A 72,089-nucleotide genomic window follows, 5' to 3' on the forward strand; every position below is an offset into this window, starting at 1 on the left:
TGTGCTTTTTATCAATATAATACTTCTATAATATAAGTTTGGTTTCACTCATGGTTACATCTGCATAACAAAACATCAAACTCAACATCTGCTCACATGTTCCTGGTGAAGACCTGCTGATAACATTGGTGGTGATGTGACCATTTTATAAATATAAAGTTTCGATGTACTTCACAACATGAACCACAGCGATAAAACATCTGCAAGCTGATTATAACAAGTCATTTCATAATATCTATGGACCATCCTTCTGAGATGCCTCGAAGCAGGAGAAGCCTAAAGATGTGAAGTCGTCCTCCAGCTGTAGATCAGTCTGAGCCTTCACACGTTTAGACTTCAGGGCTTATTGTGACAACTGACTACATCTTTGAAGAGCTGAAGTCTGCAGCAGTCTCTTCAAGTCAACTACACGAAGAGCGTTACATTGCTTCAGGTGACGCGACCACAACAACGGCACAAAGACAGGTAGAAGTAAGAAAATATAAGGAGGCGTATCTGTCGCTGGGCTTTACGAGCACTAAGGTCGGCCAAGAAGAGAGACCCAGTGTGTTGTGTGTGTTAACATACTGAAGGCAGACAGCATGAAGCCCACCACATTGAGAGGACACTTGGAAACCCAATGTGAACAAGCACCTTGACATTTTCAGAAAGAAATTGGAAAACTTTCACTTTGTGAAAGCTGCATCTGTCCCTGTGAAAGCACAACTCTCTGTTAAATGTGAGAAATATATGTTGTTTGCACTTTATTTATTTTAAGTTAATTTACAAATGAATATGCCAGAAAGCAATTTACATGTAATATGAATGTGATCTATGCAGAGAGAGCAGTGAGTAACTTGCACATCAAGGGGGGGCTTGACAGATAAAGTTTGTGAACCACTGCCCTGTGCAGTCAGAACAATGTGATCTGCTCGCAGGATTCTTGAGGTAATGAAATGAGTAAATATAAACTAAGTATAACATAGTATCCCTCTCAAGTGCTCAAGTGTAATACTATTTTCTGACAGCTCTACTATATAGTAATGATGCGATCAGGGGATCATGATGTCAGTGGTCAGCTGATGCTCTCTATCCCGTGCTGCTGTTAGATGGCTGTTTGTCTGAGTAGTTCCTTCTCTCATGTAAATCTCATGCACCCTGTGGAGACGGTCCTGGATGACGCTGCTCTGTGTGTTGTAGTTGCACATCGTGGACGGGGCCCTGCTGCGGTCCAACCCGGCTCTGATGATGGAGGGAATCCAGAGGTTCCTCGGTGTCACTCCCATCTTCAACTACACCCAGGCTTTAATGTTTGTCACACACACACAAGCACACACACACACACACACACACAATGTGTTTCCTTAAAGGAACACATTAACATTTAGTTTGAAAGCTGATAATACGTAAAGGTCGGTTGGTCTGTAGTTTCCAAGTGGTGCTCCTTATGTAATCAAATCCAAACATTCAAGTGTTATGTGTACACACACACGCAGTGTCATTTGGACTGTGACACAATTTTTATTTTTATTTTTGCCTCTACACGACTCCAGTGGATTTGAAATGAAGCATCAATATGTGGTTGTGTAGATTTTCATCTACGAATGCAAATGGAGTCGACCTTTAACCGAGAGATGAACCCAGCAACGTTTCCATATACCACATGTGAAAGGTGTTCAATGAACATACTATGTGTCTGCAGGTACGATGACAGCAAAGGATTCTGGTGTCAGCGGGTGGAAGGAGGTCGAGCCAAGTGTCTGGGGAAGAGTAAAGGCAGGAAGTACCCAGAGATGAGTCCTGAGGTACATCGACATTTCACCTCGCTTCACTCACTTATTCATATGCCTATAGAAACAGAGGATGAGAACAGCCTGCTGCAGTAGAACACCACATGTGTATTCTTCCACTGCTGAAAATAGTCTGTTTGAGTAGCGTTTGTTGTGACCAGCTGTTCTATTTCATCCTTACTGACCGCCAGAGGCAGTGCTTAACTCTGGATATCTTCTGTCTTGCGCAGGTCGAGTCTTTATATCAACAAAGTCCCCTGTGACCTCGGATGACCCCCGTCATCTATAAGTTCCGGTGTCATCCTGAGATCAGTCCTTTTTCATCTTCTCGCTACGCAGGCTAGCTACCATGGTAGCATAAGCTTAAACAAAGATGTGTCTACGATCAAGACATATTGGAGCATGTCGCTGTAGCCTCATAGAAGCCTTGTGACGGGGGTCACCGAGGTCACAGGTGACTTTGTTGATATAAAGACTCGACCTGCGCGAGACAGAAGATATCCAGTGTTAAGCACTTCCTCTGGCGGTCAGTAAGGATTCATAGAGTTATATTTGTAACTTTCGTTGTAGAAAATGACTGAGCCTTTTTAAAAATGAAACTTGAGCTGCTTTTAAAGGTTTACATCTTCAGAAGGAACCAGTGGAATAATATTGAATAACACCAGAGAATAAAGATTGGAGAACCTCGCAGTTAAATAATGGAGGAGGCAGTAGAATATCACTGCAACTTCAACTTCTGTATGTTCTGTAAATGTTCTTCTTTAGTTCTTCTGATCTCTGACTTTTCCCAATCTCTTTGTGTGCGCGTGTGTGTGCGTGTGTGCGTGTGTGCGCAGTCACGTGCCTTTCTGGCCGGGCACTACCGTGAGCACAACATGGAGCTGCTGCGTCTGCTGAACCGACTTGGCCATGCGCTGCCGTCCTGGCTCCGCCAAGAACTCCAGAGCACGAGCTGGAGCTGAGGCCACACCCCCTCACGCACACAGACGGACAAACGCACCACAGAAGAAGCCAGGACCGGAGTCTGGATGAGCCCGCACTTGGCTCTGGATTAAACTGGACTAGATGATCCGGAATCAACAGGAGCAAAAGAGCTGATGTTACTGGGGCTCCTGTTCAACATGAGATCTTCCTCAAAGTGTTGGTCACTGTTTGAAAAGGATCCCAGCCAACTCTCCATGGCCACCCCTGATCTGTTGCCAACCTCCTGTCAGCACTGGGCAGCCCTCAGCCTCAGTCACTGTGTGTTGGATGGGTGGGGGGGGGCAGCAGCTGACACTGAACGCATCAGTTGGTTGTGGATCCAGAGGACTGGGTGACCAGCAGGTTTGGGGCATAAATGTGAGGAGAGAGAGCGTGCTGATGTGGAGTGTATGAGTGGACACAGGACAAACACACACACACACACACACGTATCATCTCCACAAGAATGATTGTAAAGCATTTTCAAAAGCAGTTGTCTTTGTTAGGTTTGAGGGAAAGCTGGGAAACAAAATGTCCATCAGCCTGAAGAAGCCGGTTCAAAGAGCCGGTCCACATCCTGGTCCACACACACACACACACACACACATGCATACATGTGTACCTGCAGTCGTTTCCTAGTCCGTTGACTGCGGCGACGGACACTTTATAAAGGTTTAGATGACAGGTTGTGTAAATATCATGTGTTTGGGTATGTGACTGGAGGCCAGGTGTGGTCCAGGCTCCGCCCATCACCAACATCCTGTCAGTGAGCAGCAGGTAAAGAGGCTTTGTGAATGATGACACTGTTCTCCACGTTGGCTAAGGTCTGTGGTTTTTTAAGATCGCTAGCTTTTAACCTCCATAGCGTAGTATTTTTTTAAATATACCATCCATGTTGGAACCATGCTGCTGAGCAGAGCTTGTGTTGTAGTACTGGATTTTTAGTCTTCATACTTCTGGACCAGAACATGAAAGTTCAGGTTTCACCTCACTGCTCTTTATGAAGTAATATAACTAACTCATTTAGTGATGAATGGGTTTGGTGTTACTGGCTGTCCAGGGTTCATGTAAACAGTGAGCAGTGGTTCTGATTTCATCGTCCTTATAACAGCTGCTGAGGCTCATGGGTACTGTAGTGTGAAGAGCACACAGTTGAAATAACTACAACTGTTCGCGTGGTTTCCAAGAGACTTGAGTGCCATTATTATTAAATAAAAATGGTCCATAGAAAACCTCCAAATTGTAAACTATAAAGTTTGAGGCTGCTGAGATGTTGTGATACTCTTCCAGTCTGGTAAATAAGCCGGTCGGTGTTTCAGAGTCTCCAGGCTGAGAGAACCAACAATGACAAAGCTCCTCCAGAACCACAGACTCTACAGACCGACCCTGACTAACTCGTTCTGGAGATGAATAATACAGAGTGAACTTAACCAACCTGGACTACGAGAGCATTTAATTTATTTAGTCATCAATCACAGCGTGTTTAATAGTGATAACGAGTTGGCAGCTGCACAGGAAACCTGACGTGATGTGGTCTTGAGGCCCAGTCCTGGACCAGAGCTGTTCAAACCTACTGTGGGTTTGTGAGATGATGCTGATGGGGGGGGACAAGCACCTCGGCCAGTAAGGGAGAAGAAAACCTGTCAGATATCTCCTGGGAAAGCAACACACACACACACACTCACACTCTTGTCTCCATCCGAGGACCAGAGGTCGGAGCCAGTATGGAGACAAATCAGAAGCTGCTGTCTTGTTTGTTTTGTATAAATGTCTTAAAGGCCAACACTGTATCATCTCTAATAAACACAGAGAGGTTGGACTCCATGGCTGACACGTCTTTCTTTACGTCACTCACCTTCATGTTACCGATGTGTAGTGACGGGATACATGTTCTCAAGAGTAATGATCAGATTACCAAGAAAAGTAACTAGAATCAACTCATCACATTTGAAAGACATGTGCATTCAGATTAGAATCTCATCGTCTTTGGAAGCTGAGTATTCTGAGTAAGAGGTAAATGGACAATCGTATCCTGAAAATATTTTATTTATTCTTGTGCAATAAATACATTTGAATGCAATAATTGTATTTATTATGGTGTAATAACTTATTAGGGGGACCTTCTGCGAAAATAGTAACGCTCTTAATTGTTGGCGTTCATTTCCTATAGTGGTTCTTATCACTACGGGTGTCATATATCTTTGGCCACAATCGTGATTTTGGAGGCGCTGTTTCTCCTTCCATACGAGTAAGGGGACCCCGTTTTCCCCTTTGAGTGACAGATGTCCCGGAGAGACGGAGCATGTGACGTGCACCTGTAGCCTTGCAATCTTTGGGTCAAAGATATGCTTCAGAGAGGTGGTGTCTACAGCTCCTACATCATCGAGACACCCAGGGGCCATTTTAAAGAAACTCATACCATCCCTAACCCACCAATTTACCTGATGGGGGGGGGGGGGGGGGGGGGGAAATGCAGTGTACGATGGAGCAGAATAATTCCTACACTCAGCTGGAGGGTTTGGGTGTCTAACCCACCCCTCATTATAAAAGAAAGATGGAGTACATATCTATAACAAACTTGGTGCAAACACCCAATCGACGTAGTGCCAGAGATGGGCAAAAATACATCAAAATGTATTTTGATACAAAATACCCCTCAAATAAATGTATCAAAATAAAATGCTGGTGCCAGAAAATGTAACAAAATACAATACATGTATTTAGTATTTAAAATATAGGAAATACTTTTTTCTGGATTTTCCGTTTTCTCACAATTTGGTATAGCAGAGCGTTCAGGTTTGGGCTATAATGTACACAAAGCTCTGGTGAAGCCCACACAAAGGAAGAACAGTCACAGAATGTCAGTGTAACTAAGCACATCTGTGCTTGTTGATGGTGCTTCTTGAACATCAATCTTGCTGAGACATGTGTATGAAGGCAAATCACTGTCAAAATCCGAGAGCGCAAATGAGATCCATGCGCGCGCGAAAATCAAACAGCGCGCACCTATTTTACTTTGACGAGCGCTTTTACATCACTCCGCGAGTGAAATTTCGTCTCGCGCGAGCAGAATTCTTTTTGACCAGTCTCCATTGTATCTCTACATCTAATTGGTTACAATCCTCGTCTTGGGATAAACCGGATATCACTCTGACGCAGACGCTAGGGGGAGATTTTCAGATTGAAGGTCAGGGGCAAATAATGTACATTTTACTGCACGGGTACTTTTACTTTCTGCACTTAAAGTAGATTTTGCTGATAATAACATTGACTAAGGTTTTGAATGCAGGTATTTTACTCGTAGTGGATTATTGTTTCATCAGTATGGTATTAGTACGTTTACTGCAGTGAAGGATCTGAATACTTTTTCATCTACTAATTACTCAGTCAGTGATTTAACAGTTAATATACAAACAGTGGTCCCTAATCTTGGCTCCAGATCTTTGAGCAGGTCCAAATTGTTGCTCATATTATATACAACTATATTAAATCTCTTCTGTAAACACAACAGTATGATTAAATATGATCACATGTTTTAATCAATTAAGATCAAAGAGTTTCTTTGAGCTGTTTGTCACAAGAGGTTTGAGTATCAAACACGCATCGTCTGTAATAGAATGATGAGTGAATTTAAACCAATCTGAGCAAGTTGACTTTAACACATTTTTTATTTTATTTAACAACTCTATTAACATCATTTCTATTTCATCAGCCTCTACAGTCTGAAAAGTTTACAAAACCTGTCAGACAAATGTAGAACATCTTGAGATGTAGTGGAGTAGTGTTTAGTGGCGGATTGAAAACCACCTCTATCAGAACTAGCGTCTGTGTCAGAGTGATATCCGGTTTATCCAAGACGAGGATTGTAACCAATCAGATGTAGAGATACGATGGAGACTGGGTCCGCCCACTTACTGTCAAAAAGAAAAACTACTCGCGAGCGAGCAGGTTTAAGTTTGGCGAGCGAGCAGGTTTAAGCTTCGCGAGCGACTTTTGCTCACGCAAGAGTGAATTCTGCTCGAGGAGTGATGTAAAAGCGCTCGTCAAAGTAAAATACGTGCGCCGCTGTTTGATTTTCGCGCGCGCATGGATCTCATTTGCGCTCTCGGATTTTGACAGTGATTTGCCTTCATACATGTTGTCCACCTGGCCAACTGTAAAATGTATGAAATAATAAAACAAGAATACTTTAATAATATGCCTTTTAAATAAAATAAATTGGATATTTAATGTTTTTTAGTTTTTTTTAACAAATGGACAACTACTGTCATAGCCTGGCTAACTGTGAACTATATTATCTGCCAGTAATTGATATGGCATTATGACATTCACATTGAGAAGATACAGCATAACTTGAAATACAGTGCAAGATTAGATGGTCAGACGTCTCTTGATAAGGTTATCATGAACATACAAGCTCCCAATCTCCCTCTTCCTATAGCTAGCTACTCCACTGATAAGTTAACTTGCTGGCTAGCACTAGCCTAGACAGCATGCTAGCGTCATTAGCATGTTAGCATTGAGCTTGATATTATAACCATCACCATGTATATACAATAGGCTATAATGTAGCCAGACCCAGACATCAATTATACATCAAGCTAGTTGACATGTCACACTCGGATACAATATTTAACTTGACAGACAATCCGTTGAACTTGAAGATCTGAAGACTGAACTCGTGAACTGTTTTTTGATTCGTGGAGAAAGTATTTTGAGTATTTGAAATACAAAATTACTCCACTCTAAAGTATTTTGCTACAAATTACGTTAGATTTTTTTATCTATCAAATACAAATTACAAAATACTCAAAAGTAATTGAAATACGTATTTCAAATACAAGTATTAGAAATACTGCCCATCTCTGCGTAGTGCACTGCAGCTCAAACGATCTGCCAGCCTCAGTATTTTGGTAACTTGGATTACAGGCTCGCCTCCGCACCCATCGCAAGATCCTTTTATTCTGGCCCAATCCAAATGTACACACACACAGACTTTGAGTCCGTGCGGGTTTAGGGCTGTCCCACTGTCACATCGTCGAGTGTTTGAGGGCTCAGCAGACATTTTGAGCGCTTTTATGCACACTTTCCGTATGTTTTCATTTCTGCAAACCCACAATTGATAGCGTTCAACACGGGGGTACCAATGGAAGCCCGAGATGTAATAAAGGAAACAAAGAGGACAGTATAGTGTTCAGCCTGCATTTACACAGAACAAAGAAGGATTTAAGATGGTTCATAAAAACACATGAAATCCGAGGAATGCCTGCAGACACTGTGACACACCTGGTTTATTCATCAACTAATTATTTTCATTAGGTTTTGAAAGCTGTTTTAGGGCTTTTACAAACATGACGTCATCAGGGTGCGTAGTCCGGTGCCATCTAGTGACGAGAATACAACCTGCAGCTGTAATGTTGATGGCTGATCTGTGGACACTGTTCCTAAAACCTCCTCACTAATAGAACCTGCTATGTCTTCCTTCTTTAACTTCATTGGGCCACATTTCTGTCACTAATAAATGTGCACAACAAGGTTTTGGTTTTGGTGTGTCAGTGTGTATATGACAGTGTATTGTGTGTGTGACAGTGTACTGTGTCAGTGTAGTGTGTGTCAGTGTGTGTGTGACAGTGTAGTGTGTGTGACAGTATAGTGTGTGTCAGTGTGTGTGACAGTGTAGTGTGTGTGACAGTATAGTGTGTGTCAGTGTGTGTGACAGTGTAGTGTGTGTGACAGTATAGTGTGTGTCAGTGTGTGTGACAGTGTAGTGTGTGTGTCAGTGTGTGTGTGACAGTATAGTGTGTGTCAGTGTGTGTGTGACAGTGTAGTGTGTGTCAGTGTGTGTGACAGTGTAGTGTGTGTGACAGTATAGTGTGTGTCAGTGTGTGTGACAGTGTAGTGTGTGTGTGTGTGACAGTATAGTGTGTGTGTCAGTGTGTGTGTGACAGTATAGTGTGTGTCAGTGTGTGTGTGACAGTATAGTGTGTGTCAGTGTGTGTGTCAGTGTGTGTGTGACAGTATAGTGTGTGTCAGTGTGTGTGACAGTGTAGTGTGTGTGTCAGTGTGTGTGTGACAGTATAGTGTGTGTCAGTGTGTGTGTCAGTGTGTGTGTGACAGTATAGTGTGTGTGACAGTGTAGTGTGTGTGACAGTATAGTGTGTGTCAGTGTGTGTGACAGTGTAGTGTGTGTGTCAGTGTGTGTGTGACAGTATAGTGTGTGTCAGTGTGTGTGTCAGTGTGTGTGTGACAGTATAGTGTGTGTCAGTGTGTGTGACAGTGTAGTGTGTGTGTCAGTGTGTGTGTGACAGTATAGTGTGTGTCAGTGTGTGTGTCAGTGTGTGTGTGACAGTATAGTGTGTGTCAGTGTGTGTGACAGTGTAGTGTGTGTGACAGTATAGTGTGTGTCAGTGTGTGTGACAGTGTAGTGTGTATCAGTGTGTGTGTGTGTGACAGTGTAGTGTGTGTCAGTGTGTATGAGAGTGTATCGTGTATCAGTGTAGTGTGCGTGTATGACAGTGTGTTTCTGACAGTTTAGCGTGTGTGTGTGTGTTTTCTTTATTTCAGGGCCTGTTTGGTGCTTTAAAGTGCCAATGTGGACATTTAATATTAAAGATCAGTCTTGAAGAGTATCTGGGAGTAGCCTACATGCTGAATGTGGTTTGTTCGTGGTGTAAACATGCCAACGGTCTACAAAAGGACTCTTTGATAGAATATGAATGAATATAAATTGAAAAGCTCAACTAAACGAATGTTATGACACTGTTTTCACTCTAGTGAAATGTAATATGATACACTGTAAATGTGTTACTTCATTGTTTTATGTCATATACATGTTTGTTTTTTTACAATCCTGTCTCATGGAAATTACTTTTAGATACTTTAAATACTTTAAATTTGTATTGCCAATTATCTTTTGTTGGGAAACATAATTACAGATAAAATGTTTTATGGATACCGTCTGAAAGCACTGACCGTGATATCAGGGACATTTAGACGAAATTGATATATTTTACATTCGTTTGTATGAATATATGTAACTGTAAAATAGTCAAATATATAAAATATATGTAACAGCTTATGTGCAGGGCTGCTGCAGCTGCAACATAAAAACAATAGAACTCTTCCTGTTTTGCTCCACAGCAAGATGTGGGAACGAGAAAATGATGTCATGACAATTGAGACGAGGTCTCAGACGTCTACATGCATCCAACGTACAGACAACCTCCACCTTTATCCAGGCCCAGCTCCACCTTTATCCAGGCCCACCTCCACCTTTATCCAGGCCCACCTCCACCTTTATCCAGGCCCAGCTCCACTCACAGCTCAGCCCTGCGTCAAGCTGCGCTACACAACCAGCCTCCTCTCCCTGAAGCTCTTTGACCTCATCATCTCATCAGTATCTGGGCCTCATGTTTCGTGGTCATGAAAGTTATTCTGACCACGAAATCATCCTCATTCTACTTTGAGTTAAAACAAACAACCTGCAACCAGATGCGCCGGTGTTCTGGTTTAACGTTAACGAGTGACCGCGTGAACTGAACCGGAACACGGGGGGGCTGCATGTTTCATCACGTTACGTTTTTTCTTTCTAAATCGCGATAATGACGAACGTTAACAGTCGACAAAGTTCCGCATGCAGTGGACGTTAACTTAACCCAGCAAGTCTGAACTGTAACGGTACATAACGTAACTTAAACTGTAACGCTGATTGGACAAGACTCGACACGTCAAAGATGTTCTATTGCGAAGATCACGACATCACATTTTCTCCTCGTCTCACTCCAATCTGAGAAACGCTGGCTGGCAACTCAGCGCAAATGAAGGACATGAAAATATGAATATAACACATTTCCATGACTTTTCCAAAACTTTTGGGATTTTATTTTGTTCCATGACTTTTCCAGGCCTGGAAATAACCATTTTAAAATTCCATGACTTTTCCAGGTTTTCCATGACCGTACGAACCCTGCAGAAGGGTTCCAACCCATAACCCAGAAGGCAGTGAACCACCTGCCCGTGCACTAATTATTATCTTTATATTAACATGTAAAATGACTGTTTAATGTGAATGATACATTCTCTGAGAATTATCACCAAATCTCTTCTCCGTTCAGTTTTTCTGCTCCACATATCTGGAACAAAGTCCAGAAAGCTGCAGGTCTGCTGAGACCCTCAGCTCCTTTAAATCAAGATTGAAGACTTTTCTGTTTGCTGCTGCCTTTAATTGAACCAGATTCAATTAATATATTAATCAATTTCCTGCATTTCTGCATTTTACTACTGTATTTTATTTCTTACACTGTTTTTATTGTTTCAATGAATGTTCTTAATTGTTTTTAAATCTCCTTTTCTTTTGCCTTATGTTTTGATGCTTTTAATGGTTTTATGTGAAGCACTTCGAATTATCTTGTTGTTGAAATGTGCTATACAAATAAACTTGCCTTGCCTTGCCTGTGAAAACAGTTGTATAATGTCTTCCGTGGCTCTGGTGGAGCTTTGGCACGTCTGACAAAATAATCCTGTAGATTTCAATAAATTAGTTCCGAGACTTAACTGTTTTAAAGAAAGCCTGCGTTACAAACCGAGTTGATGGAATAGGTGTTTACCTGGCAGTAAAGACCAGTGAAGGTCAAACTCAGGTCATATGTGATGGATGGTAGAGACGGGAAACTGAACCGTGTGTGTGTTGACGTCACCAGAAAACTGAAGACGTCTGTGTGATTGCAGAGTGAGGGTTAAACATACTGTACACTAACAGTATAGCACTATGTCAGTGGAATGAGTTTCCTTTTCTTGACCAATGTTTTCCAGTCATAAATACAACTTGGATATTGATGTGAAAGTTGGAAAATGGTGGTCGGTACTTTGGCCTCAGAGGATTCTGGGTTGGAACTCGCCAGCCGGCTCGGCCCTTCTGTGTGGAGTTAGCATGTTGTCCACGTGTCAGCGTGGGCCCTTCTGTGTGGAGTTAGCGTGTTGTCCCCGTGTCAGCGTGGGCCCTTCTGTGTGGAGTTAGCGTGTTGTCCCCGTGTCAGCGTGGGCCCTTTTGTGTGGAGTTAGCGTGTTGTCCCCGTGTCAGCGTGGGCCCTTCTGTGTGGAGTTAGCGTGTTGTCCCCGTGTCAGCGTGGGCCCTTCTGTGTGGAGTTAGCGTGTTGTCCCCGTGTCAGCGTGGGCCCTTCTGTGTGGAGTTAGCGTGTTGTCCCCGTGTCAGCGTGGGCCCTTCTGTGTGGAGTTAGCGTGTTGTCCCCGTGTCAGCGTGGGCCCTTCTGTGTGGAGTTAGCATGTTGTCCCTGTGTCAGCGTGGGCCCTTCTGTGTGGAGTTAGCGTGTTGTCCCTGTGTCAGCGTGGGCCCTTCTGTGTGGAGTTAGCATGTTGTCCCCGTGTCAGCGTGGGCCCTTCTGTGTGGAGTTAGCATGTTGTCCCCGTGTCAGCGTGGGCCCTTCTGTGTGGAGTTAGCGTGTTGTCCCCGTGTCAGCGTGGGCCCTTCTGTGTGGAGTTAGCGTGTTGTCCCCGTGTCAGCGTGGGCCCTTCTGTGTGGAGTTAGCGTGTTGTCCCCGTGTCAGCGTGGGCCCTTCTGTGTGGAGTTAGCATGTTGTCCCTGTGTCAGCGTGGGCCCTTCTGTGTGGAGTTAGCATGTTGTCCCTGTGTCAGCGTGGGCCCTTCTGTGTGGAGTTAGCATGTTGTCCCTGTGTCAGCGTGGGCTGTCTCTAGCTTCCTCCCACAGTCCAAACACGTGCAGCTGAGCTTCAGCAGCTTCCCTGTTGACTCCGCAGCAGAGGCTTCGTTTGGTGGCGCACATCCAAAACGAAACACAAAAAGGCCGATTGTGAAAGAGGCGATATGATGAAACGTTATGAAAGGACATTGTATACAACTTGGTGCAATGAGCAGCTCTCGGACACGCTCATTTATTCTAATTAGCTGTCAGAGGAAAAAAGGCTGGAGACCCCCGATTTAAACAATGAGCGGATACAGACCATGGAAGGATAGTTACTCTCACATGACACATTAAAAAGATCCTGAAGGATTGCGCTACGGGAAATGTATGATCGCGTGTCTTGGGGCTTCAGCCTTATTAGGGAAAGGTCAGGATATCTCACCCTCTGGATTTGGGCCCCATACACTGCTAGTATATGTCAGTCCACCACTCTGGTCTATTTTAACTATTGAATGTATTGGTACAGGATGAAATGTAACATGGACTTTTCATACAGCGCCACCATCAGGTCAAAAGTTGTGGCTTATGGCCAAATACCAGCAAAACGAATAGAATGTCTTCTGTCCCACTGTTTACTGCTAATGTTGGCAGACTAAGATAGGGACCATGGTAATTATACCTGCATGACATTAGCACAAAGCATCTCCAACCTCAATCTGTTAGCATGGCTGTCCGCTGTAGTCCTGTGTTAATGTGCATCTCACAAGCCCACCGACTTAAAACCTGCATATCTCCTAAAGCTAAACCCACGGATAGAAATGAACCAGAGGAGTCACCTGTAAAAGCAGAGCTTATGTGCGTAAACAGAGATATGTGAGATACGTTGAGTTTTTAATAGGTTTCATTTGTACATTTTGAACAGCAATGAGTGCCACAAAACCAGACAGTTAGCCCCAAGCTGGCCAACTCAAAAGATAGTTTTCTTGGTATACATACAGAATAATTCACAATCTATACTTGAAAGTACAGGAAGATTACAGTAGAGTTCTCGAAACTGAGACGCAGTCTCAAATGAAGCCACTAGTTTACATCATCTTGTTTGTTTATTTGGCCCAGTGTGATCAGAATATGCGCCAGTGTTCTCCAAGACATGAACTGCAATCTCCAAAGTTTCTTTAACAAAGGTTCATGCCATGAGTAAGTCATCCGAACAACTGAAGAGCTTCAAAGTAAGAAAACTAAAGTACAGCCACAATATGGGCTCAGAGCTAAGCTATAGCCTGCAGGCAAGAGCCGCGTGTGTACAGGAGAGGAAGAGTAGCGACCGCTGGGGGAACTCACCCTGACCCATTCTGTTGCTCACATGTGGAACATGCCCAACGCCTCTACGGTCACTGCACACCAGTCACACGTTCTAGTGGCTTCTTTACTCTCATGGCAACGCGCTGATTTTACACTTCAATTTTAAAGTCGTAACAGCATTTAAAGACAAAAAGGCAACTTCTCAAGGGTCAAAAATAGATCTTTTTCACTTCCCTCTGGTGACATCTATCCATGCAGTTGGGCTCAACCCCATGTAGGTCCCTTGTTCTGGGGTTGGAGGCAGAAGCCTCAGAGACAGAAATGTCCAAACATAAACCAGAAACAATCTGAATGGCACTAAAGAGGAAGTGAGAGGAACAGAGCCTTTAAATGCCAGTACATACAGTGAATACGTTTAAGGACCATACAAGTGTTTTCCACCTATTTACTACAAATAATTAGCCTGGGCAACAGTCACCGAGTGTCCGAGTCCAGCAGGTCACATGACGTACTATTCAAACCAGGTATGACCTTACATTTAAAGTATGCAGTGCATTCCCACTGCATACTATGTGGATTTAGTGTACGTACTGTAAACATCTGAAATGAGTCATGTCATGTGGATTTTCATTTGTGATAAACAATTGTCATTCAACGGTAGACCGGACACGACGTGACCGATGCGATCCCGAGCTGCGCGACCGATACGGTCACATGATATAGAGAAGATGTGGAGTTACTTCAGACTGAACAGTCTGCTGGTAATCACTCTACAAACCTTGGAAATAAACTCCACTGAAGGCTGTGAGATGCGCCTGAAGTCAGAATAAAAGCTCGGAAGTAGATCTTGAGAAATAGAGGTTTGATGGGAAAAACATGAAAAGGTCCACATACTAGTTTCCCTTTCCAGAGCTTTCAACAGCATCTCAAGCTTATGTCCAACACATACTGTAGAAAGAGAGTGGGTTATGGTTGAAAGTGTCAAAAAGAAGCTTGCAAGGGACTTTGGGAAAAATAATTTTGTCAAACTATTTACAACTTGACAAAGCAATCTGAACTATAAACTAGTATTTAGGGTAGTAGGGACTGAGGGAAGTGGCTGCAAGCTCTGGAGAAAGCTAGTAAGAGGACCGTGAGTCTAATGTTGATCACCCCCGATCGGCAGAGAGGAGACATTGTAACGTTTCCAGGAACAGAACCATGTTTTCTGTTTATCAGTTTGAAAACTAAGGCATGTCATGGTGCACATGTTTCTGCAGTGAAAAGAATGGAAATAAATGGCGATCTAGAAATGAGAAACAACTCATTCAAGTACTGCAACACTCATTGTACTTAATCAACCGTTCAGCTGAACCGAGCTGTGCACTATTTGTGTTAAATAGGCTGAAATGTGTAAGAACACTGGTATGATCCGAAAAGAGCATTAGAGAGCAGTTTAGTTTCACAGCACATACAGTAGCACAACGCATCAACACCACAGAGCTGGTGCCACCTGAACACTTCTCTCCCCTCTTTAAGACCCCATCCCTCCTTTGTGAATCACAATCTGTGCTACTGGCAAAGAATATGACTTATGTCTTACTTTTCATATGACTTTTATTGCACTTAGCCAGAGTAAGAAGAAGCGAGTGTGAATTAAATGAATGTGAATGGATTTAGACTTCCTACCCATGTGGAAATGGAAAGGAGATCACTGATTACCACAACATGCAACTTCAGTTCGGTTCATGATCTAGGTGACCTGAGCACTTTCATGCCTCTGGAGTTCTACTGTGATATTCTTTTAATCGTGTACGTTTCTGAAATAAAATATCTTGGCAGATTCATTTTTCTAGAGACAGGATCTACATTGATAACACGTACAACTTGACTTCTGTTAACCAAATCTACCAACCATCTGAATTTCTGTTGAGACAAACCAATGATTGTGGAAGCAGAGAAGCGTCTACATTAAAAAAACAATACAGTCATTTTAATATAACCTTCAATAAATAGTCTCGAACAGGGCGGCCACCTGACTATATTGTGATTTAGTGAGGGTTGGGGGAGGAGTACTCCTGACTCATCTCACAGACAGTACAGGTGATGAGTGTTGGTGGGCTGGGCAGGACTTGGGGGAGAAGATGTGATCAGTCGGACCTCGAAACCAAAAAGAAAGCTTTAACTAAATGACACACCGAGTCTCTTATTTCTTGCTGCGCAGCCGTTTGGACTGTCGTGGAAGGTCTGAACTCTTTCTGGTGCGTTTGAGCGATGACCCCCCCTCGCCCTCCGGCTCTCTGGATAGAGAGGCTGTGGCCACACCACTTCCACTTGCCACAGTGGAAGACACAGCGGCGCTGCTGGACGTGGAGGGGGCGGCTGCGCCAGGCCTGGATCCTCCCATAGCAGCGGCACTACTGTCCATCAGCTCGCGGAGCTTGTGCTCTAGCTCGGCGAGGCGGGCGTTCTGCTCACCGATCACCTGGGTCTGTTCCAGCAGCTTCTGCTCCTGGTCCTGCAGCTGCTTCTGCTGCTCCAGCTGCTTGACCCGGATTTCCTGCATCTCCCTCCGCAGCACTGTCATTGACGCCCCGTTCACCTTCACCTGCTGCTGCACCTTGGTCATCTCAGACCGCGACGGCGTGTTCTTGGCCAGCAGGGACATGGTGGTTAGGGAGGTAGATGGACCTGCCACTGAGGGAACAGGACAGAGGTTCAGAGGTCTTCAGGAGTTTACAGCTACACAAAAAAACAACTCAAAAAGCTGAGATCCTGCTGGGCAAAAGTAAGAATGCTTCCGGACAAGAGCTTTTATTTTGGCGAATATTCTAAGTAAGCACTGATGTTTGCTCTAAGCAAACACGGGATCCAGACCATATCAAGAATGTGAAACTGCTTCTAAAAACCAATCCATATACAATGCTGATATTTGATCAGGGTGCCACTCTTCTCTACAGATCTTTTCCAGTGATGATGTAGCTGGTTTCACAGTCAGGAATCATTCTATTCAGTTATATGTTCCTCTCTGTGGAAGTCGGATTTCAGAGACTGTAGTCTATGGTCATGATCAAAACCACAAGAGCTGACATTTTTATCTCATTTTGTTGATGTCATATTGAGAGCAGCAGTATTGAGAGCTGCATTACGGGGATTTTTCTTTTGAAATGCCAAGTCTACGAGTCAGGAGAAACACATGTCTGTTACCTGGCGTAGAGCCAATGAGACGGCCGGACAGGTCGGCCCCCGGCAGCTTCTTCTTTAGGATGGGGACAATCTTCTCATCGAAGTACTCCATGGCCATGGAGGAGATATCTCTCAACTCCTGCAGGACCTCGTGAGCTCGCTGGGGGGCTCGAGTGGAGTTCACGTAGCGCAGCACGCGGTAAATCTCATCTATCACCTGACAAAACATAATGGCACGTTACATAGCAAATAAGAAAGGAAAACAGAAAACACACAACAGATATGGCTGAAAGAAGACTGAAAACACGGATGGCTTTTTTACACCCCTGACTGTCTCTGTGGGCTCTCTGCTGGCCAGGTCTGAGAATGCTGGAGTCTTATTTGTCTTCTTTAAAAAGGTCCAGTATGTAGGATTTGGCAACATCTAGTGGCGAGGTTGCAGATTGCAACCAACTGAAACCTTCCTGTGTGCTAAGCGTGAAGTAGACGTAGACGGGCGATGTTTTTGAGATGAAAGAAGGCGGTTTTTGTGATGCGATTGACGTGGCTTTCGAAAGAGGGTTTGATCAAAAATAATACCAAGGTTACGGATATGTGTGGAAGCAGGAACAGTCGTTCCATCAATGCAGAAGGAGAAGTTGTGGTGTGATTTGTTTAGTGATTTGGGGCCAATGATGAGGATTTCAGATTTGTCACTATAGAGTTTGAGAAAGTTGGCTTGTATCCAAGTCTTTATGTCTTTGAGGCAGTTGGTGAAGTGGATGGTGGAGGTGATGGATTTGGTGGAGATGTAGAGCTGGGTGTCGTCAGCATAGCAGTGGAAATGGAAACCATGGTGGTGTCTGATGTTTCCAAGGGTGAGCAAGTAGAGGATGAAGAGGAGGGGACCAAGTACTGAACCTTGGGGGACACCTTGAGAGACTGTCAGACTTGAATTTATTGATACTAATGAGCTGTTCATGGTCAGAGAGGTAAGATTTGAACCAGGAGAGGGCTGTGCCAGTAGTGTGGAGAGAGGATTAGAGACGAGAGAGAAATGAGGATGGAGTGGTTGACGTGTCAAAGGCAGGTCGAATGGTATTAGGATGTTGAGGGAGTGGTCATCAGAGGAGAGGAGGAGGTCGTTGGTGACTTTGATGAGGGCAGTTTCTGTGCTGTGATGAGATCTGAATCCAGATTGAAATGGTTCATACAGTTGGTTCTAGTCAAGGTGGGTTTTGAGTTGGTGGGCAACAGTGCGTTTCAGTATTTTAGATAGAAAAGGGAGATTGGAGATGGGTCTGTAGTTGTTGTGGATATCAGGGTCAAGGCCAAGCTTTTTGAGGATGGGTGTGACTGAGGCTAGTTTGAGGGCAGGAGGGACAGGCTGACAGGGATGAGGGGCAAATGGACTTGATATTACGGAGAGTGATGTGTGTGGCTTTAGGTTCTGGGATGGGGACGTCGATCTCCATGATGATGGCTAGGTGGTCGAAGATGGTGAGGTCAGAGCGGGAGAGGTGGCCGATTGTGATTCCAGTGGAACCAGGTCCAGGATGTGACCGCGCTTATGATTGGGGAAATTGATGTGTTGAGTAAGGTTGAAACATCTAAGCATGTCCAGAAATTCTGTGGCTGTTTTACAGTCTGTGGAGTCGATATGGATGTTGAAATCACCGAGCAACAGGATGGAAGGGGAGATGGAGCAGAGCTGGGTAAGGAATTCAATTAGGTCGGAGAGGAAGGCAGGGTTGGGTTTGGAAGGGCGGTAGATCATTTAAATGAGCAGGGTTTTAGGACTACAGAGTTTGAATATCAGGTGTTCAAATGAGGATTGAGTTTGGATGGTAGTCAGGCTGGTTTTGATGTGTTGGCGGTAAAGAGTGGGAATTCCTCCACTGTGGCCATCAGGGCGTGGTTTGTCCAGGTAATGATATCCAGTAGGGGTGGTTTGGTTGAGTGCGTAGTAGTCCAGGTGCTTTTGCCAAGTTTCAGTGAGACAGAGGATATCAAGGTTGTTGTCAGTAATGAATTCAATGATGATTGGGCTTTTGTTGCTTAGTGACCGGGTGTTCAACAGAGCAAGTTTCATGGAGTGTTTTTTGATTGGTTGTGAGGATTTGGGTAGGGGGTTCACTAGATTCACGTGCTGTTTGTTATGATGACGTAATAAGGGAGTGGGTGTGCGCCAGTGTTGAGTCCACAAAGACGGGATGGGGTTGACATAAGCAGGGTTGTAGATGATGAACTTGCGCTGGAAGCCGATATGAACATAACTGTGAAGGATGTAAGAGAGGTTGTTTTTGTTTATGGCTTTGTGAATGCGGTGTGGACGGGGCAGCCTCTGTCACAATAGTCTGAATGGGGAGAGCTGCGGCTGAAGGGGGAGGAGTCACGGGAAACTGGTCTTAGATGGCAGCATGGAAGGGGGTGGAGATTAAATAGTCAGTCGCGCGGACAGGCACGTACAACGTGCTGCAAATTAGCCGCGAGCAGGCGACTACCCAGCTTATTGAGATGAATACCATCGTTCTTAAAAGAGGAAGAGCGGTCCCAAAACAGATTGAAATTGTCAATGAAGCCTACGGTGTGGGTCCTGCAGGCGGAATGGAGCCAAGTGTGGAGGCTGAGGACTCTGCTGAACCGCTGTGATCCACGGCCGAGTGTTGGAGTTGGACCACTGATAAAAGCGGAAAGTCCACGACTATTGAAAAAGTGTAAAAGATTTTAAAATCAATGTTGGTCATCTCAGACTGTTGGAAGGCTGTATCGCTAATTGCCACATAAACGATGATTCTCCGAATGATGGTCGGGAGTGCGTGCAGCAGGCATGGCAGTTTTAACAGGATGTCTTGAGCCGTCGCTCCGGGGAAACAGTGTGTGGCTGCGTTGAAGAAACGGATATTCCTGATTATGGAATCCCCAACTATCAGTGTGGTCGGGGAGAAGAGGGGACGAGGAGATAAGATGGAGGAGGCAAAGATTTAACCAGTGGCGGCGGAATGTACTGGGAAGGACAGAGAACGGTGGACAGGAGCATGCCACGGTGCTGCTGTAAAGAGCGGTATAGAGCGCAGAGTCCTGGTGCGAGAGGAGGGCTCGGGAATGACTGGCGTAGGGATCTCGGGTGACCCAGAGCTGTGGGTCTCGCGAGGCGGCAGGTGGGATGGTGGAGGAGGCTGGGAGTCTCTAGCCAGAGAAGCCAGAGAAGTCGTGAAAAGGCAAGGATGTCGTATTTATTCTCCAGTTTGACGTTGACGTGATGAGGGATCTCTCCCTCTCCAGCAAGCATGGACCAGGGCTCATGATGGGATGGAGTGGAGCTGACCAGGGCTTTAGGCTTAGCTCCGAGTCGTAGGCAGGAATCCTCAGGGATTGTGACCGGAGGAGGGGCGGCGGCAGCAGCACTGGAATCATGTACACGGTCGCTGGTTGTGTCGGCTTGTGCTGGACTGAAGATGATGGTGTCCATGAGCTTCTCGGCATGCTGGATCTTGTTGAGTGTGCATATTCTTCCTTCCAGCTCTGTGATTTTATCGGCCAGGCAGGCGCAGCTGACACAGTTAGATGGGGAGGTGAGTTGAGCAATAGTAGATGTGGGGGACGCAGGGGGTCCAACCCGGAGCCCACAGCGTTGTTTAGGTTTAAGCAAAGGTGAGAGCTGATTCACAGAGGGTCCAGTTTTCCGTTTACTGATAGTAGACACCCTGTATCTGTGTTCCCCGTAGCGTTAGCTAGCTCCAAAGTAAAAGCTAAAAACAAACTGGTAGTAGCCTCGGCAGGCTGGCAGGCTGTCCGCCCTGGGGAACGTTAAACTTAAAAAGGTCTAGTATGTGATGGCTGACATCGTACGCCTAGTTTAAAACATATGGAATATAACAGCCAGGATCTAAAAGTTTAGCGTAAAATGTCATGGCAGTAACTATACACTAAAGAAAACACTAATATATTATATTTCTACGGATAGAGCCATCTAAATGCTACACACTGGACCTTTGACTAGAAAAGCATAAATGCTGATCACATATTTGACTAAATATTGGCAGATAACGATCGTCAGTAAAACTTTATTTCACACTGTAATGGTTAACGTTAATCTTTAATTAATCCACGTTTCACATGTGTGCCGAATCGTGAGGAGGATCCATATGGTCCACGGATCGACGGTGGTCCGTTACACCACTAGTGGCTGGTTGGGTTTTGTCATTTAATATCCCTTTGAGCTCTTGGCAGGCACCTCTTGTCACCAATATCCTGAGATGCCAAGATGCTCAGTAGATGATGTGTGCGGTTTTAATCACCTTTACCAACCTCCTGTCCTGTATTCTATGATTAAAATTTCTGTTTTTAACAACTCTAGAGCAAATTTGCTTAAGACTCGCTGGTTATGAAAGAAGCATGGTGAACATGACGGAAATGTTGATGTTGAGTTTGAACTAAAACATTATTTTTGCTATTGAGGAAATGTCAATGATATATCAAACATCCACTGAGTGTAATCTATGAGTGGAACCAGGACATCACATCCCGGCATCATGACAGCATGTGATTAATGCGAGCTATACTGTACTGTACTGTACTGTACTGAAAAGAAGCTTTTTAAAGAAGCGTTGCCACTGGCTCTCTGTCCGTAAGACTACCGTTGCTGCCGCTGCACAGAGGAAGCTGAGCTAACCTTTCCAGGGATGAAGCAACAGAGGTTGGAGTCAACGTATTTCATGAAGGTCATGTTGAGCAGAGAGAGGCGCGTCTCCACGGCAGCCAGGATGTCAGCGTGACGGGCCAGTGAATGGTTTCTCCTCTCAGACTCTCGCCTGCAGACAATTCATGAGGAACACATTGGTCAAGACCTGGGCCCTAGTTTTCAACAGAGAACTTTTTTTTAAATGTCTCTCCCCATCAATGACTTCACTGATAGCTTTAGTTTGAGAAACTGAATCTTCTTTCTAGATCAATAAAAAGAAAGTCACAAACCATACTTCCAATCTGGTTTAATTAGGTGGGAAAAACACAAGTTTAAGAATTGTATTTCTCCCTTTAATGAATCACACAGCATGTCACAATTAAAAGAGTTCCCAAAACATCCTCAGCTGGCTCAGTAGGTAGACTGGTTGTATTTACAATCTATGTGACCAAAACGTGAGATGCCTTGTATGTATTGCCAATACATGTCTGACTATAAAAACTTTTGTCACAATTATAAATATATACCAAACAGAGAGGTAAGAAAAGTGTTTTATTTCTCTGTAGATTATTTCCATAATGTTGTCAGACACTTGGAATAACAATGCGAGTCTGTCAGTGGCAGACACACAACGCTCATTTAGTGGACATACATCGACGGCGAGGAGTTGCCCTGATATGATTACATCACAGCACGTTTAGCGGCTGCAGTCCGCAGCGTTGTCCTTCAATACTGGACCAATTTCAAAAACTGTTGTCACCATCAGTCACTTACACACAAAAACATGAAAACAAGGTCTAGGTTGAAAACGGGACAACTGAAAATCCCATTTTTGTATAATTTATCATGCTGGATTAAAATATTCATTAAGGTTTCTGTAGAGCTTTGACTCAAGTAACTCCCGGGTTGGAGCTGAGATCACTCAGATAAATATGTCCTAAACCAGTGGTTCTCAACCGTTTTTTGAGTATTGGACCCCAAAAAAGTAAAAGAATGAAGGAACAGGTCCAGTATTCAGTTTTAAGCAGCACAGCTGTGTACCACTGGCTTCATCAGCTGTTCCTCTACATTCCTAATATCTGCAACCCAAAGCATTCTTTCAGGCTTCAAGTCCATTTTCTTCTGCTGTATTGGGCTGTAAGCTCTGATAGTCTATGTACAGAACACATCCAGAGTGGAGAGGACTGGAGCTGCTGCTGACGAGCTGCTTTCACTACGGGGCCAGTGAAGACAAGTCGTAGCACAGAATTTAACCTTAACTGTCGTCAGCATGACTAATGAGAAATATATGCGAGACACACATTTAGTCACTTTTGAAATGTAATAATGGTCATTTTGTCTACTTATTTTATAAAATGACAATGACCCTGGGAAGATCCAGTTTTCAAAATGTCCCTTCAGAGACATATATATATATACTTTATTAATCCCACAAGGGGAACTTTTTTCACTACAGCAGCATTTAGAGATACAAGTAAAGCAAAAATAACAGAGTAGAAAATATAAATATAAAAATGCACAATATATACAATAAAATAGAATACTACTACGTTAACTACCTAAACAATAGTGCAAAGACTTAACCAATATGTGTGATTTCACTATTCCACTATATTCTACAGTGTGTGGCTTTCCCTCAACAGCAGTGAACACACAGTGAGCTTGTGATACTGACCTGGGCAGCTGGGCTTTGACTTGCCTCTGGCACAGACTGTGATAACGCTCCACCTTCAGGAAGCCCTGATTCAGGACACGCTGGCAGATCGCGTCCATACGCTTACACACCTGGAGAAGACGGACAACATAAAACAGGTGAACAACAGGTAATCCGTTTTATGACATTTATGACACAAAGTTGCATTTCCGCTTCCAGCAGCAATCTACTGTGGAGCTGGTGGAGTTTGGCATCTTTTTCAAGGCCACTTCAGCAGGAAGACGTCTGCCTAGTTAGGGTTCTTACCAGGCGGCTACCTCCGGTTCTGCCGAGTGAAGCCGATGTGGGAAGTGTCTTAAAGCTGCATTCTCTCTACTGACCAGCAGGGGGCGACTCCTCTGGTTGTATAGAAGTCTATGAGAAAATGACTCTACTTCTCTCTTGATTTATTACCTCAGTAAACATTGTAAACATGGGTTTATGGTCTCAATCTCTAGTTTCAAGTCTTCTTCAATACAGCATGATGTTCATTTAGTACATTATGGTCCATTTAGAGTCAAACAGAACATAAAGCAGGGGATGCTTTAGGGCGGGGCTACACAGTGATTGACAGGTCTCTGCTGCTACCAGAGACGTATACGGCTTCTCTACTTCACTCCTCCATATTCCACATATGGTAACTTCTGTTCATCGGTTGCAATTTACCAACATGACGATGGCCGTAGTGCAAGATGTTGACGGCGAAATCTCCAAACTCAAGGCTTCAAAACATCAGTCCACAAACCAATGAGTGACGTCACCATGACTACGTCCACTTCCACAGTCTGTGGTTCTTACCCAGTAGTTTGGATGGAAACAGAGATGCTCTCTGTGCACTCTGACCTTTCGATTGACACCTCACTTGACTCATTAGGAGCTTCCATGTCCTGTCCACAGCCTACAATAGCCAACGAGAGTCCGCGTTGAAGGACAGTGCCTGCCCCTCTTCTTTCGTGTAAAGCTCGATCCAATTGCAACCGATCGTTCTGATGACTGACGCATCATATAGCCAATGAAATTTCAAAAATAACGATATACAGCTTCAGGGGTTAGATTTAGAGCCAGAACCCGGATGTTACCTGTGTAACCGCGAGTCAGGTCCCTGCGTCTGTGCGTTAAGTGCAAAGTATGGTTTTTGAGAGTTTTGGAGATTTTAGGAAAGTGAATAATGGTGAAATAACTTATAGATTACTGCATTTAGACATAAATAAGCTTTAGTTTGAATTATGAATGCACATTTTTACACAGCCTAGGTATGTGACCATGGTTACCAAGCATCTCCAAATGTCCTTTTTTGGAAAGCACCTAGACATACCCTTAGAAAAACATGTGTAAAATATTCATTTTCTGAGTTATTGTTATCAGATTTGAACTTGGACTAGGTAAGGCTTCATGCTGTGGTCCCATTGTGTTTCCATCTAATAAGTCACAGCTATAGTCATCTGCAGGCATCTGTTTGCAAAGAAATATTCAGGCGGAAATAAAAACCTTCTACTTCAGTGTGTTCAAACTTCTATTACTCAATGCCAGTAGCACTTACAGTGATTCTGACAACACTTCAGAGTGTTACCTTTCAAGAGAGACCAAAACCGTGCATGTACTCCAAATGGTTCAAGAACAGCTTTCAATTTACTTTGGGTATGCCTTGGAAAGGCGTTTTAGGCTAATTTTACTGGAGTGGTAACAGGTTAACGCCATTTAACAAGATGTGCGTGCATTCCTTGACCCATTCATTCACCAAGTTTGTTTGGATCAAATATAATTGAGTACATTTTCTTCCATTGACTTACATTCAATTGAAAGAATTGAAGGCCACATTTACTTGACATTGTTGGGGATCCTTGAGTTGCAATTAGAGCAGCCTAGATTAATATGGCATAGATATCTCATATTTTTAGGAGGCAGGAGGGAATTGAGTCATCCTCATTTCAGAATGATGAAGACAGTTGGAGAAACATTAAATACAAAATCGGATGTAGGTGCTACAGGATCATTGGCAACTACCATGTTTTTCCCAAATGATGTGCAGATCTTTAGGCATTCTATCATCAAATGGCTTGAACATACAGTATAAAAACATCTCCCAGGGGGAGGATGCCCCCCTGACCCCCCCGAGATTTGGGCTGAGCCCTGAATGTTTACATCTACTTACGCCCCTGAACCAGAGGACATATTTTCTCTTGCAGAGGATAAAAGAGGCGGCATGTTGAGGATTAGAGGATAGACACGCTGTATACGGCTCTGGTAGAGACCTGTCAATCACTGTGTAGCCCCGCCCTAAAGCATCCCCTGCTTTATGGTCTGTTTGACTCTAAATGGACCATAATGTACTAAATGAACATCATGCTGTATTGAAGAAGACTTGAAACTAGAGATTGAGACCATAAACTCATGTTTACTGAGGTAATAAATCAAGAGAGAAGTAGAGTCATTTTCTCATAGACTTCTATACAACCAGACTTTTTTTTGCAACCAGAGGTCTCGGACCTGGTCAGTAGAGAGATTACAGGTTTTAAGACACATCCGCATTGGCGCCACTCGCCTGTATACAATCCATGATTTAAACCAACAACAAAACTTTCAGTAAACCTGCAAATTACCAGCCACAAACATGGACACAGTCATGAATAATGTGGAGCATGGGGCCTGTACCCTGTCTTTGCCCAGGGGCCCATTTGCACCCATGCAACACAGAATTACAAGAAAGGCACAGACTGAGGCTGGAAATGTTGCACAGCAATAACACGTATTAAAGGAACACAACTGCTGCAACTAAGCCTGCGTGACCTTGAGGACCTGACGCATTGACCAAAGCTCTAACTGTGCACGTGACCTTAGCAGAATTAGGTGAGGGGACTGCTGCGAAGAGCTGCAGTGAAAAGCAGACTAGTGTGCAAACTGACCAGTGAATGATTTCCAGCTAACCTCACGAAAGAACTTCTAAAAGGGGCCGGCAATGTCTGAACTGCAGGGATACCAAAAGAGGAGTAAACGCATCTAAAGAGTTCGGTTCGAATCTCTTATTAACAATTCAACATTCCTCTCTTGGTGTGTTGGTGGTGAGCCGTGCACTCCGTGTCTGCTCAGCTAGGCTGTGCTGCAGATTAGCCAACAGTGCACTAACCACTGCGGGCCATGGCTGCAGTCAGACGGCTGCACATTCAAAACTGGCTTTAAATACTATCCACACTTATTTCTACGTAGAGTTTACATAACTAGCATCCACGGATACGTGCATGTGGCTAGCGTTAGCTTTGTTCACCTTCTAGTCGGCTTGTTTTTGTTCTTACCGAGCGCAGCAGGCTGATTTCATCGTAAGACAGGAAATTGAGAACGGTCTCAATGGCCACAATGGGCAGTCCCAACAGCGGGTTGTTCTGGTGCGGCTGGTCCGGTGGAGGGCTAGACTGTCTCGGCGACGCCGCGTCTGAGTCCAAGGACCCAACACATCCATCAACTCTCTCTACGACGGCCGCCATCTTGCTTCGCTAAGGAGGAGACGGAAGTGACGATTCAAAGAGAAGCTGGTGAGCGTGCCAAGTGGTGTTAAAAAAGTGTTGACAGAAGAAGAGAGGGAAACCTTTCAGGGGACTTGATTCAGTGGAAATCCTATTGAATAAATTTGAGTTAGTTCCATAAAAACATCAGTTTATTTGACAAACCTGAGACTCTAACTAGCAAAAGAAGAAAAAATAATAATTTAAGATTAGAGCAACAGAAATATTTGCATTGTCTCGCTCACTTGACCTTATAGTTTGATAATTTTTTGGTAACCCAAGCAAAATCACTCTAACATTGTAGCAAACTACACTTTCCACAAAAATTGAACAATGATTGACGCCATGGCCACACACTGCCCTGTGTACGTAACACTTTATTATAAATTGAGAAATTGCTCACAACCTGTCAACCAAAAAATGGTCTTTTTGATAGCTTACAACTGTACTTGAGTTGAATTTTGAGGTACTCGTTCTTGAGTATTTCCAGTATCACGCATTGATTCTTTATCCGACTGAGGATCTTGCCCTTGGAACTGATTATGGCCCTTCCACACAATCCCCATGATTCCACCAAACGCACCGCAGCACGTTTCAGAAGCTTCCCAGAAATAGCTAGGTACTGATTGATGTGTATTTATTTAAATTGGTTGTGTGTATTAATAAATCCATGGTGCTGAATTAGGTGATGGATTTCTGAGTCCTGTCCTTTGTCCCATGTGGAGCATTTACAGGGTCCAACACCCCAGGAAAGGAATATAAGCCCCCTACTGCCTCCACTCCTCTACTCTGGAGGCAAACCGTGTACTTTTTACTACACCACATTTATTCGACAGCTTTAGCTACTTTGTAGATTTAGATTAATACAAAATATAAATCAACAATAAATGATGATGCATTATTATGGGGCTAATGGTCCAGTGTATATTTTTCAATTGGGAGAAATGGAATGTAATATTCAACTATGTTTTCTAGAGTGTATACTGACCTGAAACCAGCCATATGAAGTGATGGAGCACCACCCTCAAAAGAAATGACCACACCAGAACTACAGCTTCTGATCAATATCTTGTCACTCATAGTGTGTCCTGTTTATCTAAATGTACACAATCTATACAAGGTCTATAGCTTGTTTTGCCACAAAGACATCTCAAGCTTTGACAGTTTATGTTGCAAAATGTGTTTTCACTAAAGACGTATGCCCGTTACCAACCATAAAGTGTATCACTGTGGATAATAGGTCAGTCTCATTTATGCTTTTATTCCCTCATCATAGCCTTCATAAACACATTTTGGGCTGCTTAATCTCACCAGCACAATCTCTTCTTAATCCTGTTGAGTTCAATGTTATGTTATCTTATCTTTAAGTGTATGGTGTTGTCAGAGTGATTGAGAAGTTCTTTAACATAGATATTGTTGGTATAAAGTACTGCAGCAGAACATTTCTCTCTTTTGTAGTTTTTTTTCGATCAGAATCACACGTCAACCAGCCACACTGAAACATGGGTGATGTTGTGCATCTTCAACAACAGTAATCCAAATGTTTCAGTTTATACCCTGACTTTCTTTGCACTTCTCCTAATTTTGAGAATGCACACATTGACCGTAGAGATCGCACCTTAAATAAAGCCCAGCAGCATTCCTGTGCAGTGATGGTGATCTCGTTTGCACAAGGCTTTGAAACTACAAGGCTTTACATTTTCATGGCACAAAATAAACATTTACAACATTATACAGACTTCATTCTGTGTCTGGTCAAATCCTTTCAAGGGTGGGGGGACTTGACTCACGACCCCAATATTTCTAAACCCTGATTATGGCCCATAATGCACAGAGGGACATTTTACAGTTCAAAAATAAATTTGTCAGCTGAGAAACAATGAAACTGAGACGATATCTCTTAATTAGAACAGACATCTAGTTATCAGCAAATATATACACGGTATATCTGATAATATAGTGTTGGCTCAGCTCATACACCGAATGGGCCTTAACACAATAAATCAAGCAGCCCATTTTATACTGTGCATACATAGCGTGTTCATATACATGTGCTGCTGTAAATAAGATATGAAATAATAGAAATACATTCTATGGAACAGGATGGAGGACATTGCTGTTTGAAGTTATGTTGGCAGCAAACAAAAAGGCAACCAGAGATCACACTGACATAGAATATCACATCTATGAATTTATCATAATAAAGTCGTCTTTATTGATTTTATATTAAAACTATATATACTGTTGGTCCACTAGTACGTTAATAATAATGGTAAATGGACTGCACTTGTATAGTTATTTTCTAGTCTTCCGACCACTCAAAGTGCTTTAACACTACATGTCACCATTCACACGCATTCATACACTGATGACAGGTGCCCCCTGCCCATCAGGACCAACATTCATACCCATAAACAGGAACAGCCTGCAGGACCAATTTGGGGTTAAGTGTCTTGCCCAAGGAAACGTCAACATGAACTAGCGGAGACGGGGATCGAACCGCCGATACTCTAATTGAAGGACGACCCGGTCTATCGCTGAGCCACAATCACCCCTAATATCTAATAATACGTTTTCAAGGGTCGAAATCCATACAGAAAGCTCAAGTGCATATCTGGGCGTGTAGATATTACTGGTGATGTTTGTTTGATTCAGCATGTTTATTTGAGAACCAAGAGCGCTTTACAAAATGCTGGAGACAGCCGTATATACATACTTACAAGAAAGTCAAACCACCATGGCAAGTTCTGCTTTTTGAACATTCAGAATGGGTTTTATCACTACAGCCACGTTTCAACAGAGCCACTGAGAGCACATAATCAACCACACAAGCCCTCATAGACACGTGGATGGCATGTTTCAACGTCATATCCTCTGTGGTGGTTCTGAGCATGCTCAGTCATCACTTCACTCCAGGTCAGTAGAGTCCAGTTCATTGAGAAACCTCTGGCACTTGACCATGAGGACTTTGATGGCCTCTGTGACCAGGACATCTGGAGGCAGGATGCCAGTGGACTCCACGGTAACTGTATGAGAGAAGAGCTCCATCAACCGATATACAGTAGAACTACAGTAATGCAAACTGCTATTCCATCACAACAGATATGTTTTAAAAGAACAATTGCGATGTGTACATTGATGGTTATTTAGAAACGGCAGGTTTGTGCAGAATGTTCTGTGTCGAGCAAGTGACGGTTCTCTGACCAATCAGTAAGCTACTAAAAAGTCCCAGGTACTATCCACAGCTCCTGGCAATGGAAACGTGATAATAACCGTTCTAATGTGGAACGGACTGGACTGATTTGTGGAAACATGGCTAAAGAAACTCCAGCATGTCATTGCACCGGCCAAGAAAGCACATAACCCCCATGTCAAACCTCAACATCTCTACACTTTGGTCTTTTTACGGATTGAACAAATAGAACATGTTGATTATCTTCAGTCAGAGCTCCAGTCTCTATGCTAAGCTGTCTCCTGGTGGTAGCTTCATATTCACCCTAGATCTCATTTCACTTTAGAAAAAAAGTGTTTTACAAGAGCCCAGAGCAGCGCAGTTTTATCAGATGGAACTATTTACTGAGTTCATGTTTGCCATGGGTCCTGACTGACAGTATCACACACCATCAGGGGAGGAGCACTCCGTCACAGATTAGCTCATGTGCTCCGTCTGTTTTTGTTTTACACAATATGCAAATTGGTTGTAACTTTCCTGAAATAAGAATGACCCGCTTCTTTTTCTTCAGATGACATTACATACACAACTAATAATGTTTTGAGGACATGTTGCTATGATAGTTGACTCTTACACTAGTTTCTTCTTTAGTGGGTAGACCTTGTGAGTTCCTCATGTTGGTAGGATGTTAAGGTGACCTCTGACTTGTTGAGTTGTTCTCATTCACTTGGATTTGTTTGGTGCTGCAGAGTCTGAACGCATGAACAAGGTCTATGAACTTACAGATGAAATGGTCTCGAAGTCTTCCAAGCTTCACAACATTCTTCAGGTCGTCATGTCGGAGGAACTCCCTGCTGCATGTATCCAAGCGACTGTTCACTACTTTGGCAACCTTTTTCCCTGAGAAGGGGAACGCAAGAAGTCAGATGGCTGCATTTAAAGACTTCAGGGACTCACAACAGACTGAACAAGAATTGAAGTCCTCTGCCATCCTAACATCTTTCCATTCTTGCTTGGGCACATACAGTGGAAACCTATGTCATAAAAATGATGAAATGCATTATTCTGGAAGCTTATCCGATTTCTTTCTACATTTCACTGCGCCCTTCCTTAACGTAGTGTATACCTATATCTGTTAAAAAGCCTCACCCTAGATGAAGGACAACATGTGGAAATGTGCTGCATGCTTGCAGAGTTCTGTCCTGAGACTAAGTTGTGTCATCATGCCCTCAGATTTGTGAGGTTAGTTCTCTCTTACCATCAACATCTTGTATGTCTATAACTCCTCGTGAGAAGCAGCGTTTTAAGCGTTCTGCCTTCTCTCCCTCCACCGGCTCCAGCAGGGTTATGTCCGGGAGGAGGCGGTAACTGGCTGTGGCCACTGGAGAGAACTTAGCATGGTCCTTACCTGAACAGAAAACACACTTCAGTATCAGACAGCAGGAAATACGGACTAGAAAATGTTAGGGTTTCTGGATCAGGCGGCAACCTCTGGTTCTGAAAAGTGAAGCCAAAGCTTCATGTGTTAAAGCTGCATTCTCTCTAGTGTCCATCAGGGGGCGACTCCTCTGGTTGTATAGAAGTCTATGCGAAAATGACTCTACTTCTCTCTTGATTTATTACCTCAGTAAACATTGTAAACATGAGTTTATGGTCTCAATCTCTAGTTTCAAGTCTTCTTCAATACAGCATGATGTTCATTTAGTACATTATGGTCCATTTAGAGTCAAACAGACCATAAAGCAGGGGATGCTTTAGGGCGGGGCTACTGTGATTGACAGGTCTCTACCAGAGCGTTGTCCGGTCTGGGAGTTGTCCTTGTTTTCGTCTTACAACTTTAACCGTTTCACAGTGTATTTTCACTTCATGAAAAGTTCATTGTAACATTTTAGTTGTCTAAAAATATCTCACTCAGGATTCGGTTGGTTCTGAAAACCAAGATGGTGGCGGCCAAAATGCCAAACTCCAGCCTTTAAAACGTCAGTCCCCAAACCAATGGGTACATGGAAATGTACTAGTTACATTACACCACTGCTAGAACAAGAGCACAATGTTCGTAAACGACCTAGCCTCTTAATTTAGCTCTCACAGTGCAATGTTGGGGAATTTGTCAAAATGTGGATGCAATTTAGGAAATCAGGTTCTTTACATTATAACACATACGTGGTTTTTCAGAGCACCGAAGGCAAAAAAAAAAGAATGCTGCTATACTTTGGTGTCACACTCATGCACACACGGATCACTTGCAGAGCCCCGTCCCACATCAGATGCAAACCGCTGTTGGCTCGGAGACCGCAGTTGAAAGACCAGAGCAGAGAGGCTCACCCATGCATCACCTAGCAAGCTAAACATTTGACCTGTCAGGGAGCTACAGCCAATGAGAGCGCAAGACACGTGTTGAGGAGAACCTTGGGGGAGGGGTCGCCTGTTAGTCATCCAGAGGAAGACGCTACAAAGAATTGAATGCAACTGTATTAAATCACTTTCTTTGATTTAAAAAATAGTGCAATGTTGTGTTGCACCAAATGAATTGATATTCATTATATTTTGAATATTTTATGATAAATTGCTTTTATTCATCCACCACATGATTTGACACTTTCTGATGGCAAAATGTGCTTCAATCGTAAAACATTCAGAATTCAGAAAAAAAGGAGGATTTCATCGGGCCCAACACTGAGATCTCAGGTCAAGAATGAATCCTCATACTCAAGTACTTTTTAGATCTGGAAACGCATATAGGTCAGAAAAATAAACTTACTTAATAAAAGTATAAACAGAAATGCCTGTGTTCCTTTCCCAGGTCTGTATTGTGTACACTGAGCTCACTCAGAAGCTCTTACCAATTCCTTTGACACAGTGCATGATGACGTCCAGCTCCTGTCCCGGTCGTAGCTGAGCTATCAGGATGTCGTCATGCACCGGTCCGATGACGGCGTCTGCAAAGACGTCTGCCTGGTTCCCAATCGGGACCCACGTGATGTCCTTGGAATAAACTGAGACGAGACAGCACGGGACAGGGGAGGATAAGATAATCCCATTAGTGTTGGATGCTCTTTCTTACTTAGTCATCAGTGCCTTGGAAAATGTCCTTCCCTCAACTGAACATTTTCAACAATCACTCATTTGTGTGTATGGTCTGGTGTCAGCTACTGGTTGTGAGTCTGTATCTGCAAACATCACCAGCAATTGCTCATTCATTTGGTGTCACCGGAAACCTACCCATGTGGTTCAGATACAGCTCTCGGGGGTCAGCGGAGTCTTTGCTGGCTCTGGGGTTCCTGCTGCATTTAATCTTCAGCTGCAGCTGAATTGTGTCTATTTCTGAACCTTCCTCCTCGGCAGACTCTTCACCTGTAATAAACAAAGCATAACCGGGGGGTGTTACCTTCCCTCTCAAGACCATTCAGTACGGATCTCGACATGTGGTCGATGCACCGATGGAACCATTTGATAAAGTTTGATTTATACTTTTGATACAATCTGATTCAACTGCAATTTGATACCATTCTGTTGAAGTGATTTCATAGTGTTGTCTTGACGCATCATATATTTCCTTTTTCATTGATCATGGTTGTTATTTAATGATAATAGCTTTGAATTTTAACTGGTTGCTTAATATCTGTAATGATGATGTAATGGAATACTATGAATCAGTAACGCTGTGTCCCACATAGTGAAACAATTCCCCTCAAATTTGGAGTCAGATTCAGATTTTTGTATTGATGTAGCCGTATTGGTTACTCTTAAAGGAACAGTGTGTGAGATTTAGTGACATCTAGTGGCGAGTTGCAGATTGCAACCAACAACAAACCCCTCCCTTTCCAAGCATGTAGAGAACTACGCTGGCCTTCAGGTAGAGAGTATCTTTAGGATTGTATTACTACAAGGAGCTACTTTTATCAATACTCTACTTCTTCAGGACTAAATGATTTTCTTTTAAAAAACAAATCGATTCAGAACAGGACAGGGGAACAGAACCCCAAACCTCCTCAAATGGCTTGAAGGTGAACCACTGCAGCAGAGTAGAAGGGAGCCCTGGGCTCTCCTGTTACATGTGTGGGTGAAGCTTTACCAGCACTCCTGTACTCAAACAGACGAGGGTCGGCTTTGATGGGGACCAGGCCCAATCTGTGGGCCAGGACTTCATCCTGAACGATGGACGTGTTGTTGTAGATGAATACCTTCTCTATAGCCATGGTCGGCACCTACAACCAACAATAATGCAACTTGCATGAAATGAAAATTTCCAAGACTCCTTTCTCTAAAGAAACTGCGACAAAATGTACAATTTCTTCACATCAGGACTGAAACACAAGTCACTAGAAAAAGTCCTATGTAGACCTAGAAAGACTTGTCCTACCTCTGCTAGTAAGATCCTTCTGAAGGCGTTGGCGATGGCTGCATCTATCCCCACCATGTCAAACTCCATACTGCTCTCATCCAGATGCACAACATCAATTCTGAAGTTCTGCAAATGGAGAGGACATCTGCATTTAATCACACACCGGTTGGAGTGCTCATTGGATCAAAGCAGTCCACGTCTGACTGAAAATACACTGACAGTAGTAACTTCATTAGTTCTTTCTGGACATAAAGCATGAAATGATGTTTCAGTTTGACCACACTTCACCAATCACCAGCAGCCACCCTCAGGTCCAAAATAACTCAAATGTACCTTTTGAAATTTCTGCATATCCCAGGCGTCATCATAGCCAGGGTAGTTGCCAGGGTAATCTGATGTATGAACCTAAAAGCAACAAATAATCATCCAATCAATAAGCAGAAGAAGTTAACTATTCATTATATTTATGCACTGGTCTCATAAACGTCACACCCAGGCTCTGCTAGGGTTTTTTGGGGGAAGGAGGGGTGGGGGGGGGATTTTCTTTTGTACAAATTGTATGTTGGAAATGTCTATGTTTATGTAAAGGAGTATTTACTGGTGAAATAGAGACGTTAAGCGACATAAACCTGACGTCTGCCTATGGAACACGTTAGAGCGCGCGGCAGTAACGTTACGTGTTCCGCTCTCGTGAGGTGACTGAGCGGGTCCGTGCAGCAGCTCAGAGGAACCTGGACGCCACAACTAGCAGATAATGTTGTCATAAAACCATTAATAAAAACGGACTTACATTCGTTATATTATATTCCCCCAGTATTACTCGACTCCGAATTTCTTCCACGTTGCTCATGGTCGCCGCCATTTTCCCAATACTCTGCTTAGCTCCGCCCACATTTCCGCTCCAGCTTTGAATGCTTCACAAGTGGTCACATGGTGCATTACTGCCACCAACCGGTATGGAGTGAGATAATCCATAAAACTCTGATCTCTGTGAAATATATATGATCTGATGTTTCTTCTCCTCCACAAAAGGCACATGTTAATTGTAATGTTTTCCTATTTTAAATAATGTGCTCTTTAGTTCTGTAATCTTAATCTGGATATTATTGTATTATTGTAAAAAAGTCTTGTTTAAATGTCTCTATAGCTCACAACAGTATGATGGTCCAAAAACTTTCACCAAAAACAGTGTTGGTTCGAGGAATGACGTCTATAATTTATCTGCATGACCGAAGGTTGCAGCTTCTGAGTCAGTAGAGACTTCTATAAAACATCTCTCTTCTCTCTCTTCTCACTGCTTCTGCTACCTTTCTGTTAATCTGTGCTTAACTAGCCTGAACTCTTCATTTCTGTTTTTAAGTTATATTATTGTGGTTCTTGTTCTTGGCTCCTTTTCCAAATTCATCAATTGTTTTCTCAAACTCTGCAACTTTTTCAGAGATGCATAGGCTATTTGCTGTAGATCCAAACACCATGTTAAAATCTGTTTAATTTTAATATAATTATATAAAGCACTTTGGCCGGTTCCACATGTCCTCTCTTATTCTTCAACACGCTAGGGTACATCCCAAGTCTCTTAATTGCATCCCCGTTTCCCTCACTTGGGTCCTTTCCTTGCGTCTTAGTCCCTCCCACCAGGGATGCATGGAGGAAACCATGCAAGGAGAGAGGAACGAGGAGATATCTTTTAAGAGACATGAGACGTCCTTTCCTCAGTTGCGTCACGTGAAGCGACGTCTGTTTCTGATGACGGATCAGATGATCACAGCTGGATCAGCTGTCAGTCGGCTTTAACAGCTGGAGAGACTTTTGATAAGTTTGTGTCTGTTCACATGATCACTGTACTTAATAATAGTAACTAATAATACTAATAACTAATAAAGACACACAGTAATCACCACTGTAGAGGTGTTTCTCTCTGTAGTCTGTTAACAAACTGTGTTCTGTGTTCTGTTTATAAGCTCAGGATCCATTTCTACCGGTGGAATGCGATCGTCTTATTTATGAATTATTTGCGTCTGTACGTTTTGAAATTAAGATTATGGCGTCATTATTAAATAACCCAGAATATGATTATTGTTTCTCTTAAATGATAAAACTCATCAAACCCGACAATCAGGAATGAACAGCCTCACGTGACTGAATGAAATGATGATAAATGATGTAAAAAGTGTTTCGTGTTTCGTCTCTCCAGCTCTCTCTCTCTCTCTCTCTCTCTCCAGCTCTCTCTCTCTCTCTCTCTCTCTCTCTCTCTCTCTCTCTCTCTATATATATATATATATATATATACAGACGAGACAAAAGTTGAACTTTTTGGAAGGTGTATGTCCCATTACATCTGGCGTAAAAGTAACACGGCATTTCAGAACAGGAACATCATACCAACAGTAAAATATGGTGGTGGTAGTGTGATGGTCTGGGGCTGTTTTGCTGCTTCAGGACCTGGAAGACTTGCTGTGGTAAATGGAACCATGAATTCTGCTGTCTACCAAAAAATCCTGAAGGAGAATGTCCGGCCATCTGTTCGTGACCTCAAGCTGAAGCGCACTTGGGTTCTGCAGCAGGACAATGATCCAAAACACACCAGCAAGTCCACCTCTGAATGGCTTAAGAAAAACAAAATGAAAATCTCACTGTGGTTCGCTGGAGTCCCAAAGCTTTAGAAATGGCTTTGTAACCTTTTCCAGACTGATAGATCTCAATTACTTTGTTTCTCATTTGTTCCTGAATTTCTTTGGATTGCAGCATGATGTCTAGCTTTTGAGGATCTTTTGGTCTACCTCACTTTGTCAGGCAGGTCCTATTTAAGTGATTTCTTGATTGAGAACAGGTGTAGCAGTAATCAGGCCTGGGTGTGGCTAGAGAAATTGAACTCAGCTTTCCAAAGATGTGATAAACCACAGTTAATTTATGTTTTAACAGGGGGGGGCAATCACTTTTTCACACAGGGCCATGTAGGTTTGGATTTTTTTTCCCCCTTAATAATAAAAACCTTCATTTAAAAACTGCATTTTGTGTTTACTTGTGTTATCTTTGTCTAATATTTAAATTTGTTTGATGATCTGAAACATTTAAGTGTGACAAACATGCAAAAAAATAAGAAATCAGGAAGGGGGCAACCACTTTTTCACACAACTGTATATATAAATAAGTGTTTCGTCTCTCCAGTTCCCTCTGACTTTAATTGTTTCCATAATAAAAGTTCAGATCATGAAAACACAAATCTTTCTAATAAATGAAGAAAGTTGTTTGTGGTCCTTTTGTTGTTCAGTCTACAATGAACATTTATTTAAACCAGATGTTGAATCAGAAAACGAATCAAATATAAAGCTTGAGTTTATTCTGTGATCCGTCTTCACTGTTTACATGTTGAAAAAAATCTCATCAGTCCGATCGGCTGCAGAGTCTAATCACATAACAGATGAACAGTGAGGGGGCGTGTCGGCCGTTAAAAGACTTCCTGGAAGTCTGTTCTCGTGGGTCCTCGCTCATGGCTCCTCGGAGATCCCTCCTCTCTCCTCGATCCTCTCTCCTCAGAGCTAAATAAGAGCTTTGGGACGGCCGTCAATATGGCGGCGCAGAACAACTTCCGGTTCAAGCGAGGATCGAGGAGCGAGGAAATGAGAATTAAGAGACTTGGGATGTACCCCTAGTCAACGCTATCGGACTCCTACTCTCAGTCCCAAGGCGCCTGGTTGAAATGGGATCTGCACAAGCACAAGATCACATGGTCAGAGCTGTGGAGACTGAAGCCCTTCCGTATTTCCTTCCTCTTCGGATCCGTGTACGATACCCTTCCTTCGCCATCACATCTGCACACGTGGGGGCTGAGAGAGGACCCTTACTGCAAGCTCTATAGTCAGAAAGGGACACTGGTACACAAACAGTCCGGAGTGCAAAACAGAACTTTAAGGGCGGTACAGTCGCCTGCAGCAAACTGCCATGTCCTGGAAGGTGACAGTCCAAGAGGGAAGCAGGCTGCCACACAACCTTCCGTCCGGACATTGTATTGTGGTCAACTAAGGACCGGAAATTTATTCTGGTTGAGCTGACAATACCCTGAGGAGGGTTGTGAAGAGGCCCATTGAAGTACCAGTCCTTAGTTTGAGTGTAAGGACAAGGCAGGCAATGTTTTTTCCTGTGGAGACTGGCTGTAGAGGCTTCCCAGCCCAATCAGAATGGCTGTTGTTGTCAAGTGTGGACCAGGACGTAGGAAGTGGGGCAGAACGGCATGTTGAGAGACATGGGGTACATCCTAAGTCTCTTAATTCTCATTTCCTCGCTCCTCGATCCTCGCTTGAACCGGAAGTTGTTCTGCGCCGCCATATTGACGGCCGTCCCAAAGCTCTTATTTAGCTCTGAGGATGGAGGAGGGATCTCTGAGGAGCCATGAGAACAGACTTCCAGGAAGTCTTTTAACGGCCGACACGCCCCCTCATTGTTCATGAGATTTTTTTCAACATGTAAACAGTGAAAACGGATCACAGATTAAACTCAAGCTTTATATTTGATTCGTTTTCTGATTCAACATCTGGTTTAAATAAATGTTCATTGTAGTCTGAACAACAAAAGGACCACAAACAACTTTCTACATTTATTAGAAAGATTTGTGTTTTCATGATCTGATGTTTCCCTCAATAACTTTATTATGAATACAATTAAAGTCAGAGGGAGCTGAGAGACCAAACACTTTTTACATCATTTATCATCATTTCATTCAGCTGTTCATTCCTGATTGTCGGGTTTGATGAGTTTTATCATTTAAGAGAAACAATAATCATATTCTGGGTTATTTAATAATGACGTCACAATCTGAATTTCAAAACGTACAGACGCAAATAAGTCATAAATAAGACGATCGCATTCCACCGGTAGAAATGGATCCTGAGCTTATAAACAGAACACAGAACACAGTTTGTTAACAGACTACAGAGAGAAACACCTCTACAGTGGTGATTACTGTGTGTCTTTATTAGTTATTAGTATTATTAGTTACTATTATTAAGTACAGTGATCATGTGAACAGACACAAACTTATCAAAAGTCTCTCCAGCTGTTAAAGCCGACTGACAGCTGATCCAGCTGTGATCATCAGCCTCCGTCATCAGAAACAGACGTCGCTTCACGTGACGCAACTGAGGAAAGGACGTCTCATGTCTCTTAAAAGATATTTCCTCGTTCCTTTGTCCTCGCATGGTTTCCTCCATGCATCCCTGGTGGGAGGGACTAAGACGCAAGGAAAGGACCCAAGTGAGGGAAACGGGGATGCAATTAAGAGACTTGGGATGTACCCATGGAGGCAGTGAGAGGAAGGAAGCTGGAAGCCAGGAGCTTCCTTTACCACATCTTCTTACACCAGGAAGCGCTGTTCATGTTCATGCTGCATCATCACAGTGTATTAACTGTGTTTTATTACCTTTTACGCATCTTAAAAAAGCGGTTGCTAACTACAGTCCATGTAGTTAGCATACTCCTGGCTGTCTGATGTCCGGTTGAAGAAAAATAAGAAGGATGAAAGCAGCGTGAGGTCGTTGGCTGCTGAGTCCACATCTTCACAGAGACCTGGATCCATGGTGGTCCAGGATCAAGCTGAACTTGATTGGACATGAGGACAGAGAGCAGGACTCTGGTGGACCAGAGGAGGACTCTGTGTTTACATCCTGATGCTTGGTGCTCAAACACAGTCACAGTTGATGAACAATGTTTTCTTCATGTTGAGTTCTTAATGTGAAGATGTCGGCCATGTCATCTGACCAGAGAATTGTTTCTGTTGCTGCAGTCTACATCGATGATGATGAAAATAAAAATAAATGCACTACAGGAATGCACTACTGTTTGTGTTTTGTTTGTCTTGTGTTTGTTGGGTTACAAATGGACTACAACTGCATTTGGTTGTGCATCCCTGTGTTGCATAATGACAATAAATGATCCTTGAATCCTTCATACCGAATTCTCTTTTCAAGCAACACATTCTCACTCATAACTTGTCAAATACAGACGCTTGGTGCACTGCCTCTTGCACCCGGCCTAGCAGACTCTCGGGCACCTTATACTACGTCACATGCTTTAACCTTCCACTAATGCAGCAGGAGGGTTTACATTGGAGTTCGTTGAAAGCCTGGTGCGTCGAATACAGTTGCTAAACGGTCGGTGACAAAGCGGCGGCATTTGACGAGCTGGGAGTAAGAATGTGTCACTGACTTTATTATGAATGGCTCAGCAGTCGTAATGGTCTTTTACTGTTCATGTCAGTTAATTTATGAGATTTTGTGCAAATCTTAACAACATGTCTTCAGCTATATACTAAACCATCAGATTTCACAAGTTGTTGCCACTTCACATTACCTCGTGGAATATTTGTGTCTGAGAATCTTTGACATTCGCACTCATCCATCAAGACAAAGGCACCACAGAGTTTCAGTCATTTATTGCTGGCATCAAGATTTGGACACTCAAATTGCTCCAACTAATTTAGACAACAAGACTTTCAACTGATAAGCAGTCAGTCGACATTCTGCGTTAATTCCTGTGTGGAACCTGAAATATGATTAAGGAGGGCCTCAAACAAAACAAAGGTTATGCTGCAGTGATTCTCAAAAGCAGCCATCATGTGTAAGGCAGAGTACCAAGAAAACAGAGAAAGAAAGTAGTGAGTCAAAGAGGCCGTCTTGCTCAATGCTACCTTAGTTTCAAAGACGTTCTTCATCTCTACCGGTGGAGAGCGTAGTTCCTCATAACGTAACATAACAAAACGTTTAACACAACACATAACAGAACATATTATATGTCAGATATTTTTCAGCCAGTCAGATGAGCAGATATGAGTTTCATCTCTGTAAACTGATTTGTAGAGAGCACAACATCAGTCACAGCTTCAACCTCATTCAGGCATACTGTTTCTCCTTTGATGGATCTAGGCTGGTAGTCTACCTCCAGTCTTTATGCTAAGCTAGGCTAAATACTTCCTAGACCTATCTATCTCTGTACTGGACATAAAGAGATGAAACTGATATTCATCTTCTCATCTCGGGGAAGATGGCAAAATAATTCCCAAAATGTCCACAGATTTCTCAGAACGTCACGCTGTCCATTAAAACTTCAGGCAAACTATTCGTCAGTTCAGGCCCTGACACACCAGGCCGTCGGAGAGCACCGTCGGCACCAGTCAGCCCTTGTCAGTAGCTTTTCCACCGATTTAACTGGTTGAATCTGCGGCGGAGCCCGTCGGTGAGAGAAGTGACTCTGATTGGCTGTTCAGCTGAAGCAAATCAGAGTAAGAGGACATACACAGAAGGCTCTTTTCATCTTTCATTTTTCATCTTCATGTCATCTGATCATTCCATTACACAAATATTTTCACAAGGACACAATAGTCGCCCTTCGTCGCCGCTTAGTTCTCTGATGTCGGTTTGGTGTGTTTGGGCCTTTAATCCAGTCTGTTTGCAAAAGCTTTACACTGAACTGACACAACAGAGTTGATGACGTCACATAACCTCTGGCAATGGATTTAACTAGACACAAGTGGAAACAAACAGAAAGGAAATATGAATAATGGAGCTGAAGATCACTGGAGAAAGCAGAAATACATTCAATGTCTGTTTCACAAAAATGAAGACGATATATCTGTAAATCATTAAGATACAGTATACCGAAGTATGATATATATAGTAAACTAAAACATCTTTACGTTTTACACAAAATAAAACCTGATAACCTCACCCTTCACATGTTTCATTATTCAAGGGTTTCTTTCTAATAAAAAAGTTATGGCATCAGGAACGGAGAAGTCTGTAAAACAGGATTCTTCAGCAGCAGGAGGAATACTGCAGCACATGCTTGTGTTTCACAGTGTGTTAGACACTTAATGCACAGTCACGTTTCCTTCTTAGTCTCTGCTTCATTCACAGATGACACTGATGAATCCCACAGTGGTGTACTGCGTGGCTCGGGTCTGGAGCTCTATTGTCTTTGCTCTATGAAGTGAAACAGTTTGATTTACTGATTTCATACCACCTAAATTATGTATTTTCCATTACCGGTGTTTCTGATACTTGACTGGGCAATTTATCAGCTGATGCTTTGCTGATGCTTTGCTGTATTACATTAACATCAGTTACACAGTTGTGACAAGGAAGTGGAGAGGCTTGTCTGGATCATATAAACATGATTAAAGTAGGCTGCAGTGTTCATTTCACCCCACAATGAATACTAATGTGTTATTGTAGATCTGTGCTTCCCAAACCTGCTTTCTAGGGACTCATTTCTCAAACAAATGTGAGAAAAGCAAATTTGTGCATAAATGAACAGTCCTAATAATGTTTACTGCCATTTCCACATCACCATATATCATCTTGAAGAGGTAAAGCAGATATTTAGAAAAGTTATATGTTTGAAAAATCACAACTCGCAATGTCATTCTTTTCATTTCCTCTCATCAGTTAAACGATATGCATTTAGGTTGTGTTAACAGACCCTTTTCCCCCTGTCATCAATTAAACAAACAAAACGTATGCTAGCCTTTCATATTATTTAAGTAGGCTAATTATCAGAATACTACAAACACTCAAAGGTGTACTGTAGATAGAAATGTGTAAATAAAAGACTATGGATGAAATTCTGTTCATTTATTTGACGACCCAAATAGAATCTCCTGCAACCGACCTGAGGGTCCCGACCCAGTGTTTGGGAAAGACTGCTGTAGATTATGAGCTGGTGCCAGAGCCATGAATACATAAAGTACAGCAGCCTCAGGATTGAGAAGTGACCAGTGCTTTGCTGTTCTTCAGGTAGCACTCCATCCATCCATCCATTTTCCTCCGCTTATCCGGGGTCGGGTCGCGGTGGCAGCAGGCCAAGCAGGCTGACCCAGACCTCCCTCTCACCGGCAACATGTTCCAGCTCATTCTGGGGGATCCCGAGGCGTTCCCAGGCCAGCTGGGAGATGTAATCTCTCCAACGTGTTCTGGGTCTTCCCCGGGGTCTCTTCCCAGTTGGACGTGCCTGGAAAACCTCCAGTGGGAGGTGTCCAGGAGGCATCCTAATTAGATGCCCGAACCACCTCAGCTGACTCCTTTCGAGCACTCACCATAGGCATATATAAGCCACTACTGATTATGACATGTTACTGCTGTGTGCCATTTAAAAACAACATGTCACAAAACACCACTCTCCAGCATCGTATCAATAGAAGGCTGATGTTTTAGTATCATGTGGTGATGCTTTGTGAAGAAAGGGGTGAATTGGACTCTATGGCTGTTTCAGAGGCCGTAGACTGGAATGTTAGATAAAGCATCCCCTGCAATGTGTCAGCGCATGTCACTCAAGAGGCCAAACACCATGTGGAGCCCCAGTCAGCCAGGCGGAGGCAAACCAAACCCACAAAGTGGTGGGGATGGGAGAGGGAGGAGGAGGAGAAGCAGGGATTAAGAGGGTTTGGTTGCGCTGCCCTCTGAAAACACTGGCAGTGCACAGCTGCAGGAATCATGATTCCAATAGTTGAAACGTTGAACCATTAGACATCAAATGATGAAATATAACGCCGCTGTTAGTTCATCATTTGCTTCCTTCTCAGCGCTTTTTCTTTTTGCTCTTTTCAAACCACAAATCTTTAAATGTCATTTCATAACAAGCTTTTCCATTGGTTCTGGTATGCAGATTATTCTATCTTCCATGGGCTGAGACTAGCCTTACCCATGTCCCGTTAGTCTACAGTTGTAGTGCTGCGAGTGCAGCAGGCGGGGGTTCGGATGGAGCTCATCATCCTGCTCCTCTTTCTCTGACAGCCGGCGTTCCCGACCTGCTGAGAGACGTTGGTGTCCTGACGCAACAGCTTGGCCGCCTGGCTCGCTGTCTCCTTGATCTGCATCTCCAGGTGTTTCTGGATGGCCACGCCCAGCTCCTCCGGGTCCACAGAGGCCCCGTACACCTCCCACGTCATCCCTTCTGCATCCCACTTCACCTCCTTTACTGGCGACTTCGGAGCACCGCCTGGCTTCTTGAGAGTCTGGCTGCAGGACGTCCTGCTCTCCTCTGCCAGGCAGATCTGGGGGAACACATGGGGCGTGACAATATGTCCTGTCTGCACCCCGACATCCCTCAGCTCTTTGTGGGCCGTCATAGTCCCCGCTTCCCGAGTTATGGTTCTGAAATGGCTAACGGGACTGATGCAGCACTCTTCACCACCAAAGTGTTTTTGGGACTGTGGCCCAGCACCAGGAGGCAGCAAGCTGATCCAAGAGCAGTTGAGGTTGCAGCACCGCAGCAGGTGTTTGGCATCCAGGCCCGTCTCACTAACAGAGGAGATGAGGCGAGGTAGGGTGAGGTGGTTCGTCGCTGAAGGAGGTGCCACCGCATCCTGGATGTCACAGTCTGGCTCTATGCCGGCCGGGCGGTGCAGCAGCTGAGAGGGGGCTGGGATGGGCTGGGGGTGACAGTAGGCAGCGAATGTGTCCTCAAAATTGACATGATGGTTGTAACAGCCATAGCAGAGTGTCTTGTTACATTTAGGGGGAAGAGGACCCATTTCTCCAACACCCTGCACTTTGGGTTCTGCCTTGGGCGACGAGACACAGACACACCTGGTCTGAGGCTGCTGTGCATCACCTTCTTCGCTGATGGCCCCTCTGCAAACGGTGGTGATGATGCTGCACTGCTGCAGCGGCATGGGCTGCTTGCAGGCTAACATGGAGTGAGTCTGGGCCTGTTGGCTACTTTTTTCTCCACCGTAGTAAGCAGGTGCACGAGTCCCGCTGACTGGAGCCCGGGGGGCCACTCCCTGTTGAACCAGAGGTAAAGTGTCTGAGTGGCTCCTGTGAACAGGGAGGGAGGCCGGCTTCATGCTCTGCTCTGTCTTACCAGCCCAAGGGTTGTCATCGATTGCATTCACGGACTCGTGGTGATGTGTGGATGTATGCGTCTCAGCCAGACCATGGAGGTGGCTTGAAGCCCTGGACGGCACCAGGCATTCTGATTGGTTTCGTTCTTGGTCGCCAGGCTCCCCGCTGACCCTCAGACTGCTGCAATTGGTTTCTCTGGTCGTAGAAGTAGCTGGATGTTCTTTACAGATCTCTCTGACGGCCTTTTTTGGTTCCTCCTGGGAGGTGTTACCTGGTCCTCCTGCCAGTCTGGAGGGTGTTATTGTCTGTGTCTTGGAGGTGTCAAAGAGCGACTGATCAGAGAGGGTAGAGTCCAAGGAAGCAGCGTCCCCTAGTGGGAGCTGCTCTGACACAGGACGCCTGGCATCTGCCATGGAAAACCTTTAATAGAAATAAAACAAGTGAGTGTGGATGTCTCACACTTAGAACACAAATAATCCTGTTGTCCTTGCACTTTTAAATTTGACTATTTTGCATCAAGAGTGTAAGTTTAACTATTGCTCACTGTATTGCCTTTAACAATTTAATAATACAAAATTTAAAAAAGTTACTAAATAAAAAAAAACATCATGGACTACTTTTTTGTAATATGACTATAATAAATACTATAAATGTTATTTTATGTAGAGTTGATTATTGTGATACTCAAATTCTGAAATTACCAACTAAAGATGTAAAACCAGTCCAGAGAGTGGCAGCTAGACTCCTAGCTGACAGGGGGGCCCAGGGCAAAAAGGCCACATGCTCCATGTACATAACTCCTGTGCTAGAATATCATTAAGATCTAATACGGACGTATGTCTGATGAAGGTGTCTAATAGTGTCCCATATAAGCACAATATCAACTGAAATTGCCTCATGATCAGGTAATAATGGAGAACCCGGCCTTATGATGCCAGTAGATATCGTGCTTTATTACTGCATGTTCCCACATAGCCAAACTACATGTTTTTCTATTTGCCTCACAATGAACCTAGAGAGTTAGTGGGTCCTAGTTGTCTGCTTTGCCCAGTTGGTGGAAACGGGCATCAGCGATCATTACCAAGAGTAATCAGATGGAACATGCATTACATGGTACAGCCCAGGGGCATTTCTAGGATTCAAAGAAAGGGGGGGCTGAGCCACAAGGGTGCACGTCAATTTTTTTTGGGGCCCATTTGGGGCCGCGGATATCCATTGTTTCAGACTGTTCATAGATTGGTTCAATCAGAAAGAGGGTGATTTTGCTCTGTAGTTTTGCTTGCATTCAGTATATGATAACACAAGAGACAGAATTGCAGGGTCATAGTGAAATTTGACAACACAAATATGAATTTTTCTCAAATAACGAGAGAGAAATAATTTTCCTGCTTGTAAAGGAAAGACGGATAAACTAGCTTTCTTATCCGCGTCACTCCCAAATCCTAATTCTTAAAGGGACCGCACACAATGGATGGAGAATGGACCTGACAGTGTCAACTTTTGAGTTATAAATAACTTGTCCATGTGAGAAACAATAGTTTAATTTAATGACATCACCAAAATAAAATTTAAAAAAAAGATTATTTTTTTTTTAAAGCCAATAATGGCAAATTATTTGGGGTGGCTGAAGAACATTTTAGGGGGGCTTCAGCCCAACATCACAATGTGATCTACTGCACCTTTGACGCCACCTAGAGGTGATGCAGCATGGTACTGTACCGCAGTACCACGGTACATCACTGCTAAACAAAGTGTGGAAAAAGTCTCTTTACCAGCGTCAGTGACAGCTGGTTTGGTGTGGTATTGCGTGTTATCATGGCCAAATGTGGTCCTGGAGACACAGGAACTAACACACAAGAGGTTTTGAGTAGATGTTCATGTCTGTGAACAGATTCTGTCACTGCTATAGAGTCACAACCTTGCAAGATGTAGTCATGAAACTACGGGAGTGTAGTTGAGATCAAAATTAAGTCTGAATTTTACGACCCTGATCCAATTTGGCATGGGGGCTGGTGTGATCCCATCACAAGATGGTCTCTAGTTAAAACATGCATCCAAACCTCAAACACACCTGACAGGTCTCAGTTAGAGCAAGAAAGTTGAGGGAGAGCAAGGAAGCGTAGCCTGAGATGAACTCAGCTTTCGGCACTGCCGACTGGCAATTACAGAGCCCCCCTGCAACCACTTGCTCGCCATGAGCTGAGAGAGTAGGATGGATGAGGTTAGTGGGGTCACGGCACCTGGGAGTAGCCCAATGTCTACGTGACCACCGGGCAGAGGAAGGGACAGAAATAGGATGCAAACACATGGTAGACAAATGGAAACCCAATAAGTACACGCTCGAGAAGTCTTAGCTTGACGAAGTCGGCTTGAAAAAGTTGCCATGTTGCCTTTGTTCGCCCTGGCCTTCGTTTGCCTGGTGGTTGGAAGCGTTAGCTATTGATAAAGAATTGATTTTTTTAAATTTTCAACTCTGTTACAAATACAATTTCAGAAATGTTTTGAGTTCCCGGTCTACCAGGAAAAAACTAACATGAAAAGCAATGATTTTATAACTACTATAACTAAAATCTATAACCCTCATGATTGTCTATCGGTCTGACGACAGATCAGCCTCTGAGGTCAAGGGGCTATATCTCTGGGTTCCTCTGCCGTGCACTGCTCATTGTTTACAAGCCAATTAGCAGCTTGAGATGTGAGACTGGGGCTGCAGTTGAGTTCAACCGGATTTTTTCACAAGTAAACACTTCAGAAGCTAATTTTAAACCAATAAAAATCCAAATCATAGTCAGCAGTTCTGCCTCTTTTATTTCCACATGGACTGTTTACCTGCATTCAACCAAAGCCTGCTCGAACATGATTGGTCAATACCACTCAGACTAAAAACAGAAACCAGAATGCTTCAGAGGCCAAAATCCTGACCCGTTATTTTAGATTTATGTTTGTGGAGAGATTAAACAAATGAGGTGCAGCGTGTTAATCAGCGAGCTTTGGAGTTGTTGCAATGTGTTAAAGTTTGTGGTTCACGATGGGTGTTCCACAAGGTTCAGTGTTAGGTCCCCTTTTATTCAGCCTATATTATTGATGTCCCTCAACAGTGTCATGATATAGAAGTGCAATAGTATGCAGATGAAACTGTTGTAAACACACATGCAAAAACAGCTGAGTTAGCAGCTGTCAAGCGAACGATTGCATTGGAGAGGGTTACACACTGGCTTGATCAATCATGGACAAAAAGCATTCTCATCACTGTAGGGTACTGGAGAAACACAATTTATTGAGCTTTGAGAGTTTGAGATTGTTTTCAAATATGTGCCTAGTTTATACAATATTAAATGGTTTGGGCCCTCCTCCACTATCTGACTTTGACTTACATCAATCAATTCATTTTATAGAACCGTAAAACAGTTTGTAAGATATATGATATGATTGGAAGTACGGAAAAGTGCAACAGCTTGTCAAGCTGTGCAAGGGCATTAACTACCAAGGATGGTAAATGCAACCTAAATAAAGTGCTTTACAGACCCATGTGCTGTTAGTGAGTGGGTAGAATATATTAGCAGAGCCCAATATTTAGTAGCCAGATATATGCATGTATTTGTTGGAGAAACCTATTTCCTAATCATTTAAATTGTGTATTTTTATGCAAATAATTGCTATAGATGACAATAACAAAGTGAACTGTACTGTTTTGCTCTCCTGCTTTCTTTGCTTTCACCTGCCAACGTACTACAGATGTGAGTTAGCTTAAAGCTCAAATCTGGTACGGTGCATCAAATGGTGACATTTATGTTTCAAACTGTAAATTAGTCCCTTTTAAATAAAAAGAAATGAAAAGGAAAAACACATATTGTTCTTCTCATCTCACTGTTAGAGGGATTCATGTTAAATTATTACATTATGAGAACGCGTAATGTGGTAAAGTGTCATGAAGCAAGTGACTGGACCCAGACAGCAACAGGTCCGTGTGCTAACAGTCTGATGGTGGGATACATCCCTGCCTCAGTGCTCAGTGATTTGAATCTAAATTGTATAACTTGATTTAAAAGATGTTAGGCTTTTAGAATTTAAACTTTTGTAAATATTGTTTTTTCAGATGCCAGATCTACTACATTGAACTTCAAAACTTGATGTACTAATTTTCTTATTTTTAATTAGATTTAGCAGATTCAGGCAGACAGATAACATGTGTGGGACATTTCCAGGACTCATTCAAGGAAACAATGAGCAGCATCTCTGGGTGCTAGAATGACCTCAGGAGGTGGGCTGAACCTCCCTAAACCAGAACCAAAGACTACGTCTCATCCTTCTGCACAACATTCTCACAATCAGATTGACACCCATGGACACAAATCAGACACAGAACGGCTGCACAAACACATGCAATAAGAATAGCGTACACACACACACACACACCCATGTGATCCACATATGATTCTAGGAGCGAAGAGGGTTAAAACATTTTCATCCCCCAGCTTACCTTTCACAGTGAGATACTTGCTGCTGAGCCTATCTTTTTCTCTTTCTTGTCGGATGTGTCGGGTGATGGGTGCAGTTCCTTAGGAAGCCCTCATTCTCTTCCTCCTCCTCCTCCCTCTCCTCACATCCACAGGTGACCTCTCCCCTCTCTCTCTATCTTTAACTACACTCCATTCACTGCGTTGCATGCAATCCCTCTGCTCTCTCTCCTTTGTCTCAGCAACCCCCCCGGCTGTAAACAAGATGGAGGAGACCTTGAGATAATCCTTCCCTACATCTGATTACAAATGTGAGGATGCAATCTTCAAATCCCTGTTCTGTAGGAGAGAGTCGAGCCGGTTAGCGGCTGGCTTATCCAGCTGTAGTGGGAGAGGGATGGAGGGGGTGGGAGAATGATAATGAGGGGAGATAGTCAGGCAACCAGCGTCATCGTCCCTCCACCTGGGAAGAGAGGAGCAGGGCGGATGCATGAATGTACGCGTGCACGAGAGAGCAAATAAAAACAAACAGCCTGTTTCTCTGTCTCCGTTCTCCCACCCCTTCTTCTTCATCCTCACTCATCACACACTCTGACCAGTTACCGCTTTAGTTTCACACCCCCCTCCCCCCACCAACACCAACACACATCACTATCCCTGTTGCTATGGAAACTGCAATACTCAATGGGCCTGTGCATTTTTATTTTCATTTTTCGTTTTGTTTTCATACAGCAATGAGAGAGCTGCAGCCAGTTTCACACACCAGCTCATCTCTTTTCATTTCCATATCCTGTATATATGACATATGTTAACAGATGGCAGCACAATCAGTGACTGTAGAGAACATGGACGTAGCTTCTGCAGTCACACACAGCGTCATGTTTACCACCAGCTGCTCTACAGGAGCAGGAAAATCTCCATTTGGTCAAGTGGGAGGAAGCGTGGGCGGGGCTGAGCCGGGATCAAGTCGTGGTAACCACCACGGCTGACTGTGATTGGCTGCAACACGTGTCAATCCTGCAAATATACCACAAAACACATGCTTGTCTTGAAGCCTTATGGTGCTGTCACACTGAAATACACTTCCCATTCATTTCTATGTGGACTGGGGCGAGACACAGTTCTTCATATCGACACAATAAAGACAACACAATGGATGCCGAGCAAATATTAAAGATGCGTATTTTTTGGAAACTTCAAATACTGGGCTATCTTAGTCTTTTTCACACACACATTATTAACCCAGGTGTCACACTGCACTTCTACTAGCCCTGGGTTAAATGTCCATTATAGCACGTCACTGCTGTTTACATTCTAGCATTTCAAAGAATTCCACTGTTTACTTCAGCCCCGTCTCGCATCGCTTAACTTTTAGTCCCAAGTTTAGTCGATTTTGCTGAGTAGAGTCAGCCAGCCCTGGGCTACAGTTAGGGCTTGCCTCTTTGGAATACACCAGGATTGTGCCAGTGTGAAAGCTTTCTCCCCTGCTGAGCTCCCTTATAGTCTGGGGCTAAGTGCTGTGTGAACAGTGATGCTGTTGTCGGAGGAGACCGTTGTCCTTCTGAGACAGAGCCACTTGGAAAGATGGAGGATACTGGAATACATCCAAGTAGCCTTTGCCCATTCTTACCTGCTGTTTGCTCCTCTCCCAAGTGTTGTGGTTTTTTCGATGTCGATGATCGTTGGTTTGAAGTTGATTCAACCTTAATATCTAAAAGCTGATTTAATACGTATTTGCTATCTGACTCGTGGTGAGATACCACAGGATTCTCACTAACACAGGAACTCAGTGACGAACACCAACAGAACACAGGAGATTGAAGTTTCTTCAGTTCACGCAGATTTATTTGTACTGTACAGAATACAAGCAAATCGAGTCGTCCGGAGTCAACTAACTAGAACAAAGAAATGCAACTTACTTTATAATCTCCCCCCCCCCTCCATGCAGGATGACCCCCCTTTTACTCATCAGCCCTCAATGTTCACTAAACAGTAATTTCGTTCATCAAGAGTACAGTGGGGGATTTGATTTCTAAAGGCTATATGCATCCTGTTTACCCCGAGGGATTTTGGGGGACTTCTGGACCGATGAGATAGGCAGTTGGTTCACTAATTAATCAATATCATGAGGGATACCTGTCAGAAGATGTTACTGATCTCTGAAACTGTGGTCATGCTAACGCAACAGGAAATGCAGTCCAATGTCCAGTATCTGTGCTTCTACTATGCATGGGCCTATGTGCTGCTTGGATGGCAGCGTTGGATCTTTCCACGCGGCCTCAGTCCCCCCTCCCTTCCTTCTTATTTATTTATGCTCCTGTCAAACTTCTGGAGACAGGATCACTGCCGTCCGCTGGTCACAGCGACCCAAGAAGAGCCAGATATTCTGGTCCCCGGGCCCATACACAAAGGGCGTCCTGTTTTCCTCGGGCGTGATGGGGGTGATATTGAGGCCAGTCCCTACTGGACTTTACCTTATTTTTAGGACTCCTTAGACACATGAATCCTGTGACTAATCCTATGTCAGTGACTGTATGACTTATGCCGGGGCCTGAACTGAGTTTAATACAAAAGAGTACAACAGTAAGAAAGATAAAGATTATCAAAGTAAGCTTATAAAGATTATCTGAGCAAATGTATAATATAGACTCAGACCCAGAATATAGATGTAAATGAATACATTTTACAGATATATGAATAAACACATAGGATAACCTTGGAGAAAAGAATATAGTGGCAAACGCATACATTTTGACTCAATTTAATCTCAGACTGGGAAGATTGTTCTACCCATACCAACAAAAGCTACACATTTATTAATAAATGTGTTTTTTTATTGCTTTGTTTGACCTGCTCCTGACTCAAACACCAAACACCCACATCGTCTGCACCTCACATCCAGCACGTTGAACACCTTTATCAGCTGTTCTCTCTATTCTTGTGTTTTCTGAGCTGGTCTAAACACCAGACAGCTGTTCTTTCTGTGCTGGACAGAAGGAACCACCAAAGCTTCACCAAAGCATATGAAAATACCCTCTGTGTGAGAAAATCGTTTTGAATCTTTGTATCTTTTATTTTGTTACATTTTTCTAAAATCATTTATCAATCAATGAAAAGCCAGGATGAGAATGTTTTTTTTCTACCTTTATGGTCACTGCTTTCCAGACTACATAAACCACATATCCCTCGCTCTACAGTGGAATATTCACACATATCAACACCATGTTAGTATTTGGAGGCTGACTGTGCTCGACCTCTTCAAACACAGAACTGTTCATCTGGAACTGTTAGATTTAGATAGAAAGAAAATGAAGTGAAATGGCGATTCAGTAGACCTTCATCTCTCCTGGTGCTGGTTTTATGTAAAGGCGACTGCATAAGAACATCAGGACGACCTGCATTTCTACCATTGGTTAAACTGAAAATGAGCATTATGTTAAAATAAGCTTTGAACAGGACGAGACTAACTTAAAGCCCTCAGTGTCACTGTTCATCCACCATCTATCATCATTTTGGAGACTTACATAACTATGAGAATACTCCAAATGGATGTAAATGTCTTCAATGGTTGGCCTTGGTATATTAAAGGTGCTAAATCTGAAATTTACATATAGTGCCATAATCTCTATTAACATATTCTGCATTTATATACAGAATATGTAGGCCACAGGACACTTTTAGTATAGTTTGAGGTCCAAGTAGAATTGACCAATAACGTATCAGGCTTTGGTTGAATTCAGGTAAACAGTCCATGTGGAGATAAAAGATGGAGTGGAATGTACTCTGTGAACCCAGCGGCTATCGTCTGCCGATGATTTAGCTTTTTGTTTTGTGGGATAAAAGTGGGTGTGAAGTTCACCTGGGCCTTTCCTCCTGAACTCAGACAGAGGCCAGCCTTTTTGGTGACTGGTGTGATTCCAGTCACCTGCATGTCTTCAACTAGGGGAGGGGACTGTGTTCCAGTCTAGAAAGCTTTAAACAAAGACACCAGAGGAGCCAACCACTGTTTTTCCCAGACTTATTATTGTGCCGTTTAACAAATCAATTGAATGGGTCATTTTCTGTTTCTTTTCTTGTGGGGCTTTGTGCTGTGCTGAAGGGGGGCCGAGTGGTAGAGTAGCTGTCTTGCATGTGTATCTTATTGTGTGGGTTGAGTCACCTTCGTGTGCCGTGAGTAGGTACATCTGATTTGATTTTGGTTCGTGTGCAGTGGTTTATTCATAATTTGCCGACATATTTTCTGACAATTTACTCTTTTTACGCATAACTCTAGACCAGGGGTCACCAACCTTTTTGAAACTGAGAGCTACTTCAAGGGTACTGAGCAGTACGAAGGGCTACTTGTTTGATACAAACTTCATGAATAACAAAGTTGCACAGATCACCTTTTAATAATAATAATACATGTGAAGAGACTGATCACATGTCAATGTTAATTATTCCTCACAATAATTATTAACAATGATTGTGTATTTTGTTCAAAATCGCACCTGTTATATTTTTGTAAAAATTATCACTTCGAAACAAATTTAGTAAATCATTAACTGTCATATCTTCACATCATGACTCGTTTGTACTCGTCACTACCTTCGTAACATTTTTTAACAAATCATGAACTCTGTCCCATGTTTATACAAATTATCAGTTATGTAAGATAAAAAAAATCAACTCTTTCACATGTTTAAATGAATCCTATTACATTAGTACTAATCACCACCTTTTGGGAAATCTGGGTCAACTTTGCATTGCGCAATGAAGCCTGCATGCCGGCCTGTAGTCTGTAGTCACCAGCTTTTTTTGGGTAGGCCTACCTTTTTCTCCACGAAGAAACTAGTAAAAAGTCTCGTCTATAGCCGAGGGGGGGGGGGATCCAACCCTCCGAGGCACACGAGCGTCTTTGAGCGCCTGCGTTCAAACCTCTAGTCTGGGCCTTTTCGATCGTACTGCGTTGCCTCGCCTCTACCCCCGCCACCCACGAGTTGTTGCCCCGCGGCTTGTTCCGAGGACTGACGGACCTGACGACGGTGTGCGATCGCGGCGGGGGCGGCGCATCCGGTGCCAACGGGAAGCGCCCGCCATTCGGAACCTGAAAACCTAGTGCGGTGCGGCGGACTCTTCCTTTTAAAATCTACATAAATGCAAGCGTTTTTGATTCAAAATGAACAGAAACTACAATTTTAGACGGAGCTCCATGGGGACCTAGTGCTATTTTTAGAACACGCCTTGCGGGCGACTCACATGGTCCCTGCGGGCGACCAGGTGCCCGCGGGCACCGTGTTGGCTACCTCTGCTCTACACTGACCTCCCTGATGGTGCAGTTTAGCCCCACCTGGTTTCTTTTCTTATTCATTTGTTTTAATTTATCTATTTTATAATTTACTCCATCCCTCCTTTATTATGATCGTACTCGTCGTCTCTCAACTCCAACTCCAGTCTCACATCTCAACATGCTAATCGGACAGTAAACAATGAGCAGCACACGGAGTCTTATCCCGGATACCCGCTGGCTACACCAGAACCCACGAAACATAGCCCCCTGACCTGAGAGACTTATCTGTCATCAGACAGGTAGACAATGGGTCCAGAGAGCTGGCAGCTAGCAGCTAACAGAGCTAACAGTGTTGACCTGAGCGGCAACAGGAGTGTGGGTTCAGTCGCTGTCAGTCTGGAACGACGATATCAGCTGTAACCACCGTATGAGAGCAGTGCAGAGCGGTGACTGTGCGCTAACCAGTGGGGCACACTCACATGCACGCTCACATGCACTTAAAGGTACGCTCATGTGCACTGAAAGTCACGCAGCCAGGCGGCTATGTGAACAAAGAGAGTAGAAGCTCTGATAACAACACACACAGAGGGAGAGAGACTTCATTCTCTGCTCAGGTAGACATTTCTCCTCTACATCTTTACATAGATGATAGTTGTTGATGAGATATTACAGTTTTTTGTAATTGCTAACAAGCATCGGTCAGTACTGAAGAGACTTTTTCAAAACTCTTTCTACAGTCTGCATTACCAACATGCATTTTGGCCAATCATTTAATCTCACTTACAAAACTCAGTCAAACCACCAAAACCTTCATAGCTGTCTCAAAATCAGCTTGTTGGACCAAAACATTGGCAACAATTGTCCCTCAGAAAGGAAACACTGTCACTCATAACACAAAAATGCAAAATGTCTGTCTTGTGTCTTCATGACAGTAAGAGCATGTGACTGCAGCTCTACTGTTCATCAATATAATGCTGTAACTCAGAGGTGATGATGGTGACCCAGCGATGTCCAGTAGTCTCCAGTGAGAGCAGCAGCTGGTGCACGTTGTAACGCCGTCGCTTTTGTAGGCCTCTCCTTTAATACAACTCCTGTATTCTTCTTGTGATGGTGCGTCTTGAGGCTCATACGTGCCGTCATTCGTTACGATCCTAAGAACGTTCCTCAGACCTACATCTTCCACAATACTAATCGGCTGCAGTTTGTATCCACTTCGCTGTGGCATTTGTTAGCTTGTCTTGCTGTTGTTTATCTATACTTCTCCCACACGCTGCATCCAACGTAGTCTGCCGAGGCCTCCCTCTACCGTTTGTTTGTTTGGGTGATTTGCTGGCATCAACGGTGTGTATTGCATTTAAGTGATACTTCAGACTCGAAGTACTCCGGTGATAAGACAATATGCCTTTGCAGTGGATACAAATAACCTTGGTTCTATCAACTCCGCCGTCTGGAAGAGATTTTAATGAAAGTGTCCATGTAAGAGTTCGGTACCTGTCTCCATTTCTGTCCCCGCCAGTTCTTTTCTGTTCCCAGTTCATGTGAGCGCTGCAGCAGTCTTAGGCCCACCCCAAATGCTCTCATTGGTTGAGACGCGTGATGACGCCCATCCCAAGCCAATCCTGATCAACATCCCACCCCTCCTGTGACCCATGGTTTGTATGTATGTGTATTCAGAGCCAGTGAGCAACGGACTTTCAAAATAATAATAATTAAAAAAAAAAAAAAACTGCGTTATAAGGCGATAATAACGCGTTAACTTGCCCAGCACTCATTTTTATATATAATGCACATAGTAGTTTACTTGAGCAAAACAAAGATTTTAAACAAAAAAATAAAAATTCATGAAGTTCCAGATCTCTCAAAGTGAGACTATGGTCTGTAAATGTAGCCCTTATCTCATCAGAGACCACCAGTGGCGGGCCGTGCATTTTATACCTGGGCCTTCAGTGCTGCAGTTGGACCATCTCCTAATAACCTCATTTTGACGCTACAGCTACTGTTATTATTTGTTTCTAGGGGTGTAACAATACACGTATTCGTATTAAACCGTTCGGTGCGAGGCTCACGAACCGAACAAAACGTTTGAATAATACTAGTGCATTTGGCAAATGTAGAAGCTTAAATTGTGGGAAATATAATGTTTTCTCGGTGGAGCCACTGCGCTCAACCTGGCAACCCACCCAACGTCACAGACAACGTGCTGTCTGACACGCCCACCACGGAAGAACAACATTGTACTCTGGTGAGGCAAGTGTGTTCTGGGAGGCTACGCTAAACTAGCTTAGCAGGAAAACCAACAGCAACACACACGCTGAAAACTCTCCCCGCAGTGTTTAGCTGTTTCCTACTGATTCAAACAGGGCTAAAGCAATCGCCACACAATCCCCATTTCTCCAGACCATGATTCTTGCTTTGTAAAAGAAAACAACACCCCAAACAGAGAATCAAATGTCCGACCCCTAACCCCTACAGGTTATTATTTGTTTTGTGTAAAAATGAAGCTCAACACTTACCAGGGGCGTTTCTAGGATTGAAAGACAGGGGGGGCTTAGCCCCAAGGGGAGTGGCATGTTTGCGTGCTTAGCGCGGCAATTTTGGGGCCCATTTGGGGCCGTGGATATCCATTGTTTCAGACAGTTCATAGATTGGTTCAATCAGAAAGAGTGTGATTTTGCTCTGTAGTTTTGCTTGCATTCAGTATATGATAACACAAGAGACAGAATTTCAGGGTCATAGTGAAATTTGGCAACACAAATATGAACTTTTCTCAAATAAAGAGAGAGAAATAATTTTCCTGCTTGTAAAGGAAAGACGGATAAACTAGCTCCCAAATCCTAATTCTTAAAGGGACCGCACACAATGGATGGAGAATGGACCTGACAGTGTCAACTTTATATCGTTAAGTATGATGATAGGCTGTTGGATTGTAATTTGAAGGGGGAGAAAACATACAAATCACATATGTAGCATGTTAGAGTTATAAATAACTTGTCCATGTGAGAAACAATAGTTTAATTTAATCACCAATTTTTTTTTTATTAAAGCAAAATTATTTGGGGGGGCTGAAGAACATTTTAGGGGGGCTTCAGCCCAACATCACAATGTGATCTACTGCACCTTTGACGCCACCTAGAGGTGATGCAGCATGGTACTGTACCGCAGTACCACGGTACATCACTGCTAAACAAAGTGTGGAAAAAGCACATTGCACTAGTTGGCAGGGCAAAGCTTACTAAAATAGGCCTAACGACGCCCCTGACACTTACAAATACACTAACTGCAGAGTGCAGATTCATGAATACGCGCATGACGGGCTGTTTCGTCATTAATGGACAATGCATATAGTCAAGATCAATGTAATTAACACAATGACAAGAACAAACTCACAAGAACCAGTCACATATATTTATATGACAACAAAGCAACAAATCAATCCAGCAACACTGCAGCGCTAAAACACGTATTCCACCGCACACTGAAGAGCACGAGCCATTCAAATATTATTCACATCAGAGGGAACAATATTAACCATATCATAAAAACAACATCATAGACAAATGAACACAGTAGTAACGCTACTGCAGATGTAAAAACACAAAAGCAGTTCACTTACCAAAGCTGCTGTTCACTTCAAGAGGAAGTCCATCCTCCTTTCTTTGATTACAAAGAGTTTAATGACGCGGTTGTACAGAACATCGGTGCGGTTCAGTTCCAGCCAGAGGTTCTCCTGCGAACGTGTTTGTTGAGTTGTTGATCCACTCGGGTTTCAGCAAAAGTTTTCAAAAGCACCGTAGCTTGTAAGTGTCCTGTCGTGCTATGGTGTCTTGTTGCTGCCTTGGTTAACAACCTCAGGTTAGCGTAGCGTAGCTCCAAACACCAAGACGCTCAGTCGCAAATAAAACACATTCCCAGCCATAAAATGTACAACGCTCCTCCGACGCTGTCAGCCACGATTTCCTGGCAGGGTCAGGGCTGATGTCCAGCTTTTCTTAAAATGTCCTTCTCGAGAAATCCGTTTCTCCTCCTCTTTCAGCCAAACAAAGCTACACAAAGCAAAACGCTAAAAATGTCATGTCAATGTCATAACTTCTTACATATCTTTCAACTTGAACTCTTACTACTACAAACTTCAGCTAGCTAGCTTCAGCTTCACAGCAGTCACGCTAGCCCACTGACCAATCACACCGCACGTTAATGCTGACGTACTTGTAGGCAGTGGTGTATAAAGTACTCAAAAGCCATACTTGAGTAAAAGTAAAGATACCTTACTGGAAAACTACTCCAGTAAAAGTAAAAAGTCACCTATTAGAATATTACTTGAGTAAAAGTCTTAAAGTATCTGATATTTATTGTACTTAAGTATCAAAAGTAATTTTCTGATATTAAATGTACTTAAGTATTGAAAGTAAAAGTACAAGTAAATGCTGTTAATAAAAAAGCAAAGGGTCAGAATTATGAAGTTTATTCTTTTAAGTGCTGTGGCACCATGACCAAGGACATGGAGCTGTGTTGACAATAATTGGGTTGGCTGTGATCCATCCAGGAGCAACAATGTTCAACATAATATATTGTACATAGTATACTTTTGCATCTACTATGAACTTATCATCATAATTCTCCAAAAAGCAATATGACACTATGAAGGAGTTGTAACAGTGCGTTTATAAGTATGCTCATTACGACTAGAGGATGTAGAGGGCAAATGCATCATATTGTGTTCAGCAAAAAATATCCACTTGATGCATCAGGTCAGTGTTTAGAGAAAGGACACCTGCCTTGTAAACTCCTATGGGCCTGATTTGAACACAATAGGCAAAGGTTTTGCTCAAGCTGAATCTGCAATTGGGCGACTGCTGCCATCATAACTCCATCTGATCATCCACAAAATGACTCAAATATCAAAACATGATCAATACTAAGGCAGCACCGAAAGTAACAACCCAGTCATTACTTGAAACTGAAAAATGTCCTGTTCATCTTCAAAAGAAGTTGGTTTTCAAAATTGCGAGAATTCCGTCTCGCTCTTCTTGGGCTGAAGACTAGTCCTGCGATACCAAATAGCCTTTCACAGGCCGCTGAGGCAGGTAGAGGTGTGTTCAGCTTCACAGACAGCTTGCGCACAGCTGGGAAGGATTTCCCCTAATGCTAACCATAATGCTAACACTAATGCTAACCCTAATGCTGCTCTCTCGCGGCTCCTGTCAATCCTATGGTGTGGTGGCTAGCTATAGCTAACGTTAGCCAACTAGTGCTGCACAACTGTCAACACTTCCTCAGCTCACTAACTCGCTAGCGATCCACGGGTGTTGGTCTTCGTCACCACCGTCGTTTGTTGCGGGAGTAGCAGGTGCTTCCATTTCTGCTTCCATCATGAAATCAGTCATCGTAGAGTGGAATTCTGCTCATGTAGTTGCTCGCTAGCTATAGCATATAGCATCCTGGGCATCACTGGGAATCTAAACACCGCGGCTTTGAGAGCACTTGTTTGCAATTGCGCATTAACGATATTATGATTTAACTTGCAAGCTAGGACCACTGATTCGCCAAACCTGCTCTGTTCCACCACAGTCCCCGACGTTGGTCTTATGATTCATTTTGTTTTTAAAGATAGATTTGGTTTTGTAGCGAGTAACGAAGGTTTCAGGGGAAATGTATCGGAGTAAAAGTATCAGTTTTCTTTGCAAAATGTAGTGAAGTAAAAGTAAAAGTCATCAGAAATATAAGTAGTAAAGTACAGATATCCAAAAAAACGACTTAAGTATTCGTTACTATACACCACTGCTTGTAGGCCACCTAGAAAGCTTTGGCTCGTCAAAGAATACGCCCAACATGTCAAACTAAAAATCTGATTGGTTGAAGACTATGACAATCAACAATATTGTCCCCATTTACTTACACTGCAAAGGCTTCCTATCGGGCCTCAGGCCTCTGTTCTTACCTAGAGACACAGAGGTGAGATCTGATTGGATAAAAGCTCTACTTAAAACAAGCTGCACTGGAAGCAGAGCAACTGAGGAAGACAGTAGCTGTGCAATGAGAAAATAAGATAATGGGAAAAAAAATTTGAATACATGTAGTGTATTTGTGAAAAATTATTAAATGATAAAATAGCTATAACTGATTCTGTTTAGGCCAGCAGAGAAGGCTTTGCTGGCCCTGACGGCCCACCACTGGAGACCACCGGTCCTGGTCTTCCTCTCCCTGCCCTTCTTCTGTCCCCACCAACCGGTCCTCCTTGATCCATGTTTTCAAACTAAATCATGGTGAAGCCGTCCCCTTTTGTCTGTTTGGTAACAAGACTCAAATCAGGACACCTGGGTAGGTTTGGAATGATTATTTTATTTCATTATATTTTCATATATTTCAATACAGTCAGAAATGCATTAAATGCATGCATTAAATTAAATGTGTTTCTAACAGTTTTGAAAAAGTGTGTTAGCATTTGAAAGTGTTTTGCAGGTGGTGCAAGAGAAATGAGAAAAGAGTTCATGGATTTTAGAAAATTTGGTCATTAAATGCATTTTGTGTGAAGCAAAAAAAAAGATTCAAAGTTTGGTTCCCGTAGACTTCTGTTTCACTGACTGTGTGAAGAGTTTTGACAGTGTGACTTCAGTTTTTGACGAATGCTTGTTAGCAGTCATAAAAAAACTGTAATGATCTGAATGTCGTATAGAGAACCTTTAAGGTTTAGAACATTATTCATGACGCCAGTGGAGATTAGGCCTGTGTGCTACTGAAGGTATGTGTTTGTGTGGGGATATAAAGAGTTCATCGTATTGCCTTCCAGAGAGAGAGAGTGTGTGTGTGAGTGTGTGTTTGTGAGTGTGTGTGTGTGTGAGTGTGTGTTGGGTGGGGGGGGGCTAACAGCTGTGCACAGATTAAGACTAAAATATTCTTGGAACAGCTCTGTGTGTGTTGGGCAGAGGATGTGCAGATGGTAAGCTCTCTGAGGAGAGTTTGTGGTCTGCGATATTGGGCAAAACAAATACAATTGAATTATTTTTGTATGAGAAAATCTACAGAAACACTGACTAAAAAAAGAAAAAAGCTCCTCCTGGATTTGACTTCTAACAGTCTCTCAAACCACCCCCACATTCTGCAGACAAGGACGAGCTGGTTAGTTACTGTCACTATACCAAGGTATTTAATAGTATCTGTTGTTGTTGTGAGATTAAGTTTTTTACATGAGTGGTAGAATTTAGACCAGTTCATGGAATAGTCAGTCATTTTTGAGGAAGGGGATATCAGAGTGAAGACTTTTGGAAGGGCTGTGGATGGATGTGCAAAGTATAGCAGAATGTCATCTGCATATAAATACTTTTGTGGTGAAAATATCTTGTTTGAATAAATGTGATTCAAGTGTTCGGTCGACTGGTTTGATGAAAGAGTAACAATAACAGTAATGAAGTGAGTGGACGTCCTTCTCTTGTGCCCCGCTGCCCTGTGAGGCATTGAGAGGTGTGATTGTTGGTTATAACTGATGCAAATCCTGAGTTGTAAAGAGTTTAATCCACCGAATTAAAAACTTCAAACCCCCCCCCCCCCCCCCACACACACACACACAAATCATTAGATTACACACAAATGTAATATATTCTCAATACTTTTGGATTACAACAGGTAAGGACGAAGCCTCCAGCCAGAGCCATGAAATCAGAACCACTGCTCACTGTTTACATGAACCCTGGACAGCCAGTAACACCAAACCCATTCATCACTAAATGAGTTAGTTATATTACTTCATAAAGAGCAGTGAGGTGAAACCTGAACTTTCATGTTCTGGTCCAGAAGTATGAAGACTAAAAATCCAGTACTACAACACAAGCTCTGCTCAGCAGCATGGTTCCAACATGGATGGTATATTTAAAAAAATACTACGCTATGGAGGTTAAAAGCTAGCGATCTTAAAAAACCACAGACCTTAGCCAACGTGGAGAACAGTGTCATCATTCACAAAGCCTCTTTACCTGCTGCTCACTGACAGGATGTTGGTGATGGGCGGAGCCTGGACCACACCTGGCCTCCAGTCACATACCCAAACACATGATATTTACACAACCTGTCATCTAAACCTTTATAAAGTGTCCGTCGCCGCAGTCAACGGACTAGGAAACGACTGCAGGTACACATGTATGCATGTGTGTGTGTGTGTGTGTGTGTGGACCAGGATGTGGACCGGCTCTTTGAACCGGCTTCTTCAGGCTGATGGACATTTTGTTTCCCAGCTTTCCCTCAAACCTAACAAAGACAACTGCTTTTGAAAATGCTTTACAATCATTCTTGTGGAGATGATACGTGTGTGTGTGTGTGTGTTTGTCCTGTGTCCACTCATACACTCCACATCAGCACGCTCTCTCTCCTCACATTTATGCCCCAAACCTGCTGGTCACCCAGTCCTCTGGATCCACAACCAACTGATGCGTTCAGTGTCAGCTGCTGCCCCCCCCCACCCATCCAACACACAGTGACTGAGGCTGAGGGCTGCCCAGTGCTGACATGCTGGCAGGAGGTTGGCAACAGATCAGGGGTTGCATGGAGAGTTGGCACACACACACACACAAAGAGATTGGGAAAAGTCAGAGATCAGAAGAACTAAAGAAGAACATTTACAGAACATACAGAAGTTGAAGTTGCAGTGATAGTTGTTTTTGATTTTTTTTTAAAGTAAAGAGCAAAGAGCAGTGCAGTAAGAAACATCCCATCATGGAGCTTCCAGTTCTGTTGTGTGTGGCGCTTATGGTTAACTAAGGATTAAAAATGAAACATTCAGCCTCTGACTGACTATAGCAACTGCAGCCCAGGCTCAGTAATATTTAGACAGAGCTGCCATACCAAACAACAAAATCAACATGCACTAACATGTGCACTAACCGGTCGGCTATAGACATAGTTGATGAGATATTAATGATCTGAATGTTAATACTTACCCTTGAGCACAAATGTAAAAGCTCTTCTCTTTATGGCATACCTCTGATGTTTGGTTAGGTCCTCCGGAAAGCGATTATGGATTTTATAGTCCATGATTTCTTTGACAATGTTTGCATTCATTTGTTCTTTCTCCTCTTTTTCGTACATGCTTTCTCTTTCTCTTTTTTTTCTCCATACTTCCGATACTGTTACACTTGACTGGTCTATCTTCATCCTTTGCGTCAGCCTTGGCCTGTTGTATAACAAGTGATCGGTATTCAAATCGGAAAATCATGTTTTTCACAATAGGAAGTGCCTTTCAATGAATTGTTAAGGTGCCATATTGCCTTTTTTGAGATACACAAACATGTTACTGTGAATGACATTTTTATTGTGGATTCATTCTTTTTTGTGCTGTTCCTTACTGTGATGTCATCTATTTCAGGGGTTCTTAACCTTTTTGACCTCGGGGCCCACATTTTCAAGTACAAAGTGTCCCGGGGCCCATTCAAATATTAACACTATTAGTTTAACTAATTGGTCTCACTCTTGGTTTGATTTGTATTCAATAACTATATTGTTACCTGTTCAACTCCACCCCTATTTTGGAGCAAAACCGCCTAAAATGACATACCCAAATTAAAATGGCTGTAGCTTCGGAACCACTCTGACTATATGCATCACAAGTGTCAGAAAACCTGTAGGTCATACAGAAACAGAGCAGTGGGCCTTTGGAGTCAGTAAAAATTGAAGATTTTTGTCCGCATTAAATAAAAAAGTATCTTTCAGTATAAATAACTGCCTGTGGCTGTATCTGTACAGGTAAATGACAGTATAGGGCTGTAACTACACTATCAGTGAACAACTGTCTCAAATTTGAAGAAGATTGGACAAAGTATGACCATTCTACAGTGTTTCTTCCATGAAGAGATCCAGGCGGAGCTCTAAAAGGATATTTGAAGACCCAAATGGACACATGGTGACCAAATGATATTCTGACACACTAAAGGTGTTTCTCCCTTTATATTTTGATATTATAGTATTTTCCTTTTATTTTTTTGCAAATACTATGTATATATGGTCAAAGACGTGGTGTGTGAGTAGCGGACTTGCTGTGCGTAAAGGCTGCGACCGAGCATGCGGGTAGCTCAGTCACGCAAGGTTATACGTTGGTTGACAGCTTATAGAAAAGGAAGATAAGGTTTGCACTATAAGTACTAGCGTTTTCTGAAGCCACTAGCTCCATGGTAACAGCCGCTAGCACATTGTCGGGTCTGTAATGTGTCTTTTTCAGTCGAAATGCTGCAAGATCCGACTTGCAGCGGTTATGGCGACTTTGGAGAGTGTGTGTTTGGGCTCCTTTTGTGAAAAATCCATAAGAAATGAAAGACAATCGATGATTTCTTTGCAAAGATGAGGATTTTGGGCATGCTGGGATACCAAACACGGCCATGTTTTGTGACGTAGTTTGCGCAAGCAAGCCGTAGGAACGGAAGGGGAGGGGATCGAGGACGCCGGCGTCCTCGCGGAGTTGAACAGGCAAAACCCTTGTCAAATAAATGAGATGATACAATGTGATGATCACAAAGACATTTATTTATCATGTGTATGTAAATCTGCATACACAACAAGAAGCCCAACAGGCTTTCCCACGAGCGTTGGATGTTTCGTCGCTAGGTGTCGCTTTATTTTTGAAGGCTTCAGTGCTTCGTTTGATAGCATTAGCCCACATTCCACACCCGAGCCCTCGGCTCTGCCTCGTTGCCTCCTTTTTTGGAGAGCACCTAGACATACCCTTAGAAAAACATGTGTAAATTATTCATTTTCTGAGTTATTGTTATCAGATTTGAACCTGGACTAGGTAAGGCTTCATGCTGTGGTCCCATTGTGTTTCCAGCTAATAAGTCACAGCTATAGTCATCTGCAGGCATCTGTTTGCAAAAACATATTCAGGCAGAAATAAAAACCTTCTCCTTCAGTGTGTTCAAACTTCTATTACTCAATGCCAGTAGCACTTACAGTGATTCTGACTGTTGGGGAAACACTTCAAAGTGTTAACTTTCAAAAGAGACCAAAACCATGCATGTACTCCAAATGGTTCAAGAACAGCTTTCAGTTTACTTTGGGTACGCCTTGGATAGGCGTTTTAGGCTAATTTTACAGGAGTGGTATCAGGTTTTAAGGTTTATTTATTTAGAAATCCTGTCTCAAGAATAAACTTCAACAAATTGGGCCCTATGCAAGACCCACTAATATATGAATGGATTGACTCTTCAGTGGCTTGTACGAGTGATTTTGGAGAGCTTGCCATATTCACCAGATATCTCGTATTTTAAATTTTCTCCATATGAACACAAGTTCTGAGTGTTCCAGGCCTCATGTATCACCATTCATTGAATTTGGCTATTGATGCTACTGTACAAAACTAAAATATCAATATGAACATCTTAAATGTTTTGACCCCCTGCTGTTGGGTCACCTTGCTGTGGCGAGACATTTTATTATGGAACTATTTCTTCATGTTTTCAGTGACAGTATGACCCTTAGGTGCCACAGCTTTGGCAGCACTCGTTATTTTTTTCCCATTTCTTGACTTAAGCAGGACAGTATAAGACATATGGATGCATAGCCTTATATAGTAATACTGCGGCAGTAATTATGCTATTAGGGCAATTTATGCTTAACAATTTTCATGAACTCGGGCTTATTTACTTACGGGTGGCATTCATCATGTTTATGCTGGAGTGTTTATCTGAAGTTAGAAGCGTTTGCTGAATCTGACGTGGCTCACTCGTACAAGCCCGCCGACCGCAAAAAAGTTTGATAAAGTTAAGATAAGAACACGAAAATGTTCCAGCATGATGTATTCAGGGTATCTTTGATTTAGCTGGCTCTACAAACATGTCTCACAAAGGTGGTCAACTATCTGTAAATCTGCATACCTATCTCTAATGTTGTTTCAAACTGTGTGAAACGATATAACAGGTCACATGTAAATACCTGCAGAGATTGTTCCCATCCACATTTGGGAATAACTGACTATGTGTCCGCACACACTGTATTTTACCCATATGAGTGCCCTGACCACAATCCTATTTTTGTTGGTAGTCGTATGCATAGTAGTCCATTATCTGTGCTTATTATTTGACATCAAGTGTTATCATGATGTTCGGCTAGAAAGAGATCCGCGCCTATAGCTCACATATCTTGTTGTCCAGAGACTGCACGTTCGTCGGTAACATTTTGGGGAGTGGGGGTTAGTGAGCTCACCGCCTCATTCAGTCCAGGACCCCAGCTCGCCTGCCTCTCCTCCTTCACTGGGTCTTCCTCCGTTTGGGAAATTGTGAGAGGGATGTCCATTGTTGGTTGTTGTTGTTGTTGTGAACGCAGACCAGGTCTAAGTTCCTTAACTATTAAATATGAAACTACTCTGGCCTTGACATCAGTGTTTTCCTACTGTGGCATCACCAGAGGCCAGGTGGTAGATGGGTGCTACTTCCCCTTTAAGGAACAGCAGCCACACCACAGGATGGCCGCCGAGGCAACAACTACAGCTCCCAGAAGGCCACACCACTCACCCAGGTGATTGAGGCCAGACTTAAGGCCTGCAGGGGGAGAGAGCACACGGTGTTAACACCGAGAACTACATGGAGTAAAGAACCAGAGTGAGAAGGATTTAAAAGGAAGAAGACCCGGTTGTTGGTGAAAAGCCGAGGACACTCTAAGTTGAGTTTTTTGTCTAATCTTCTTCTACTTAGCGAACCATTATCTCCGCTTGGAGGCTTTTTGTTTGTTTTGGATTTTTTGATAAAGAGACTTCCCTGAGTTGACTAGCAGAATAAGAATAACACGTGAACTTATTCTGAGAACTCTGTTTTTGTTAGTTCTCTTGCACCACCCCACCCTAGCCTGCCCTAGTGACCTCTCATGACGTTACACTACATTCCTATATTTTTCGTGTCTCCTCCTCCCCTGTCAATCATTATGTCTGTGTCTTGGGGGCGCTAATTACTAATCATCCCCACCTGGCTTACCTGCACACCTGGTTACAATCACCTCAACACATCCAGCATAAAGTCTCCAGGGTTCACTCGTCGCCAGATTGTTCCTCTGTGGTGTTGTGACTCTCGGCCTCAAGTATCTCCAGTGAGTGTTTGTGTCGCTACAGTCTTGCAGTGGTTTTCCCCTAATGTCTGCTTCCTGTGCTTAGGATCTCCTGTCTGCGCCTGGTCTACAACCACTCTCAGTTCCTATCATCCTCAAGCAACATCATCGCCCCCCTGCCTGCCTCCTGCCTCCTCCCTTTTCCCTCCGTTAGTCATTAATAACTCTTCTTCACTCAGTTACTGTTTTTGTTTGCATTCTGAGTCCGCCAATAAAACAAAACGTAACAACTCCTTAACCTATACAAAAACTAATTTACCTATACAGAACTACTTAACTTAAAAATAAGCCTTAAACTAACTAAGTAGCATATAACCTAAAATAAATAATCTAAAATGTAACACTAGTGTTGTGCTATTTTGCAAGAGCGGGATGACAATAATTGGATGGCTTGCCATGAAACGGTCGAAAATTCAATTTGTCATATCACTTCTATTGTTTTTTGCCCATTGTAATAGTGGGATGCAGCCAAAGTTTAATACAACTTAGCTGTTATTTCTGTAGTTTTGGCTCATTCTTATTTAATTACACTGTATTCATCAGTGTAATGTAATCTGAGAAAGCAATGATGGTGCTAAAAAAAAGGCAGTAAAACAATTAAATTAAAATGATTATCCAAAGTGTCTGTTGTAAACATCCATCGCAGTTTACACCCACTTCCTGTTTCATCTTTGACCTACTGTCAGAGCTGGGCTGCGGTCGAAAAGTTATTTTTGAACTGATTAAAATGACCATTTAGTAACTTGGTCAAGTTAAAAAGTAAACAGTTGAATCTACATTATTGCACAAAAGAAATATTGATATTGAACGGTTTCATTGATATTGCACATGAGTGAATTGTTCCTACTGAAGCAGTGTTGATTCAGTGTGACAGCAGCAGGAAGGAAGGACATCCAGTTCCTCTCCTTCACACACCACGAGTGAATCAGCCTATATCACAGAAGGAGCTCTTTAGAAAGCCTGCATGTAACAGAGGAATAGATTTCATCATATTTTTGCTTTTAGTATTCCTTCTTCGTTGTGGTTTCGCCATGGCAGACCTACATCAGGGATATCTACCGTTGCATCATAATTAGGTAGCTTAGTGAAAGTGGAGTCGGATTCTCTGAGCACCACGGTTCTCTTTTCCTGACTCCTCATGAATTCTCCTTCACATCTTCCTGGACCTCATGATGTTTTCCATCGAGGTCAAGGAAAATTGGTTAGGATCAGACGTTAGGTCATTTTTAGATTCTTTGACCACAGCCATGGCCCTGACCAATCTGGTGCATCTTTCCACCTTTCCCTAATGAATTTAAGGTGGGAGCAACTGACGTTAACTCCAGCTATTTATTACTTTTATTGTCTTTTTTATACTGCCACTGACTGCCTGATGGCTCCTTACTCATGATGACTCCTACTGCCCCCGCCAGTAGGAGTCGTTAGTTGTACCACAGCTAAGTGCATCGCTGACCCCCACACACTACTCTGCGATAAGAGACACACAGCGTGGGAGAACAGTTTACTCACTTTTGTTGTGTTGGACGGTGCATTTTGCTAACAGCTAATGGGCTACCAGTACTGCTGTAACTCTGCTATGCGGGCAGACAGCTTGGTGAGTTTAATTTTGCTTTTGGTATGATTGTATGAAGTGTCTTGTACAGAGCCCAATTACCTGCATCGCTGCTGGTTTTTCGTTTAAATGAAATGTGTTTGTCGAGGCCTTACAGCCCATTGGTGTCTGGATGGGCCATTAGCCTATTGTGGGTTGCATTCATTTCATTTGCTAACATTACTTTTGTCCAGAGGAAGCTAGTCTCACTCTGCAATAGATCAAATATTCATTCATCCCATTATCCCTGTCTTTTCCACACATGTACATGACCTATACATATGTACTGTAGTTTGCTGAAGACAGACTGACATTACAAGGCTATCAGGCAGGGAGACAGAAGGAGGGAGATCATTTATCTTCATCGTGATCGGAGAGAGCCGTATGTGGGTGTGTCTGAATTCCATGACTTAGCTTTGTTTTTCTAGCTAGTGAAGAAGAAACAAGGTGATAATGTTGAAAAAAAAATGCTAGGCAAGGGAATATCCAGGAAAGCGTCAATATTTGGAAGGAATGTGATGTTGAAATAACATTGCTAATAGAAATACAGCCCACTGGTGGAAGACAGATGTTCAGACACACAGTTTGTTGCAGTTTTTTCATGTTTGCTTTTTGAAATGAAGTAATAATGACATTGTCGTGAAATTGTTATCACATCATCTAATACTTCCTGGCTTATGAGAGTTAATGAAAGACAGCGTTGCTCACTCCCCTCAATGTTTTCAATGATACTGTCAGTCAATGGTTCCTTCATGGACACCTGGTGAAGATAGAAAGAAAAGCTCTCTGCTGAAAGCTCAGGCCATATTTTATTTCTGCAAGGGATTTAGCAGAAGGCATGATCTCAGCTTTCCCACAATATTAACTCCTAGAATACAGTTGATATTTTGGCTGATATCATTTTGCATAACCTCAATTCAGATTATGTACACCTGTGGCACATAACTTCAAAATTATGTAAGTTATAAGAGGAGATGGTCCTTTTAAAAACTGCTTTGAAATTAAATGAAAAATACTTCATGGCTTTTTCTATAGACCCCTGTCACCAAGTTTTTATTAATGCTTGAAAATCCCTATAGTAGTGATATCATTGGTTGTTCTAGTGAGAAAAAGAATATATTGTCCACACACAGCAGGTATTTCAATCAGCCACTGTACAGGGAAATGAATGCAGTTTGATCAGGTGTAAAATTTGCTACAGACATTCATTGTTCCCAGAGAATGTATGCTAATATTTGGGTGATCACCTGAATTTTCCTCATCAGGATAACGTGTGACTTTGTGCAACACTTTGATTTATGACGAAACACCTAACAACCTAATGACCTCAGCTTCAGCTGTACTTGTACGTGTTTTGTGCCAATTAGCAAATGTTAGCATGATGACATGTTCAGCTAAGATGACAAGTGTGAAGGACAATAGTTGCACACTCGTAGCCACGACGCAAAAAGAGATTTACTGACTTACCAACGTTGGCAAATGATTAAATCCTATTTTCCGTCACACTTGTACCGACACCGTGGTCAGCACCTCTCCATCGCTGGTGTGTGTTCCTCCTCTCTCGTCCTAAAAAAAGTTGACAACCATTTAGCACTATTATTATTATTAGCTCGTTAGCTTTGCCATTGTTAGCATGTTAGCATGCTGATGTTATTCAAAGTACTGCTGTGTCTTGGTGTATTGACAATAGCCTCAGCTTAACACAGGAGACTTTCCAAGATCAGTTCAGTTTTATCCAGGAGAAGTCCTGAGACTGTTCTACATGTTCTAATTGCCTCTCTACGAATGTCTGAATCAACAAATCAAATACAAATCAGCTTCTCCAAAATGCAGCAGCCAGACTTTTCACCGAAATCAAAAAAAGATAGCAAATCACACCGGTTCATTTTAGAATTGATTTTAGGACTTTATTGATAAGTACATCTCAGATCTTCTGACACCGAGCTCCTAATTCTCTTTGACATCCTTCTTAAAAACATATTTCTATAAGTTGTCGGAATTTTGACTTTTAAAACCATTAATATACAAATGCATGGTCTTTTATTTCATTGATTGTTATGTTATATTGTTATTTTTCTTATTTTCCTTTTTGTCATATGTAGCTCTTTTTCTCTTTGTTGCATAACTTTTAAACGGTTTTGAATTGTTGTTTTCTTTCATTATTTGTCCACCATTTTGATCTTGTAAAACAATTTGTAACCTTGTTTTGAAAAGTGCTAAATAAATAAATACATTTTATTATTATTATTAATATTATTAATATTTACGAGTACAGCCTCACAGAGCCCCTAGGTCTTCTCTGCTGTTATGAAAGATTTTTCATGTGTTGCCTTAAGCATCTCAGTTCCTCCTTGACCTTGGAAACAGCTGTTTTGTACTCCATGGAGTATACTGCCATTGCAACAGAACAATCTCCATCCACTGATGAAGAAGACGCTGCATGTGGCCGAAAGCTCCTAATAAGTTAGTAGAGATGTTGTAGTTGTCAAACAACTACTTCCCCAGTCAAAAAAGCTGTGTTAACTGTTTAGGACAAAATGGCTCGCAAATCAGATGTCTCAAAATAAATAATTCAACCCTAAGTTTTGTGGAAAAACTTGTGCGGTTGTTTTGAAATATTTAACAGTAACAATGAAAAT

At 42.9% G+C, this 72,089-nt stretch overlaps 3 protein-coding genes and 1 long non-coding RNA gene across 10 annotated transcripts in view; 2 read left to right on the top strand and 2 right to left on the bottom strand.

The window, feature by feature from the left end:
• Window positions 1-4,551, top strand: part of ndst2a (N-deacetylase/N-sulfotransferase (heparan glucosaminyl) 2a) — a 42,773-nt gene extending 38,222 nt beyond the window's left edge. For all 6 annotated transcript variants that reach the window (XM_076076738.1, XM_076076739.1, XM_076076741.1 and 3 more), the window contains 3 exons: window positions 1,180-1,289; window positions 1,682-1,784; window positions 2,606-4,551. In XM_076076738.1, coding sequence (XP_075932853.1) covers window positions 1,180-1,289; window positions 1,682-1,784; window positions 2,606-2,731 — 339 coding nt within the window. In that variant the 3' untranslated portion in view covers window positions 2,732-4,551. The remainder of the gene's footprint in view (window positions 1-1,179; window positions 1,290-1,681; window positions 1,785-2,605) is intronic.
• An 8,711-nt stretch (window positions 4,552-13,262) lies between these two features.
• fbxo28 (F-box protein 28) lies at window positions 13,263-26,713 on the bottom strand. The gene is made up of 5 exons (XM_076076848.1): window positions 26,504-26,713; window positions 23,196-23,305; window positions 21,512-21,650; window positions 16,879-17,074; window positions 13,263-16,368 (listed from the first exon to the last, which is right to left on the bottom strand). Exons 1-5 carry the CDS (start codon window positions 26,690-26,692, stop codon window positions 15,878-15,880), a joined length of 1,125 nt encoding a protein of 374 aa, XP_075932963.1. The 5' UTR covers window positions 26,693-26,713; the 3' UTR covers window positions 13,263-15,877.
• Window positions 26,034-28,453, top strand: LOC142932793 (uncharacterized). Its single transcript, XR_012947534.1, has 2 exons — window positions 26,034-26,740; window positions 27,686-28,453. It is a non-coding gene; the product is annotated as an uncharacterized LOC142932793 (long non-coding RNA).
• A 435-nt stretch (window positions 28,454-28,888) lies between these two features.
• Window positions 28,889-35,110, bottom strand: polr1c (RNA polymerase I and III subunit C). Of its 2 annotated transcripts, none has more exons than XM_076076849.1 (9): window positions 35,018-35,110; window positions 34,561-34,632; window positions 34,246-34,353; window positions 33,958-34,090; window positions 33,105-33,236; window positions 32,726-32,878; window positions 31,141-31,290; window positions 30,666-30,782; window positions 28,889-29,736 (listed from the first exon to the last, which is right to left on the bottom strand). In XM_076076849.1, the coding sequence occupies exons 1-9, from the start codon at window positions 35,087-35,089 to the stop codon at window positions 29,618-29,620; spliced, it is 1,056 nt and encodes a 351-aa protein (XP_075932964.1). In that variant the 5' UTR covers window positions 35,090-35,110; the 3' UTR covers window positions 28,889-29,617. The 2 variants fall into 2 exon arrangements, with proteins under 2 accessions (XP_075932964.1, XP_075932965.1); XM_076076850.1 differs by having other exon boundaries at window positions 34,246-34,372; window positions 35,018-35,035.
• Between the last annotated feature and the right edge of the window lie 36,979 nt (window positions 35,111-72,089).

This window comes from Anarhichas minor, unplaced genomic scaffold, assembly GCF_050575085.1.
Source record: "Anarhichas minor isolate MPS153535 unplaced genomic scaffold, ASM5057508v1 ptg000058l, whole genome shotgun sequence".
In the NCBI taxonomy this organism is placed as follows: domain Eukaryota; kingdom Metazoa; phylum Chordata; class Actinopteri; order Perciformes; family Anarhichadidae; genus Anarhichas; species Anarhichas minor.

Excerpts from the sequence above, each read along its gene's own strand:
- fbxo28 (XM_076076848.1), bottom strand. The coding sequence starts at position 26,692 with ATGGCGGCCGTCGTAGAGAGAGTTGATGGATGTGTTGGGTCCTTGGAC. Across the intron at positions 23,306-26,503 it reads AAATCAGCCTGCTGCGCTCG|GTGTGTAAGCGTATGGACGC; the intron begins GTAAGAACAAAA and ends CGTCTTCTCCAG. Across the intron at positions 21,651-23,195 it reads GTCAAAGCCCAGCTGCCCAG|GCGAGAGTCTGAGAGGAGAA; the intron begins GTCAGTATCACA and ends AATTGTCTGCAG.
- polr1c (XM_076076849.1), bottom strand. The coding sequence starts at position 35,089 with ATGGCGGCGACCATGAGCAACGTGGAAGAAATTCGGAGTCGAGTAATA. Across the intron at positions 33,237-33,957 it reads GTTTGAGTACAGGAGTGCTG|GTGAAGAGTCTGCCGAGGAG; the intron begins GTAAAGCTTCAC and ends TGTTTATTACAG. Across the intron at positions 32,879-33,104 it reads GCTGTATCTGAACCACATGG|TTTATTCCAAGGACATCACG; the intron begins GTAGGTTTCCGG and ends GTCTCGTCTCAG.